The sequence below is a fragment of the Aegilops tauschii genome, chromosome 2, assembly GCF_002575655.3.
Source record: "Aegilops tauschii subsp. strangulata cultivar AL8/78 chromosome 2, Aet v6.0, whole genome shotgun sequence".
In the NCBI taxonomy this organism is placed as follows: domain Eukaryota; kingdom Viridiplantae; phylum Streptophyta; class Magnoliopsida; order Poales; family Poaceae; genus Aegilops; species Aegilops tauschii.
In genome coordinates, this window is record NC_053036.3 from 286,047,272 (window position 1) to 286,119,360 (window position 72,089).

The following is a 72,089-nucleotide window of genomic DNA, read 5'->3' on the forward strand; positions in this document are numbered from 1 at the left end:
GGAACTTGTCACCTTTAGGGGAAGCCAAGACCACACCAGCCCCCGAGCCCTCCAGCTGCCTGGACCCATCAAAGTGAATAGTCCAATAAGTGTTATCCGGCTTTTGCTCGGGTACTTGTGACTCTGTCCAATCATTGATGAAATCTATCAAGGCCTGAGACTTAACAGCAGTGCGTGGCACATATTTGAGGTCATGAGGTCCAAGTTCTATAGCCCACTTAGCAATTCTCCCTGTAGCCTCTCTGTTCTGGATAATATCACCGAGAGGGGCGGAACTGACCACAGTGATGGGACGACCTTGAAAGTAATGCTTAAGCTTCCGGCTCGCCATAAATACCCCATATACGAGCTTCTGCCAATGCGGATACCGCTGCTTGGACTCAATGAGCACCTCACTGACATAATAAACCGGCCGCTGAACCGGATGTTCCTTACCTGCCTCCTTGCGCTCCACCACGATAGCCACGCTGACAGCTCGTGCGTTTGCCGCTACATACAGTAGCAAGGGCTCCTTATCAACCGGAGCAGCAAGGACGGGGGGCTCTGCCAGTTGCTTTTTCAAATCCTCGAAGGCGGTATTAGCTGCATCATTCCAGACAAAGTTATCAGTTTTCTTCATCAATTGATATAAGGGCATAGCCTTCTCACCCAAACGGCTTATAAACCGGCTTAACGCAGCGATGCGACCCGCCAAACGCTGAACGTCATTTATACATGCCGGCTGAGCTAGAGAAGTGATAGCTTTGATCTTCTCTGGGTTAGCCTCAATGCCCCTGTCAGAAACCAAGAAGCCCAATAGTTTGCCTGCAGGAACACCAAAAACACATTTGGCCGGGTTAAGCATCATCTTATAGACCCGGAGATTGTCGAAGGTTTCCCTTAAGTCATCTATCAGGGTTTCCTCCTTGATGGATTTAACCACAATGTCGTCCACGTAAGCGTGAACATTGCGCCCGATCTGCTTATGAAGGCAATTCTGCACACAACGCTGGTAAGTCGCCTGTGCACACTTGAGTCCAAAGGGCATAGACACATAGCAGAAGGCTCCAAAGGGAGTGATGAACGCCGTCTTTTCCTGGTCCTTAACTGCCATCTTAATCTGATGATACCCGGAATAAGCATCCAAGAAACTTAAGCGTGCACAACCTGCCGTGGCGTCAATGATTTGATCGATACGGGGGAGAGCAAAAGGATCAGCCGGACACGCCTTGTTCAAGTCCGTGTAGTCCACACACATCCGCCAGGTGCCGTTCTTTTTAAGTACGAGCACCGGGTTAGCCAACCACTCTGGGTGAAAAACCTCAAGAATGAACCCGGCCGCCAAAAGCCGGGCCACTTCTTCACCAATAGCCTTCCGCCTCTCTTCGTTAAACCGTCGAAGGAACTGTCTGACCGGCTTAAATTTTGGATCCACATTGAGAGTGTGCTCAGCGAGTTCTCTAGGTACACCTGGCATGTCAGAAGGTTTCCATGCAAAGATGTCCCTATTCTCACGGATGAACTCGATGAGCGCGCCTTCCTATTTCGGGTCCAGATTTGCACTGATGCTGAACTGCTGAGACGAGTCACCTGGAACAAAATCAACAAGTTTAGTCTCATCAGCCGATTTAAACTTCATTGCTGGTTCATTCTCCGTGGTTGGCTTTTTCAGAGAGGTCATATCTGTTGGGTCAACATTGTCTTTATAAAATTTCAACTCTTCTGTGGCACAAACAGACTCTGCATAAGCCGCGTCACCTTCCTCACACTCCAGAGCCACCTTCCGGCTGCCGTGAACTGTAATGGTCCCATTGTGACCCGGCATCTTGAGCTGTAAGTACACATAACACGGCCGTGCCATGAACTTGGCGTAAGCCGGCCGTCCGAATATAGCATGGTATGGACTTCTTATCTTGACCACCTCAAAGGTCAACTTCTCCACCCTGTAGTTGTTCTCATCACCAAAAGCCACTTCCAATTCGATCTTGCCGACTGGATAAGCCGACTTACCGGGTACCACACCATGGAAGATAGTATTTGACTGGCTGAGGTTCTTATCAACTAGCCCCATACGACGGAAAGTCTCATAATAGAGGATGTTGATACTGCTGCCTCCATCCATGAGTACCTTTGTGAATTTATAGCCTCCCACCTGAGGAGCCACTACTAAGGCCAGGTGGCCCGGGTTATCCACCCGGGGAGGGTGATCCTCCCTACTCCACACTATGGGCTGCTCCGACCACCGTAAGTAGCGTGGAACCGCCGGCTCAACAGAATTAACAGCCCTCTTGTGAAGCTTCTCGTCTCGTTTGCACAAACTAGTGGTGAACACGTGATACTGTCCACCGCTAAGTTGCTTCGGGTTGGTCTGATAACCCCCCTGTTGCTGTTGATGACCCTGACCAGACTGTTGATTGAAGCCCCCTTGACCGTTCTGAGGACCGGAATTTGACCCGCCACCCGGGCCATGAGAGCCGCCAGCGCCGGAGCCGCCTGCGCCTGGGCCGCCGCCCGGGCCATTGTAGTTTTTAAAGGCCTTCATGATAGCACAATCCTTCCACAGATGAGTCGCTGGCTTCTCTCTAGAGCCGTGTCTCGGACAAGGTTCATTCAACAGCTGCTCCAGAGAAGGTCCTGACCCGCCGCCTCGGGGAGGGGGCCTCCCCTTGCGTCGCTGGTTGTTGCCTTGGGTGTTGGCTACGAACTCCAGGCTGCCATCGGCCTTGCGCTTGCCTCCTCCTTGATTCCCCGGGTTAAACTGAGGGCTCTTTCCATTGCCGTTCTTCTTTCCCTTCCCTGTCCTTTCATCATCTGAAGGGGGATCCTTGGTACCATCGGAATCAGCATATTTGACAAGAGCCGCCATTAGTGTACCCATATCCGTGCAGTCACGTTTAAGCCGCCCAAGCTTCATCTTTAGGGGCACAAAACGACAATTCTGTTCTAACATCAAGACTGCAGAGCCGGCGTCCATCTTATCTGATGAATGTATGATCTCCTTGACCCGGCGAACCCAATGGGTCGTGGACTCGCCCTCCTGCTGCTTACAGTTAGTCAAATCCACAATTGACATAGACTGCCTACAGGTATCCTTGAAGTTTTGAATGAACCGGGCCTTCAGCTCGGTCCAAGACCCAATGGAGTTCGGTGGCAGCCCTTTTAACCACGTGCGGGCAGTTCCATCTAACATCATGGTGAAATATTTGGCCATGGCCGCCTCGCTGACCTCTAGCAGTTCCATGGCCATCTCATAACTCTCAATCCAGGCCGCAGGCTGTAAGTCAGCTGTATAGTTAGGCACCTTCCTAGGGCCCTTGAAATCCTTAGGTAAACGTTCATTACGGATGGCCGGCACCAAACAAGGGACACCCCCGGTCCTGGTAGAAATACCCACATCAACGGACGCCGTTGGATAAGCCGGGGGGGTCTGATAAGCCGTCAACTGCGGCACCTGCTCCGCCTCTTGCCGTGCTTGGTCTGCGGCGTAGAAGGTTCCAACATGAGCCGGGCCATGGCGTCGGACATTACTTGAGCCGGTCGCCGAGACCATGTGCCGGCTGTAGCTCGGGCTCTGGCCTGGGCGAGGAGTTGAGTGGATCCTGTCCCGGCTGTAGGAGTACGCCTCTTGCTGCGCTAGGGCCGTCTGCAGGAGTTCCCTGACCCGGCGGGTTTCCACGGCTGCCGGAGAATTGCCGTCAACGGGAAGAGCCGCCAGTCGTGCTGCCGCTGCTACCATGTTCTCCAGCGGGTTATCGTAACGACCCGGGGGTATTGGCACATACTGAGGCGGGGCAGGGGGCGCCTGGGGAGGCCCCATTACTAGTGGCTGAATAAGGGGTCCTGACCCGGGCGCAATGACACCTGGTGGGTTACTGGATCCCGCACCCGGCGTGTTGAATAGATTGCACGGATCGTAAACCGGCGGGAGTCGAGACTGGGCCTTCTGATGCCTCCTTCTCATGACCTCGTTGGCCGCGTTCTGATCCATCGTGAGTCGGAAGGACTGCGCCTGAATCAACTGAGCCCGGGCGTCGAGAGCCGCCCGCTCCGCCGCCAGCCTGATCCCTTCTGCTGCAAGATCCTCTTTTGCTTTCATCAGATCCAATTTTAACTGTGCCACCTCCGCGTCATGCTGGGCTTGATCTGCCGGGTCAACCGTGGCAGTTAACAGGGCCGTCATCTTATCTGTGAGATCCATCAGCCTGAGCCGGGGAAGGCTCCGGATTTTCTGATCCGGTAGCGGGGTTCTGAACAGGCTGCGTACCAGCCATAAAAACTCCGACCTGACTTGGCGGCTCAAAAAGGTCCGGAATACTGTTGCCATCGGAATAACTCATGAGCCTGCCATCTTGAAGTTGGTACAACGAGTTTGACTCATCAGCGGCCGACTCGCCGTCAGAGCCGGCGGCCGCCTCATCCCCAGACCCAGATGGATCGGAGGGCCTTCCATGGATGCATCCCACAAAAGCGCGTTTTAAGGCTGGCCGGGCCCGGGCGGATCGGGCGCGCTGAGCCGTTTCGATGAGATCGGCGCAGAGACCCGGCTCGGGGCCCGGCTCACCAATCTTGCCAATGAAGACATGAATTCCGCCAAAGGGGACCCGGTACCCGTACTCCACTGAGCCGGCGTCGGGGCCCCAGTCCGCGTCGTCGATGTAGAGCCTGCCGCGACGACTCTTGGTCATCTGGCCCACAGCGTATCCCTTGAGCCCTTCGAAGCTGCCCTTCAAGAACTCAAATCCACCGTGCGCTCGCCCCACGGTGGGCGCCAACTGTCGTGGAATTGTCACGGCAGATGTCCTTGGGCTAGGACTTAATCGTGGAGCCATCGCAACTAGGAAGCTTGAAGGGGTTATGCGGGACAAGGAACACGAGGGTTTATACTGGTTCGGCCCCTTACGGTGAAGGTAAAAGCCTACGTCCAGTTCGAGGTGTTATTGATTAGGGTTACGATCGCCAGGGAACTAAACACTTATCCCGGCTCTCGGAGAGATTGTTGTCGTCCCAAACCGCTGCCGGGTCGTCCCTTTATATAGGGAGGCTGACGCCCAGCAGCCCTTAGAGTCCCGAGCCGGCTCATAAGAGTGTCTGGCTCGGGCTCTAAAACAATACTTGCCTTACACCACAAGTCTACTATAACAATGATTGTAACTACGGGCCTTAAGCCATATCCGGGTCTCAGCCCATCTCTGGCCCATTATCCTGAAACTTAGCTCCGGGCTTCTGGTAATGATCCTTGGAGTAACCCGGCCCTCCTGGCGGGTGACCCCCAGGTCTATATCCTCAACAGTAAGGGTGAAGTGGGGGAGAGGAAAATGGCAAATAATGTAATGCGAGGGATAAGAGTTTGTGATGGGTACTTGGTATGTCCTGACTTGACTTGACTTGGCGTAAGCCTCCCCGGCAACGGCGCCAGAAATCCTTCTTGCTACCTCTTGAGCATGCGTTGGTTTTCCCTCGAAGAGGAAAGGGTGATGCAGCAAAATAGCGTAAGTATTTCCCTCAGTTTTTGAGAACCAAGGTATCAATCCAGTAGGAGGTTACACACAAGTCGCCTCGTACCTACACAAACAAATAAGAACCTTTCAACCAACGCGATAAAGGGGTTGTCAATCCCTTCACGGCCACTTGCAAAAGTGAGATCTGATAGAGATAATAAGATAAATATTTTTGGTATTTTTATGATATAGATTGGAAAGTAAAGATTGCAAAATAAAAGACGGAAGAAATAGTAGATTGATAGGAAAATAATATGATGGAAGATAGACCCCGGGGCCATAGGTTTCACTAGTGGCTTCTCTCAAGATAGCATAATTTACGGTGGGTGAACAAATTACTGTCGAGCAATTGATTGAAAAGTGCATAGTTATGAGAATATCTAGGCATGATCATGTATATAGGCATCACGTCCGTGACAAGTAGACCGAAACGATTCTGCATCTACTACTATTACTCCACACATCGACCGCTATCCAGCATGCATCTAGAGTATTAAGTTCATAAGACCAGAGTAACGCATTAGGCAAGATGATATGATGTAGAGGGATAAACTCAAGCAATATGATACCCCATCTTTTTATCCTCGATGGCAACAATACAATACGTGCCTTGCTGCCCGTGCTGTCACTGGGAAAGGACACCACAAGATTGAACCCAAAGCTAAGCACTTCTCCCGTTGCAAGAAAGATCAATCTAGTAGGCCAAACCAAACTGATAATTCGAAGAGACTTGCAAAGATATTTAAATCATACATATAAGAATTCAGAGAAGAACAAATATTGTTCATAGATAATCTTGATCATAAACCCACAATTCATCTGATCTCGACAAACACACCGCAAAAAGAGTTACATCGAATAGATCTCCAAGAAGATCGAGGAGAACTTTGTATTGAGATCCAAAGAGAGAGAAGAAGCCATCTAGCTAATAACTATGGACCCGAAGTTCTGTGGTAAACTAATCACACATCATCGGAGAGGCTATGGTGTTGATGTAGAAGCCCTATGTGATCGATTCCCCCTCAGGCGGAGGGCCGGAAAAGGCCCCAAGATGGGATCTCACGGGTACAGAAGGTTGCAGCGGTGGAAATAGGGTTTCGTGGTGCTCTCGGATGTTTTCAGGGTATATGAGTATATATAGGTGAAAAAAGTAGGTCGGTGGAGCCACGAGGGGCCCACGAGGGTAGGGGCACGCCTCCCTACCTCGTGGCTTCCTCGTTGCTTCCTTGACGTCCACTCCAAGTCTCCTGGATTGCGTTTGTTCCAAAAATAACTCTCCCGGAGGTTTCATTCCGTTTGGATTCCGTTTGATATTCCTTTTCTACGAAACACTGAAATAGGCAAAAAACAACAATTTGCACTAGGCCTTCGGTTAATAGGTTAGTCCCAAAAATAATATAAAAGTGCATAGTAAAGCCCATTAAACATCCAAAACAGATAATATAATAGCATGGAACAATAAAAAATTATAGATACGTTGGAGACGTATCAAGAAGGAAGCGTGAGCTACGCGACGCATGCGCACAGTGCTTACCCATGTACTGCATGTGTTGTCGAAAGGGCTCAGGGTTGTCGTTCAACCTGGGAGCATCCAACGGTGCACACGTACGATCCGTGGGGTTTGGGTTCTGGCCAGTCAGAATGCACGACTCAGATCGCGCACGCAGCGGGGGTGATATCATACGGAAACCAACATTCGGTGGAAACCGATGAAAACCACAAGAAAAAGATGTTTTGAAGTTCCAAAAAAAATTCAAAAAAATGCGGGAGTTAAGAGGATGATGTTTTATTGCCACACAAAATTTCAAGTTGAAACACATTACGAGATGTGAGCTATGAAAAAGACAAAATCAGTATCGAATAGTAATGTCACTATTCAGGGCAGAATTTGTCGTTTTCATAGCTCACATCTCATAATGTTCTTAAACTTGAAATTTTGTGTCGCAATAAAACATCACCTTCTTAACATCCCACATTTTTTCAGATTTTTATGAAACTATAAAATAAGGTTTCCATGAAGTTTTCATTGAATATCGGCTTTCGTGAGTGAACCGTGTGCTATTTGAAAACATTTCGTGAGAAGAATCTCTGTTTTTAAATCCCCGTAAATCCAAAACTAAGCTGAAAATCATGAAACCTGCCATGGTGTCACGACATCGCACTTATATGTTGAGGAATTTTTTCGTCCATTGTGGCGCAAGTTTTATTACAAGCCTCTTACAAACCGGAGCTTCTCTCAAAGAAGTCTCGTGGTTCCGATAGGGAAACGTGTCCCCCTTGTGGGCGAAACGTAATCACTGCCTCTTTTCTCCTTGTATTTTCTTCTACGGGCAACATGGAACGACGGGATATCCGTGCTGAAATTTAAACTTATTCGGGGTTCGTTTGGCCTTTTTATACACTAATTGAGTTTCCTAGGCATTTAATGTCCATAATTCAAATCTGAACTACAAATACATGCTCCAGTTCACCAAAATGGCTAGAAAAATTATACATGTGTCCTTGGGTGCATGCTTAGGTCCCATGCTAGGAATGGGAACGAATTACAACCGTACTGGTGTCATGGCTCATCCTCGAACATTTCGAATCTCGGTTTTTAAGTCCCCATAAATCCTAGACTCACCAGATAGTCATCAAAGGTGGCATGGTGTCACGTCATGGCACATATTATGTTGTGGTAAAAACATTGTCCAATTTGGGTCAAGCTTTATTACAAACCTCTTACAAAAACTGGAGCTTCTCTCAAAGAAGCCTCGTAGTTCTGATAGGGAAACGTGTTCCACTTGTGGGCGGAACGTAATCACTGCCTCTTTTTGCCTTGTATTTTCTTCCATGGGCAACATGGAACGACAGGATGTCCGTGCTGAAATTTAAACTTATTCAGGGTTTGTTTGGCCTTTTTATACACTAACTGAGTTCCTAGGCATTTAATGTCCATAATTCAAATCTGAACTACAAATACATGCTCCAGTTCACCAAAATGGATAGAAAAATTATACATGTGTCCTTGGGTGCATGTTTAGGTCTCATGCCAGGAATGGGAACGAATTACAACCGTACCGGTGTCCTGGCTCGTCCTCAAACATTTCGAATCTCGGTTTTTAAGTCCCCATAAATCCTAAACTCACCAGAAAGTCATCAAAGGTGGCATGGTGTCACGTCACGGCACATATATGTCGTGGTAAAAACATTGCCAATTTGGGCCAAGCTTTATTACAAACCTCTTACAAACCGGAGTCTGTCGCAAGAACCCTCGTGGTTTCGATAGGGAAACGTGTCGCCTTTTGGGCCAAACGATAATCACTCCCTCTTCTAGCCTCGTATTTTCTTCTACACGCGACACGGAACAACTGGAGATTCACGCTAAACTTTGAAATTATTCAGGGTTCGTTTGACCTTTTTTATTCATTAATTGAGTTTTCTAGGCATTTAATGTCCATCATTCAAATCCGAACTCCAAATACATGCTCCAGTGCACCAAAATGGCTAGAAAAAATGTACATGTTTCCGTGGGGTGCATGTTTAGGTCCCATGGAACGAATGGGAACGAATTCAACTGTCTCGCCGTCCTGGCTTGCCCACAAACATTGCGAATCTTAGTTTTTAAATGTGTGTAAATCCAAAAGTCACTAGGAAATCATGAGACTTGGCATGGTGTCACTACATGGTACATATAATTGTCCAATTTGGGCGAAGCTATATTACAAGCCTTTTACAAACTGGAGCCTATCGCAACCCTCGTGGTTCCGGTAGGGAAACATGCCCCTCTTGTGGGTGAAACGATAATCGCTGCCTCTTCTCGCCTTGAACGTTGTTTTCTACAGGCAACATAGAATAACAGGAGTGTCGGGCTGAAATTTGAAACTGTTCAGGGTTTGTTTGGCCATTGTATATATATTACTAATTACTAAGTTTTCTATGCATTTAATGTAGTCCATAATTCAAATTTGAACTACAACCACATGCTCCAGTGAAGCAAAATGGGTGGGAAATCGTACATGTGTCATTGGGTGCATGTTTAGGTCTCGTTTAAGGAATGAGAATGAATTACAAACTTGTCGTCGTCCTGAAACAATGAGAATCTCGGTTTTTAAATCCCAGTAAATCAAAAAGTCACCCAAAAAACATGAAACTTGGCATGGTTTCATGACATGGCACATATATGTCGTGGTAAAAAAAATCGTCCAGTTTGAGAAGAGGCGCACACATTAGTAGCCACCGAAGTCCTTTTTGAAACAAAAAGCTGACACGTTAATATCGCAAACGGTTGTATTATATTTATCATGTCAAAATTTAACCATAATCGATGGCGTGCGTGCAACTGTTTGATTAGACAGGACAAGCGCGAGAAGTCCGCCGTGCAGGCTCAACGGGACGCGTGCGAGCAGTCCGCCGCACAGGCTCGATGGGACGTGTGCATCCTGTCCACCTCGCAGGCTCGACGGGACACGTGCGAGCAGCAAGGCCACCCATGCTCACCGTGAAGCAAGCTCTTTGACCTCCATGCACCAGCCGCCGCCCGCCTCGCTCACAACTTCTCCATTAATAGGTTAATTAAAGCACCTGGACGGAGGGTGTTTGGTTGTGATCCCATGGTAGCATTTACTTTGTTCGTGTTTCCAACTCGTATTCCGCCCTAATTTAAATTGCCACATAGGGCAACGGATAATACGGCCACAAATAAAATGGCAAGGGATAATACGACGACAAATTTACAATAGCGCAGATAATAATTGTCTTACATATTCCGGATAATTTAAAATGCCACATGCGGCAAAGCCTGGAAGACAGGGGGCAAGAGAAGAAGGAAATTGCAGACAATGATCTGGGTCGCTACTGTCTCTACTCGTCGATGGATCACCGGGCGGAGAAATCCTCCAGCTCCTTCTTCAATTCCTCACGACTTTGCTTGAAAGCAGCTAAGGATTCCTCCACCTCCTGCTCGCGCTTGATCCGGAGCTTCCTCAAGCCACCCATTAGTTCCTCGACGACCACTTTCAGCGCCATCTCCGAGGCACTGCTCTGCTCATGCAGCATCTTCCAGCTAGCGGTCTCCTCCTCCTTCTCGGCGACCAACTTGAGGAGCTTCGCATTGTCACCCATGAGTTGCTCGACGAGGCCGGTCGCCTTGTCAACCGAGGCATCGCCGATCTTGAGCAGCTTCATCAAGCCGTTGACCAGCTCCTGCTGCGTAGTGACGCTAGTGAGAATGTCGTCGTCGCCGGCGAAGGACTTCAGGAATGCCGGCTCGTCGTGATGGCCGACGCTGCGAATGCGCTTGTGAGAGCCCTCGCGTTCCCGTGAGAGCTCGTTCGAGGGCTCCGCGGTGCGCCGGGACATCTCTGCTGCAGCTGCGGCTTCGCGGCGGGACCTCTCTAGTGCTTCCACGCCCTTGGTCTTTGCTTCCTGGTTATATGTCCACCCTAAACTCCTCCTACCGGTCATGGCGGAACGACTTGACAGAAAAAACCAGTTTTGTGGGTGATGAGGAGAGACACTGTGAAGTAATTTTCGAGTGGGTAGTTTTTATAACCCGGTGCTAAGTGTGAACACATATTAGTTTGATAGGTGTGAACAGATTTGCAATTACTTATTGCGTTGTAATCAGCAATATGACGAGAAACAAGGACAAAATTTATTGATGGCAGAAGGTTGACCACGTGGTTGCTCGCCGTTGAGGCGGCCGCGGCACGCTCCGCTCTGCCGTCCCTGCGCGCGCTCTGCTCGCCGTTGAGGCAAAGTTACAATGGCAACGGTTAATAATTCTTAATAATTGTCTTACATATTCAGGATAATTTAAAATGCCAAATGCGGCAAGGCCCAGAACACTCACGACCTACTTATGCATACAATTATAATAGAATATAAGCTAAAAGGCTGAGCTGGCGGCCTTCCGACGATGGTCTTCTCGGACTCCATGATCAGCATAGCACTCTTGCGGCCGTTCACTCCGAGTGTCCCGACCCGCCTCCGCCTACGGAGCTGCTAGCGCTGGGAGGCTCTTAGGGCTGCTGGGCCTCTTCCAGAAGAGCTTGACAGCATGCAATCGCGTGCATGACAACTCCGCAGAACCGCTCCATTTCCATGTCTCTAGCCTGGTAGCAAATTCTGTCGATCACCTGCATCCTCAAGATATCACGTTGGCGATGTTCTACTTCGTCGGGGACGTCAACTCCGCCAAGGATGCGCTCGAGCCTGACCACCACATCATCGGGATCGAGGTTGACACGGTCACCGCTGGCAATGATGAAGTCGCAGGCTGCCTTTGTTTTGACTGAATCGCAGAGGTCCTCTGCCCATTCCTTGTGGGGCATCAGGCCCTCGATGAGCACTGGTGACGGCGGTTCTTCGGGTGGGCCGTCGAGCAGCTCTGGATCTTTTGCACGGTGGATGGCAAACTGCTCATCACACCTCCTCTGCAATATGTCGATTGTGCTCCCAAGGACTGTGACACCGATATCGCTGTCGATGGGTCATGGTGCCTGCACCGGCCGATGAAGCTCTTGCTCCCCGACCTGCTCCGGCTCGTTCTCCTCGCGGAAGATGTAACGTAGGTAGGCGTCGACGTCGAGGCTTTGGTCGTTGCCTAGCATGCTTGGAATAACTAATGGTAGATGGGTGAGGACTAGATCTTCGCAGAGTGTTGCGGCGGTGCGTTGCCGCCTGGGTTATATGCAGCAAGCCGTTAGCTGGTGGTGGGAAACCGGTGAGGGAATAGGCGTTGATTTTACAATTCACCCATGTGGAGCGCGGGAAGCATTCGCTGGAGCGCCGGAAGACTAAGTGGAGCACACACACAACCCGAATACCGTATCCGGTGCCACGCGTTATTTATCACACAAGTGTTATCATAAGGAAATTCATGTGTAACTTACTAATCATCGCAAACGAGTACTCGCAGACGCATCGTGTGCGATACTCCTAGCCACCGCAATCAACTAGTTTGCATTTTGCAAAGTTTTTTGTACACACAGAATCGCACACGAACTAACTGTATTAACCGTCTGTGTTGTAAATTCTCATCGCAAACAGTTCATCGAAGTCGGCTATTTGCCATGAAGCACACACATCTTGTTAAATTGTACCGTTTCTGTTGCCTTCGCTAATCGAAAACAGTTCGTCCGAGTGAACCGTATGCCCTATATCACACACACCTTAATCTGGCTAACCGTTTATGTTGCACTCCCTAATAGCAAACGGTTCATCAGAGCGAACTGTATGCCGTATATCGCACACACATTGATATGGTTGCCCGCTTCTGTTGTTCTGCCTCATCGCAAACAGTTCGAACGGGTTAACCGTGTGCCCTGCATCGCACACGCAACTAAAATTTGAACCGTGTTTGATGCATCCTCCATCGCAAACGTTTTGCACCTTTTTTGACGGTTTTTTAATCCCCGTTTATGATTAATGCATCGCACACATTTTCGTGAAAGGGTCTCTGATCGTAGTGTCGCGTTAGCAGCATCCTGCAGTAGTGAACACAATAAATAACAGAACAATCAAAGCATCACAAAGCATAACATGGCAATACACGGTGCTAGGGGTGACCATACTATGTGCTACTGGCGAAGGGGGAAACATCCGAGAAAGTATTCCCAGTGTTTGGCATTTTCGGACAGATGAAATGGAGGAGGACGGTTCGTCTCGTCATTTTGAGCAATTTTCATGTACAAAGTATTTTCATCCGAGTTACGGATTATTTTATATTAATTTTTAAAGTTTTAATTCATTTTTGGAATTAACATAATTAATTTAAATCTAAATATGTTTACTACATCACCATGATGTCAGTATGACATCAGCGGTCAACATTGACCGTTGACTGGGTCAACTGACGCATGGGTCCCGTTTGTCATAGACACAGTTTTAACAAAACAAAATTAATTACCTAATTAGGTAGTCAGGGTTAATTAAGATGAATTAATTAGATTGATTAATTAATTTAATTATTAATTTTTCTTTTCCTTTTTTTAACATTCTCAGGGGCGGGGCCCCACTGGTCATTGACCCAGAGGGGCCTTGACGGGCGCGTGGGCAGACGGATGCACGCAGGGGGAGTAGGGCGGCGAGGCCGGCGGCGTAGCACGGCTAGAGGGGTCGAGCGGGGAGGAGGGTGGAGCGCAGTCGGCGCGGCACAGGCAGCGGTACGCGAAGCAGGGCAACATGGGCCGGCGGCGAGCAGCGGCGATGCTGAGCAGCAGCAACAGTGGCTGCAGCGAGGCGAGGCGGGGTGCGACGCGGGCTTCCAGGGTGCGGGCGCCGACGGGGGAGCGAGCGGCGACGAGGAGGAGCAGGTCGGCGCGGGTGGAGCCGACGATGGACGCAACACGCAAGCAGTAGAGGTGGCGCGCGACGAGCGCGGCCGGGACACGGGTAGGACGGGGCCTGGGCGAGGCAGAGCGCGACGACTACTCGGGTGGAGGAGCTACGGGAGCGGCAGCGGGCGTGCTCGAGCTCGAAACCGAGCTCGAGAATAAGCGAGGGGGGAATGGAGGAGCTCACAAAGGCGGAGGACGAGCTCGGGAGGCCGGAGGTCGACCGGGGCGGCGGATCGAGCGACGGAAGCGGTAGCGGCCGAGATTGGGGAAGACAACGCAGGCGACGGCGATGGCGCGACGTGGTCCAGCGAGGAGAACGGGGACGAGCGACGGGGACGGGGAGCGTCGGCGAGCAGCGACGATGGGCGACGGGCGACGTCGGGTCAGGGAGGCGAACGCAGGGGCGTGGGGATCGATCCCGATCCAGATCGGGATGGGGGGAGTGAGGGAGAGAGTCTAGGATTTCGGGGTGAGGGGGGTATGTGTAGGCCGGGGTGGGCCGGCCTGGTTGGGACATGGCCTAGTTGGGCCGGGGTCTTTCTTCTTCTTCTTTTTGTTTTATTTTTACCTTTTACTTATTTTCCTATTATGTTTTCTTTTAGTCTCTAATTTATTTTCATTTCTAAAAAGATAAAAGTAGTTCCTAATTTAGTATAACTAAATATACTATCGCCACATTAACTATGGCACCAAAATAAAATATTTTAGTATTTTATTAATTATAAAAGGCATTTATTTAATTGTTTAAGCTGTTGTTTTATTTATTTCAGTGCATTTAAATAATTTATGAAAATGTGGTTTCACCATCATAATCATCTATGATTTATTAGCTACATTTCGAACACTTTAGTTTTAATATTTGAATTTTTTTATTGTTTGACTTGATTTTGAATTTGAATTCGGAACGATATTTGAGTCATCGTGAAACTAACAACGGTAATCCTGGTGACGTGCCATCATTAGTATATGATTACTATAGCTTAACTATCTGAACAACAAGGGCTTAGACATCGGCGACCGTCGTAGTTTTTTTGTTTGAAACGTAATTAAAACCCACCGTGTTTGCCTGAATGGCGTATGTTTATGTAAATTATATCTGAACTTGCATAAAATCCGGCCCTGTTTGCACAAATTTCATCTGGTTAATTCGAATGCGGGTTGAAATGTACGTGGTAGCGTTGGATGGACGGATGCGGGAGGAAATTTGTGGGTCGCCGTTGGAGATGCCCTTACAACCAATAAACAAATGCACTTCTCGGACCAACAACCTTTACCAATAAATAAATGCACCCTTGCACACATGTGGGACCAACAACATTTCGAAACACAAATAAATGTACTTCTACTCACATATGAGACCTATCATAAATAAATAACTATATTACTACTTTTTTGTGAGATCAACGCTCAAAGAAAGAACAGATAACAAATGCAGAAATGCAACTTCAACTCAAAATAATGCTCTTGTTTTAAGTTTCTTCCTAACCATTTTCTTTCGGCTCTATATCGTAGAAATATGATTGGACAAATTTCGATTACAAAGCAACGATAGACATTGTCCTACCCGATCCACGACCTTGTGCTTTGTGCGGTCAACTTACTAATTGTATATTCCCATATGTTTCAGCATTTGAAATGTTGTATCTTGCAATGATTGCTTAAGATTCTTCAATCGTTTGCTTTTTTGTATTTTTTCCTTTTAATCATGAATTGCGTGCAAATGCCTCATGAACAATACTTTCATGACTTCCTAAGGCAGTGACTGAACTCCTCGTAGCAAGAGAATTGGGCTAGTACCAAGAACGCATGCACACACATTCTTGGGCTAGTACCAAGAACGCATGCACACACATTCTACTCTACAAGTACCTCCGAGAGATTGAACTGGCACATCTCTTGATATTGACGAAGTCGTCATAGACGTCTTTATAGTCGACATGAACATCTCTCCCTATTAATGCACATTGCTAGAAGGCCTAAAATAAATCCAAAAAAATGCGACCACCAGTGCCAACTCTAGGACTTGAACTCTAATGGGTTGGTTTCACTATAAGAAACCTAACCATCTGCCCTCAGTTCGTGAAAACGGTCATATACCATATATCAGATGCATATACGAGAAATTTATAATTGCTTTAATCCAAACTTGTACATCGTATGGGGAGGTGGGAGCAATGTGCAAGTTGCTTTTGGAATAAAAAAATAGAAAAAAAACTTAGTGATTTGTAACATAGTTAAAAATTGCATGCAAATTGTGTTTAACGACCATGTTCATAGTAAATACGCACTAAATAACCAGAAGCGGTAGGCGCGCTTTGCTGTGTTGTTGGTGTTGTTGGTATGTTACTCCCTCTGCTTCAAAATATAATGTTTTTTAAACCTCTTTAAGTTTGTCAGAATTTATAAAGAAATATATCAACATCCATAATATTAAATTGATATCATTATATTCATCATGAAATGAATTTTCATATTTTACTTATTTAGAATTGTGGATGTTTGATACTTTTAACTCTGAATTGACAAGTTAAATAAATTTGACTTCTAAAAGACAAATGCACCTTATATTTCGATGGGCTTTGTTATCTTCTAATCAACACATACTTATGTGGAAAAAAAATCCGCATTGGTGTCTGCATGTGCTATTTTAGTGCTACCATATCACATGTTGACGCTTCTTATTTTCTAGAGGATGAGAGGGTGGGCGAGATTGATATGTTTTTATAGGCCGGTTACTCCCGATTGATTTTAGAAAACATTGACCTGATCAAAATCATAAACCAAATCTAAAATTGAATATCTCAACTGAGAAAAAAAGCTCCAAATTTAAAAAGGATATTGAACTGAAAGAATTGAACGAGAGAGCTTTTTAAGAAATTATTGACCCTTGGATGACCCAATTTTAAACTGAAGACCTCAATTGATTCAATTAATTGTGAGGCCTTGAAAATTAGGTAGAATAGTGTATTTATAGATGTATCCATAGTTATATCGTTTGTTTCACACACAGCCATTAATCCCTAAAATTCGTCCCTAATCTCACCCACAGCTACATGCAATTAAGCATCAAAACATTATCAAAATTATTATGGAGCATTGGATGGGAAGATCACATTAACTATAAAAAGTAAGGAACCACTAGGCATTAGACTACTGATGGCTAGTATTCTATCAGACCAGTAGCATGCCGTTGGATAGGTCCTACACAGCCGTTGGATAAGCAGCCCACCTTCTGTTGTGATTTTCCAAAACGAGAACCAATTAATGCTAATTACGTGTGATTCCACCGTTGAATTAGCTAATCCCTCCATCCAGGTGCATAAGTCATTATAGGTTGTGCACCGTGATCAAGGCAGAGGGGAAAACGAGAGAACTTAATATTTATTTGCTAATTAATATCATTGCATGCAATGAACTGACCACTGCATGTCGTGTTTGGTAGTCTCAAGCCATTGAAAGCATACACGCCCAACATCTTTTATTGGTTGATTCCTATACTTATGTCAAAAAACAGAAAACGAGGTAGGAGTTAATGCATCACGCCTAGATGTTTTGAGATTATTTGGTTTTGGTAAGGTGACTTATACACCTAGACGAAGGGAGTATTATCCAGGAAGGAAGTTAATGCTTCCAAGGTTTCTCAACCACGTATCTTTGCTTCCACTTGCAAAGGGAATCATTGCTTCCTACACATAATTGATTCCTACAATCACGCTATATTATAAAATTACAATTCCATTTAGTCTCCACTCTTATGTTTTTATATCATCCTAGTACTTATTTTCCTCGAACCTCCGCCGATCAAAAAATTGTTTTTGCTGCTAATAGAATTTCCTTCCAATGCTAGTGCTTCTGTCTAACAAAAAAACTAAATCCAACATAGTGACAAATTTATTATGCTTCTTAAGCAACCAAAAAGTGTTACCACTGACTACAAATTTTGCTTCTAATGCAACTGGCATTTGCATCAAAATAAGAACTATTTTCCATCTTCAAGGCAATATTTGCTTCCATTGGGAGAACGACGAAAATGTGTGCTACCCACAAACAATGCTTCCCTTTTGTTTCGTATTTATGTCAATCAAATGGAAGTGATGCTTCCAACACTGCAATGTATGCTTTATAATCCATAGCAAAAAAAATTCTCCAAGCACTGTCACGTGATGTGCTTTCATTATTTTTCATATATGATTTCATATATTACGCACAATTGGTTTACTAGCAATTCCATAGCAGTTGTGACTCCATCCCCATCTTTCCTCACTTTGCTACAACCATCTCGTCCTACCTTGCCTCAACAAAGTTTGTTTCATCCACAGGTCACTGGGTGTCGGTGTCATTGAGCCGCACGGGAGTCCAGTGATGAGCAATGAAGATGGCACCGTCAAGGGGGCGACACTCTTAACCCACAACAGGCGAGTGCGCATCTTGCTACTTTGCTTCCAGGACAATGACGAGAACAGTAGCCACTGAGATGCTCAATTTCATTTCACAGGTCATGCCCACCATCGACTACCGCTCCATGCTCACCGTAGCAAAAGCATTTCTTCCGCTCCCACAGCCATTGCAGAAATTTATGAAGCATGAATCGTTTTATTTGACCACAAATAGAATGCCTACAAAACAATATGAAGCATGGAAATGAAGCAAATAGAACACAGTGTAGAAGCACAAGCGTGCAACTGTTGAAGCAAATTGTTGAAGAAACACATCTATGGTGCTTATGAAGCAAATTAAACACAGTGTAGAAGCACAAGCGTGAAATATATGAAGCAAAATGTTGAAGAAATTAAAGTACGGTGCTTATTATGAAGCAAACTAAATGTATAAGCATGAAATTTTGGAAGCATTATATCATGCAATCCAAAATAATATGCATAGTGGAAGCATAGATTTTTAGAAGTGGGAATAACAAAAAATATTTCTAGGTAGTCATTCAAACTCAGATCATGAAGGGAGTTGATGCGCATATTGTCCATAATATATATGTGAAATTAGGAAGCAAGAATTGGTTGTCGAAGTAAAAACAGGATGACTACATAGTACATACACATACGAAGGATGTGAGACGGGGCGAAAAATACGGTGTATTAAAAAAGCCATCTATACAAAAATGCAAAAGCACGGCACGTATGTAGCAGGTCATATGGACCAGCGATGCATCGTCTTGTCGCCGCTGTGAAGGGACGCCCAAGCCAGACACCGGCAACGTCGCCCTCCTCTGCAGAGTTGGTGAGGCTCCCGGCCACCTTGGTGCGCCGATGTTGAAGGCCTTCACAGACGGGTAAGTTAGCACAGGCGCTACAGCGAGATAGGAACGGAGGAGCGAAATTATGCCCAGATCGAAGAGGTGCTCACCACTAAGGCCACCATCCTCAGGTAAAACAAAAGGCCACCATGCTCGCCTTTAGGAGAGGACACCGGTGCTGCGCTCCACCACGACGGGCTGAGCTACGGCGGCAGGCAGATCGGAGGGATCGCCGACGCCGAGCAAGGTGAGAGAATGGCGGTGGAGCGATTACTTATGGATCGGTTTTGATTTTCCTGCGTGCATGATTAACGGGTTGGCGGGCTGCTTCCGTCCTTGATTAATGGGTGCATGGAGTGGGCACGATCTGAACCCAGGGGCATCTGCGCCCACTTTATAAAAAATGCATTTTAAGTACGTTTGAAAATCTTAATAAAAATCAAAAGAAAATTTCATGCATACATGTTCACAAATGTGTGTGCGCGCCGCAAAGTTTTGTGAAAAAATATCTTTTTATTTTGTCTCCGCAAAAAAGATAAATTTCAGTGCTTCTAAATAGCGTTTCAAGACACAATTTTTTGTCTAAATAGCGTTTCAAGACACAATTTTTTGTCTTTTTTCACAGGCCACAAAAAAATTGTTTTTCCATGAAACTTTATGCACGCATATAGAACATGAATAAGTGACCATGCCACCTTTTTTGAATTTTTTTAGCATTTAGAAATGTGTTTTTCAAAGTGGGTTCATATGTACCCGGGTTCATTCATGTATTTCCTGTGCATGGAGTGAAGAGAGAAGGAGACCTTCTCAGCCATTAGATGGAAAATGAATCAATGGTACAGGATTGGTCAGACATCAGACGTGTGAGGGAAAGCGTTTCCTTAAAAAGTACTCATTTTTCGAAACGGTCGGGAGGATTATATTAATTATAAAAAAAAGAACATCAAGCATTGTACACAAGGATCATCAGAATATGTATGCCCCAATTACAATGCACGGACAATTAGTAGCTAGTCATATGTAATATGTATGTGCCTCAATTACAATGCACAGGCAACTAGTAGCTAATCATATGTAAATCGACAGTGGGTTAACGAACATAACTGGCGGGTTAATGAACATAACTGACGGACGGAACGATCACTAAAATATGTATGCCTCCGTTTGCAACGCACTGGCAATTAGTAGCTAGTCATATGTAACTTAACAGTGGGTTAACAAACATAACCCATGGAAGGATCACTAGAATATGTATGGCCCCATTGCATCGCATGGTCAATTAGTAACTATAGTCATGTAATTCGACCGTGGATCACTAGAATATGTATGGCCCCACTGCATCGCATGGTCAATTAGTTACTATAGTCATGTAATTCGACTGTGGGTTAACGAACATAACTGCTAAGCCAATCCATTATCCATATGGAGAATGGATGGATCACCACCACAAAGCTGTTGAGACACAAGTTTGCATGAACAGATTTCTTCTAAATTAAACTACAATGAACAGCATCGGTATCTCTAGGAACAGCATCATCAATTGAACAGTTTATAAAAGCAACAATCATGTACTATGTCTTCCCAACATCTAGCCCAGCAGTGCGCAATAACGAGGAGCAATTCACTTCTGCCGCAAACCTGGACTAGAAAAGTATTGTTTCATTGATCAGCTGGGTCAGCAATAGGGGCAGCAGCTCCGTGGTTTTATTGCCTGCTTTTCTTGGAGCTGCAGTCAGGGCACTTGTAGTGCTTTATGTGCTCCGCTTTAGCCGGAGTTATCCTCACGCACTTGCCATGGAACCACCGCTCGCAAATATCACACCCAACTCACTTGCGTTGTAGCGACCACCGCAGGTTCCACAAAGGGTTTCACTGTGTTCATCATCATCCATGTAGGCGTCATCAACAACAGCTGGCCTTGAGTTCTTGGTCTGCATGTCATTATTTGTTCGCTGCATAACAAAGCTAGGTTTCAATTTGTGGAAGAGCGACAAAAACAAACTGCATAATTTCCTGGTATGAGATAACTAATAGGAGCATCCATAGCACCTTTTCTGAGTGTCTTGATTTGCCACTGTTGTAAACACCAGATTTATTATCCCTTCCATGCTTAATGATTCAAGCACAGTTGGTTGGTCATTGATCATACTAAATAAGCGCTTCCTGGTAAACAAGAGAGCAAAGTATTGATTCCAGGGAAAAGGCTAAAAAAGGCTAAAGTTAAACTTCTGTAAAAGAAACATTTCATTAACCACCCGCAGAAAAAAAACATTTGATTAACCATGACACAAAACCTTGCATTCTCAAAAAAGAAAACATTTCATAAACCATGAGACAAGTGACTCTTAAGCAGGTAGAGAATCCAGGACACCAAGTACCCCACACATGGTAGGGGTAGCACTGTAGACGAGCCGAGCTCGAGCAAACATACCCAGTTAGACTTAGAGGATGGGGGGTCTGGTGAGTGCCAATCAATCAGCATTTATCCGAGGACGTAATCTGCATGCCAATTCCGCATTGGTTTGTCAGGTGGCGTGCAAGCTGCATCAACGGAAAGCCAAAGGTGTGCTTCTAGTGCTTGACACCTCGTGTGTTTGATTTGCCTCATGGCCCTTCGTCTCTAAAGTTCTTGGGTGCCAAGGGGTTCTCGGAGCGCTGTCTGGCCTCGGTTGCTATCGCCAATCCCTTCGGCGAATTGATCTCGATTCGCCACTCGGGCACGGATTAACCAAGACCACCAGCTCGCGTTCTGCCAATCACTGACACCAAGGAGCAGGACATCTTCACCAACAACCTGGCCGAGCCCATGAGGATGCAGGTCGAGATGATGAAGTCGGCCTCTTTGGAAGCAGCCGTGGATCTGGCCATCTCCTTCAAGCACCTCCACGACGTCTCAACAGCCACCGCGGCCACTCGGGCTCTTCCGGTCCGCCAGCCGCGCCCGCAGTTGGGGTGGGGCCCGACGCAATCTGACCGGGCTCAGGTCCGTCATGGACCTGCACGCAATACCCTTGGGCAGGTTTGACATCATCTTCGGCACACACTTCCTGAAGACACTTCAGCCGATTTTGTGGGATTTATGTGTCCTATGGATGTCTTTCAAGCGTGCCGACCACCGCGTGTAGTGGTATGGGCTGGCATCCACCGGCCGCCCTAGCCAGCTCCACTTATGCGTCATCCGGGAGCCCCTAGACGACCTCTTGGCCTCCTTCGCAGACACCTTCACCTAGCCGAAGGGGGTACCTCCACCGCCCACATACGACTAGTGCCCGGGTATCAATCGATGACCATCCGGACATACCTAGATGCCTCACCGCAATGTCGTGGCCGACGCCCTCCCTCAACACGACGTTTCAGGGAGGGAGGGGCACTTGTGCGCCATCATGGGGCCATCCTTCGACGGCCTTCGGCAGGCCAAGTAGAGCGGCTGGAGTCCAGCGAGCTGGGCTCACCATGGACTCTCGTCGACAACATTTAAGCACTAGGCATACCTGCGTACCATGTCTCCACTAGTGGCCGACATATTGGCTGGTGGCCATGACAAGGGCCATGAGGGCATTCAGAAATCGATGCATCGCCTTTGCCGGGATTTTCACCTTCCCCGGGCCTGGGTGTCGCTCCAGAACTACATCCGCGCCAACACCGTGTGCCAGCCTAACAAAACGGAGCAACTTCATCTAGACGGCGGCTTGCTTCAACCATTGAAGCTGCAATCTCGCCTTTGGAGGACACTGCGATGGACTTCCAACATTATGCGCCTACATGGATTTCCGGCTTCCATAGTCTCTGACCATGATGTAATTTTCACTTCGGGATTTTGGAAGGCCTTATTGACTGCTGTCGACAACCGCCTGCACATAAGCTCCGTCTATCACCCTCAGTTAGACGGCTAGTCCGAGGCGGTAAACCGGGTGAACGACATGTATCTGAAGGAAATATGCCCTAGAGGCAATAATAAAGTATTATTTATTTCCTTGTATCATGATAAATGTTTATTATTCATGCTAGAATTGTATTAACCGGAAACATAATACATGTGTGAATATATAGACAAACAGAGTGTCACTAGTATGCCTCTACTTGACTAGCTCGTTAATCAAAGATGGTTATGTTTCCTAGCCATAGACATAAGTTGTCATTTGATTAACGAGATCACCTCATTAGAAGAATGACGTGATTGACTTGACCCATTCCGTTAGCTTAGCACTCGATCGTTTAGTATGTTGCTATTGCTTTCTTCATGACTTCTACATGTTCCTATGACTATGAGATTATGCAACTCCCGTTTACCGGAGGAACACTTTGTGTGCTACCAAACGTCACAACGTAAATGGGTGATTATAAAGGTGCTCTATAGGTGTCTCCAAAGGTACTTGTTGGGTTGGCGTATTTCGAGATTAGGATTTGTCACTCCAATGGTCGGAGAGGTATCTCTGGGCCCACTCGGTAATGCACATCACTATAAGCCTTGCAAGCATTGTGACTAATGAGTTAGTTGCGGGATGATGTATTACGGAACGAGTAAAGAGACTTGCCGGTAACGAGATTGAACTAGGTATCGAGATACCGACGATCGAATCTCGGCCAAGTAACATACCGATGACAAAGGGAACAACGTATGTTGTTATGCGGTCTGACCGATAAAGATCTTCGTAGAATATGTGGGAGCCAATATGGGCATCCAGGTCCCGCTATTGGTTATTGACCGGAGACGTGTCTCGGTCATGTCTACATAGTTCTCAAACCCGTAGGGTCCGCACGCTTAAAGTTACGATGACAGTTTTATTATGAGTTTATGTATGTTGATGTACCGAAGGAGTTCGGAGTCCCGGATGAGATCGGGGACATGACGAGGAGTCTCGAAATGGTCGAGACGTAAAGATCGATATATTGGACAACTATATTCGAACTTCGGAAAGGTTCCGAGTGATTCGGGTATTTTTCGGAGTACCGGAGAGTTACGGGAATACGTATTGGGCCTTATTGGGCCATACGGGAAAGAAGGAAAAGGGCCTCAAGGGTGGCCGCACCCCTCCCCTTGGTCTGGTCCGAATTGGACTAGGGAAGGGGGGCGCCCCGTTCCTTCCTTCTCTTTTTCCCTTCCTCTTTTCCTATTCCATATGGGAGGTGGAATCCTACTAGGACTAGGGAGTCCTAGTAGGACTCCACACTTGGTGCGCCCCCTCCTAGGGCCGGCCTCCTCCTCCCTTGCTCCTTTATATACGGGGGCAGGGGGCACCCCATGGACACACTTGATATACGATATTTTAGCCGTGTGCGGTGCCCCCCTCCACCAGATTACACCTCGATAATACCGTTGCGGAGCTTAGGCGAAGCCCTGCGTCGGTGGAACATCATCATCGTCACCACGCCGTCGTGCTGACGAAACTCTCCCTCAACACTCGGCTGGATCGGAGTTCGAGGGACGTCATCGAGCTGAACGTGTGTAGAACTCGGAGGTGCCGTACGTTCGGTACTTGATCGGTCGGATCGTGAAGACGTACGACTACATCAACCGCGTTGTGATAACGCTTCCGCTGTCGGTCTACGAGGGTACGTGGACAACACGCTCCCCTCTCGTTGCTATGCATCACCATGATCTTGCGTGTGCGTAGGAAGTTTTTTGAAATTACTACGTTCCCTAACAGTGGCATCCGAGCCTGGTTTTATGCGTTGATGCTATGCACGAGTAGAACACAAGTGAATTGTGGGCGATATAAGTCATACTGCTTACCAGCATGTCATACTTTGGTTCAGCGGTATTGTGAGATGAAGCGGCCCGGACCGACATTACGCGTACGCTTACGCGAGACTGGTTTCACCGTTCGGAGCACTCGTTGCTTAAAGGTGACTGGCGGGTGTCTGTCTCTCTCACTTTAGTTGAACCGAGTGTGGCTACGCCCGGTCCTTGCGAAGGTTAAAACAGCACCAACTTGACAAACTATCGTTGTGGTTTTGATGCGTAGGTAAGAACGGTTCTTGCTAAGCCCGTAGCAGCCACGTAAAATATGCAACAACAAAGTAGAGGACGTCTAACTTGTTTTTGCAGGGCATGTTGTGATGTGATATGGTCAAGACATGATGTGATATAATGTGTTGTATGAGATGATCATGTTTTGTAACCGAGTTATCGGCAACTGGCAGGAGCCATATGGTTGTCGCTTTATTGTATGAGATGCAATCGCCATGTAATAGTTTTACTTTATCACTAAGCGGTAGCGATAGTCGTAAAAGCAATAAGTTGGCGAGACGACAACGATGCTACGATGGAGATCAAGGTGTCGCGCCGGTGACGATGGTGATCATGACGGTGCTTCGGAGATGGAGATCACAAGCACGGTGCTTCGGAGATGGAGATCACAAGCACAAGATGATGATGGCCATATCATATCACTTATATTGATTGCATGTGATGTTAATCCTTTATGCATCTTATCTTGCTTTGTTTGACGGTAGCATTATAAGATGATCCTTCACTAAATTATCAAAGTATAAGTGTTCTCCCTGAGTATGCACCGTTGCAAAAGTTCTTCGTGCTGAGACACCACGTGATGATCGGGTGTGATAGGCTCTACGTTCAAATACAACGGGTGCAAAACAGTTGCACACGCGGAATACTCAGGTTAAACTTGACGAGCCTAGCATATAACAGATATGGCCTCGGAACACGGAGACCGAAAGGTCGAGCGTGAATCATATAGTAGATATGATCAACATAGTGATGTTCACCATTGAAACTACTCCATCTCATGTGATGATCGGACATGGTTTAGTTGATATGGATCACGTGATCACTTAGAGGATTAGAGGGATGTCTATCTAAGTGGGAGTTCTTAAGTAATATGATTAATTGAACTTGAATTTATCATGAACTTAGTACCTGATAGTATTTTGCTTGTCTATGTTAATTGTAGATAGATGGCCCGTGCTGTTGTTCCGTTGAATTTTAATGCGTTCCTTGAGAAAGTAAAGTTGAAAGATGATGGTAGCAATTACACGGACTGGGTCCGTAACTTGAGGATTATCCTCATTGCTGCACAGAAAAATTACGTCCTGGAAGCACCGCTAGGTGTACCACCTGCGCCAGCAACTGCAGACATTGTGAATGCCTGGCAGTCACATGTTGATGACTACTCGATAGTTCAATGTGCCATGCTTTACGGCTTAGAACCGGGACTTCAACGACGTTTTGAACGTCATGGAGCATATGAGATGTTCCAGGAGTTGAAGTTAATATTTCAAGCAAATGCCCGGATTGAGAGATATGAAGTCTCCAATAAGTTCTATAGCTGCAAGATGGAAGAGAATAGTTCTGTCAGTGAGCATATACTCAGAATGTCTAGGTATAATAATCACTTGATTCAACTGGGAGTTCAACTTCCGGATGATTGCGTCATTGACAGAATTCTTCAATCACTGCCACCAAGCTACAAGAGCTTCGTGATGAACTATAACATGCAAGGGATGAATAAGACTATTCCCGAGCTCTTCGCAATGCTAAAGGCAGCGGAGGTAGAAATCAAAAAGGAGCATCAAGTGTTGATGGTCAGTAAATCCACTAGTTTCAAGAAAAAGGGCAAAGGGAAGAAGAAAGGGAACTTCAAGAAGAATAGCAAGCAAGTTGTTGTTCGGGAGAAGAAACCCAAGTCTGGACCTAAGCCTGAAACTGAGTGCTTCTACTGCAAGCAAACTGTTCACTGGAAGCGGAACTGCCCCAAGTATTTGGCGGAAAAGAAGGATGGCAAGGTTAACAAAGGTATATGTGATATACATGTTATTGATGTGTACCTTACCAATGCTCATAGTAGCACCTGGGTATTTGATACTGGTTCTGTTGCTAATATTTGCAACTTGAAACAGGGGCTACGGATTGAGCGAAGATTGGCTAAGGACGAGGTGACGATGCGCGTGGGAAATGGTTCCAAAGTCGATGTGATCGCCGTCGGCACGCTACCTCTACATCTACCTTCGGGATTAATATTAGACCTAAATAATTGTTATTTGGTGACAGCGTTGAGCATGAACATTATATCTGGATCTTGTTTAATGCGAGACGGTTATTCATTTAAATCAGAGAATAATGGTTGTTCTATTTATATGAATAATATCTTTTATGGTCATGCACCCTTGGAGAGTGGTCTATTTTTAATGAATCTCGATAGTAGTGATACACATATTCATAATGTTGAAGCCAAAAGATGCAGAGTTAATAATGACAGTGCAACTTATTTGTGGCACTGCCGTTTGGGTCATATCGGTGTAAAGCGCATGAAGAAACTCCATACTGATGGACTTTTGGAACCACTTGATTATGAATCACTTGGTACTTGCGAACCGTGCCTCATGGGCAAGATGACTAAAACACCGTTCTCCAGAACTATGGAGAGAGCAACAGATTTGTTGGAAATCATACATACAGATGTATGTGGTCCGATGAATGTTGAGGCTCGTGGCGGATATCGTTATTTTCTCACCTTCACAGATGATTTAAGCAGATATGGGTATACCTACTTAATGAAACATAGGTCTGAAACATTTGAAAAGTTCAAAGAATTTCAGAGTGAAGTTGAAAATCATCGTAACAAGAAAATAAAGTTTCTACGATCAGATCGTGGAGGAGAATATTTGAGTTACGAGTTTGGTCTACATTTGAAACAATGCGAATAGTTTCGCAACTCACGCCACCCGGAACACCACAGCGTAATGGTGTGTCCGAACGTCGTAATCGCACTTTACTAGATATGGTGCGATCTATGATGTCTCTTACTGATTTACCGCTATCGTTTTGGGTTATGCTTTAGAGACGGCTGCATTCACGTTAAATAGGGCACCATCAAAATCCGTTGAGACGACGCCTTATGAACTGTGGTTTGGCAAGAAACCAAAGTTGTCGTTTCTTAAAGTTTGGGGCTACGATGCTTATGTGAAGAAACTTCAACCTGATAAGCTCGAACTCAAATCGGAGAAATGTGTCTTCATAGGATACCCAAAGGAGACTGTTGGGTATACCTTCTATCACAGATCCGAAGGCAAAACTTTTGTTGCTAAATTCGGAAATTTTCTAGAGAAGGAGTTTCTCTCGAAAGAAGTGAGTGGGAGGAAAGTAGAACTTGATGAGGTAACTATTTCTGCTCCCTTATTGGAAAGTAGTTCATCACAGAAACCAGTTTCTGAGACACCTACACCAATTAGTGAGGAAGTTAATGATGATGATCATGAAACTTCAGATCAAGTTATTACTGAACCTCGTAGATCAACCAGATCAAGATCCGCACCAGAGTGGTACGGTAATCCTGTTCTGGAGATCATGTTACTAGACCATGGCGAACCTACGAACTATGAAGAAGCGATGATGAGCCCAGATTCCGCAAAATGGCTTGAGGCCATGAAATCTGAGATGGGATCCATGTATGAGAACAAAGTATGGACTTTGGTTGACTTGCCCAATGATCGGCAAGCCATTGAAAATAAATGGATCTTCAAGAAAAAGACTGACGCTGATGGTAATGTTACTGTCTATAAAGCTCGACTTGTTGCGAAAGGTTTTCGACAAGTTCAAGGGATTGACTACGATGAGACCTTCTCACCCGTAGCGATGCTTAAGTCTGTCCTAATTATGTTAGCAATTGCCGCATTTTATGATTATGAAATTTGGCAAATGGATGTCAAAACTGCATTCCTGAATGGATTTCTGGAAGAAGAGTTGTATATGATGCAACCAGAAGGTTTTGTCGATCCAAAGGGAGCTAACAAAGTGTGCAAGCTCCAGCGGTCCATTTATGGACTGGTGCAAGCCTCTCGGAGTTGGAATAAACGCTTTGATAGTGTGATCAAAGCATTTGGTTTTATACAGACTTTTGGAGAAGCCTGTATTTACAAGAAAGTGAGTGGGAGCTCTGTAGCATTTCTGATATTATATGTGGATGACATATTACTGATTGGAAATGATATAGAATTTCTGGATAGCATAAAGGGATACTTGAATAAGAGTTTTTCAATGAAAGACCTTGGTGAAGCTGCCTATATATTGGGCATCAAGATCTATAGAGATAGATCAAGACGCTTAATTGGACTTTCACAAAGCACATACCTTGACAAAGTTTTGAAGAAGTTCAAAATGGATCAAGCAAAGAAAGGATTCTTGCCTGTGTTGCAAGGTGTGAAGTTGAGTAAGACTCAATGCCCGACCACTGCAGAAGATAGAGAGAAGATGAAAGATGTCCCCTATGCTTCAGCCATAGGCTCTATCATGTATGCAATGCTATGTACCAGACCTGATGTATGCCTTGCTATAAGTCTAGCAGGAAGGTACCAAAGTAATCCAGGAGTGGATCACTGGACAGCGGTCAAGAACATCCTGAAATACCTGAAAAGGACTAAGGATATGTTTCTCGTATATGGAGGTGACAAAGAGCTCATCGTAAATGGTTACGTTGATGCAAGCTTTGACACTGATCCGGACGATTCTAAATCGCAAACCGGATACGTATTTACATTGAACGGTGGAGCTCTCAGTTGGTGCAGTTCTAAACAAAGCGTCGTGGCGGGATCTACATGTGAAGCGGAGTACATAGCTGCTTTGGAAGCAGCAAATGAAGGAGTCTGGATGAAGGAGTTCATATCCGATCTAGGTGTCATACCTAGTGCATCGGGTCCTATGAAAATCTTTTGTGACAATACTGGTGCAATTGCCTTGGCAAAGGAATCCAGATTTCACAAGAGAACCAAGCACATCAAAAGACGCTTCAATTCCATCCGGGATTTAGTCCAGGTGGGAGACATAGAAATTTGCAAGATACATACGGATCTGAATGTTGCAGACCCGTTGACTAAGCCTCTTCCACGAGCAAAACATGATTAGCACCAAGGCTCCATGGGTGTAAGAATCATTACTATGTAATCTAGATTATTGACTCTAGTGCAAGTGGGAGACTGAAGGAAATATGCCCTAGAGGCAATAATAAAGTATTATTTATGTCCTTGTATCATGATAAATGTTTATTATTCATGCTAGAATTGTATTAACCGGAAACATAATACATGTGTGAATATATAGACAAACAGGGTGTCACTAGTATGCCTCTACTTGACTAGCTCGTTAATCAAAGATGGTTATGTTTCCTAGCCATAGACATAAGTTGTCATTTGACTAACGAGATCACCTCATTAGGAGAATGATGTGATTGACTTGACCCATTCCGTTAGCTTAGCACTCGATCGTTTAGTATGTTGATATTGCTTTCTTCATGACTTATACATGTTCCTATGACTATGAGATTATGCAACTCCCGTTTACCGGAGGAACACTTTGTGTGCTATCAAACATCACAACGTAAATGGGTGATTATAAAGGTGCTCTACAGGTGTCTCCAAAGGTACTTGTTGGGTTGGCGTATTTCGAGATTAGGATTTGTCACTCCAATTGTCGGAGAGGTATCTCTGGGCCCACTCGGTAATGCACATCACTATAAGCCTTGCAAGCATTGTGACTAATGAGTTAGTTGCGGGATGATGTATTACGGAACGAGTAAAGAGACTTGCCGGTAACGAGATTGAACTAGGTATCGAGATACCGACGATCGAATCTCGGCCAAGTAACATACCGATGACAAAGGGAACAACGTATGTTGTTATGCGGTCTGACCGATAAAGATCTTCGTAGAATATGTGGGAGCCAATATGGGCATCCAGGTCCCGCTATTGGTTATTGACCGGAGACGTGTCTCGGTCATGTCTACATAGTTCTCGAACCCGTAGGGTCCGCACGCTTAAAGTTACGATGACAGTTTTATTATGAGTTTATGTATGTTGATGTACCGAAGGAGTTCGGAGTCCCGGATGAGATCGGGGACATGACGAGGAGTCTCGAAATGGTCGAGACGTAAAGATCGATATATTGGACAACTATATTCGAACTTCGGAAAGGTTCCGAGTGATTCGGGTATTTTTCGGAGTACCGGAGAGTTACGGGAATACGTATTGGGCCTTATTGGGCCATACGGGAAAGAAGGAAAAGGGCCTCAAGGGTGGCCGCACCCCTCCCCTTGGTCTGGTCCGAATTGGACTAGGGAAGGGGGGCGCCCCCTTCCTTCCTTCTCTTTTTCCCTTCTTCTTTTCCTATTCCATATGGGAGGTGGAATCCTACTAGGACTAGGGAGTCCTAGTAGGACTCCACACTTGGTGCGCCCCCTCCTAGGGCCGGCCTCCTCCTCCTCCCTTGCTCCTTTATATACGGGGGCAGGGGGCACCCCATGGACACACTTGATATACGATATTTTAGCCGTGTGCGGTGCCCCCTCCACCAGATTACACCTCGATAATACCGTCGCGGAGCTTAGGCGAAGCCCTGCGTCGGTGGAACATCATCATCGTCACCACGCCGTCGTGCTGACAAAACTCTCCCTCAACACTCGGCTGGATCGGAGTTCGAGGGACGTCATCGAGCTGAACGTGTGTAGAACTCGGAGGTGCCGTACGTTCGGTACTTGATCGGTCGGATCGTGAAGACGTACGACTACATCAATCGCGTTGTGATAACGCTTCCGCTGTCTGTCTACAAGGGTACGTGGACAACACTCTCCCCTCTCGTTGCTATGCATCACCATGATCTTGCGTGTGCGTAGGAATTTTTTTGAAATTACTACGTTCCCTAACAGTATCTAGATGCCTCACCGGAGATCGTCCTCACCAGTGGCTTCCTTGGGCCGACTTTTGCTATAACACCTCCTACCACTATTCTGGGTGGTCTACAATCGTGATCCTCTCCGCGCCTAAATTCTATGCAAGATTCTGAATCAAGAAGTGGAGTGGCAGATTGTCGACCGCGAAGAGAGCCAAAATATCCGGGTTCTCTTTTTCCGCCAGCTCATCCTCAGGATTGCCGGAGATTTTATGTCATCAAAACATATTGTGGTGGCAAACAACAAATTTCGCCACAATTGCAGTGGTTTTATGTGATTCATGCGATACATGAACCCCACACACAAGCAATAGAAGAGCATTAGAGCATCTCCAGCCGTTCGGCCCCCCAGGCGCTTGAAATATCGCTGCCTGGGGGCGAACCAATGATAATCTCGGCATGGGGCCGATCGGGTTCCCAGCCACCGCCCCCAGGTCGCCCCCAGACGCCTTTTTTGAAACATGAAATCGGCCAAAACACACAATTTCGTCCAAACTAGGCGATTTCATTGATATTTTACAAAAAACTTAAAAACACAAATGAAAACACAAACTAAAAACGACTACGCTTAGCCACCGCCCGCCTTCTACATGCCGAGGAGCCTGTAGAACCGTGTGGTCGCCACCGTCGTCGTCGCCGTCGTGCTGGTACCGCCATCGTCTCTGCTGCACCCCTGACCAGCGTCGCCGATGCGCGGGGGGTTGGACGGCCCGGGCACATCCTCGTCGTCGCTGTCGAGGACGACCACGCCGTCCTCCTCGCGTCCGCAGCGCCGAGCGGCGATTTCCTCGAAGGCTCGGCGCTGGCGCTCCATCTCCTTAGCCCACTTGAGGGCGTTCTCGTCGGGGGCGGCCATGTCCTAGTGCTCCTTCACGGGGAGCAAACCCGGCTCGGTCTTCGGCCGGACGAGGCGGTAGGAACGACGAGAGGGACATCCGCCCTCGTTGATGACGAGGGCGCCGCCGCGGGTGCGGCCCCCAAATGGCGTATCCTGCGGCTCCGACATGACGGGGCGAAGCGCCGGCGAGCCGGAGGACAAAGAGCTGGAGCCTGACGACGACGATGTTGCCGTCTCCATTCGCCGCGGTGTCCAGGAGCTGTCGCGGCGGCGAGAGAAGGAGGGGGCGCAGGGTAGAGGAGGCGTGCCTCATCCTCGCGCAGATGGCGGCGGCCATTGCCTTCGGCTGGGAGAGAGAGTGGGAGGGAGAGGCGTCGGCGGCGAGAGGTAGAGAGAAGGGAGTCGGTGGTGAGAGCTTTGTGCGTTCACCGGCGAGGGAGGACGGCTTTTATAGCCGCGGATGGGCGGTGGAAGAGCTGCCGCCGTGTGCCGCGTGGCGGGAGCGGGCGGGACACGCGTCGCCATGCCTTCACTGTGCCGCCCGTGAGGCATCAATAGAAGGCTGACCGGCGCGGCAGCCCCGGCATTGATTCCCACGGGAACCGAGGCGATGAGGACAACGAAGACGGCGAGTCGCTGACTCGGCGGACCCACTCCTTTTCGCGCCAAAAACGTTTCCCTCGGCGCCCTAGCGCGCCGGGTTCGGCCTGGTCCGCAGCGCCAAAATCGGCCCTAACCGGCGAAAACTAGGCTTCTGGAGGCGCGACTGGGCCGAAATTTCTGCGCCGGCAACGAAAAAGGGCCTTAGGGGGGGGGGGCATGTTGGGGGCACGGCTGGAGATGCTCTTATACACAAGACAAGAATGTAGACCAACAGTATAGATTTTTTTTCTGTCCCTCAAGAGAAGTTACCTTCCAATAACAACGGCAATACCAATTGACACTGAGCCCAAGGCTTAATCTTTTCCTAATAATAAAGTACGGATTGACTCCGTGGGTTCACCGTCACAATACGTTTCTTCCTGTGAATTTACGCTTTCTGTTCAAGCTGTGATTTTTGTCTTTTAATAAGATAAGATACATATACGAGGTGGTACTAATTCGAGGACATATGCCACTTTAATTTGCCACCTTAAGTCCGACGACTGTTGGGCCGCACGCCCGCCGTGCTGGGCTTGGTCCACTTTTATTTTCCTTCAACTCAGGGGGCAAAAAATTAGTGTCAGCGGCGTGGGGGATCGAACCCAGTACATTCCTCTCCATCGCAAAGGCTGCATCCAGCTGCTCTACTCCACAATCGCGTAAAGATTGACGATTAGGTACATAAGGAAATACTCCGATATCGTCTGTCCCCGGCTGGGCCTATCTAGCGCCCCTGGTGGGCCTATGCGCACACACAAAATCAGCCCACCAATCCGTTAATTTGCCTATTTATAAATAGTCCCACCTTGCTATCTTAAATTAAATTCTTCTAATTTATATATGTCTTTTCTACACTACTATTAAACGAGAGAACTTGACAACGGCGGACGAAAACTCTGCCCGTACTAACAACCCACGCTCGCACGAGTGTACAGGTAAACCCACGTCCTTTTCTCAAAATAAAAAGGTAACAACCCACATCCAAATTACACGGAGAGTCATACACGGATAACAAATGAGTCATACACGGAAACAACCGAGCTAAATTAGCAGGAATCAATCCAGGCTCGACGTCCAGATTACATGCACCGTCGCTGCCCTGCGCATCCGCTGAGGCACCGGACGACGGCCGCGACATCGCTGCCCTGCGCAGCCGTCGAGGCACCCGACGACGGCCGCGACGACGAGGTCATAGGTCCAGCCGCACAGACGCCCTGCCACAGCCACGACGAGGAGCTCCTCGCCGACATAGGTGCATGCTCTTCTCTGATCTGAAGTTCGAAAGGCTTTTACATGCCGCTGCCGCCAAGGCTTCGTTAGGCTAGAAGACGCCTCCGCCCTACTCCTTTGTCAACCTGTTCATGTGATCCATCAATTGTTTTGATTGAATGAAATTATGAAAAAGAAGGAAAGTGTATGAACTGGTGAAATATGGCATGACCATATACTGACCTCACCTAAATGCCTCATCAAGCTGCATATGAACAGGTCCAATTCTCAGTTCCAAATATGAACACACATAAAGTCACTCTGAGATACACCTACATGAATAGCATTACAAACTACTACATCCTGAATCATTATTGCAGGTATATATATTAATGCAAAAGGAATTCAATTGGCGACTGAGTATTAACAAAGCTTTCATGTTAAATAGTAGGATGGAGTTGAACATAAAACACTACTATGTCTGAGTTGTGGTAATAGTATTCCTTCAGTTACAATTGTGTGATACCATTCTTGACATTCACAGGGTTGAAGGACTTCGTATGGCCCCAACCAGTCCCAACAGGGCGCGCACCCCGTTCCAGGATATAAGCAACAACCAATCCTTGGGTTATGAGCATTACACAACCACCCAATTTCAGTTTTTGTACCCCAACTGCTGAATTGTGACATTGATTGCAGACCCTAATGAAGTAAAAAGGCACAGGGATAGAGAGCGGTATGCACAAAATAAGGATGAGATTAATAAGAGACGACGTGAGGCCTACAAACAGAAGAAACTTGCGTCTGCTGAGATCAGTGGGGCACAAACACAGCTGGGAGTATCACAAGGTAATAAAGATGAACTTCATTCTTCATTATATATATTGCTATATATAATGATCTATTCTTCATCTACTCAGGCAGTAATGAGATTAATAAAGATGAAATTCATTCTCCATTATATATATATATATATATATATATATTGCTATATATAATGATCTATTCTTCATCTACACAGGCAGTAATGAGATTAAGAATCGTATGGAAAGGGAGCGGTATGCACGAAATAGAGAGGAAATATTAAAGCGACAGTGACAAACCCGCGAGCAAAATAAGCATATTGCTGCCGTCCTTGATGGCAGTAACATTGTAACGCAAGTGCCGGCCACCGGACAATCTGCAGTCACACAACTGCAGAACATAACAAGTGCAGGGGGTGCGGTACCAAATTCCGTTCATTTGACCAGAGAAGACAATGTGGACGATGAGTCTGATTGGTTGCACAGAAATGATGCGTACTAGATGCAACGGAATTCAAGACGACTGATACCCACACTTATGTCACTAGATGAGAACCCCCAACTCAGTACAATCGACAACCTACATATGCCAGAAAAGTCTTCTAAAAAAAGGGTTAGTTGTCTGATTTATTAATGGTGCTAAATTATCCGGTGTTTATTTCTTCTCTAATTTGCCATTCTATTTTTGTTTCAGGTACAGATCCTTCTTATGGCAAGAAACCTCTACCGATCCAACGTAATGATATTACTCCAGGGATGGAACCGTCCCCAGATGCAGGTCAAACCCCTCATAATCAAATTGGTACGGTCTTGTGGTACCATCCTGTGCATAAAAAGGGTCCATCTCTTTTGCTTACTCTTTTGTGCCAAATAAATGTTTTCAGCCAACGACCACGCCGAAGATGCTTACGGACTACTGGAGCCCGATGTCCACACCATAAACATTGATGGTCTGCATAATGTCATTTTTAGTTTCATCTCCCCAGTATGCATAACATCAAATGAGCATCATTTACTACCTCACAAATAGAATGCTTGGGAGACGGGAACCTAGGAGAAAAAACTGGAGACATGGACCATGATGAAGAAGCTAGGATCTTCGCCCAACCAGGTTTATTGTTGTTGACATGAGTTGCCAGTACAATATAGTATTAGTAATATGGTTTCTGGGTGAACTTTAATTAATGCATTCTGCTCCAGATGTTTATTTTCAATCCTACCGAGTGGAGCAAAAGTATGGTGATGGAGCTCCCAATAATGATGCTCACAACAGAGTTTACATGAACCTGCCCAAAAAGCATCATGTGCTTAGAAAAGTTACTGATTGCCGCCATTGTGGAGCTTTGCGATTTCAATACGAGGGGCCTGCATTCTGCTGCAGAAAGGGAAAAGTGGATGTATTTACTCCAGATGTTTGTGAGGAGTTGAAACGGTTGTTTACAAGTCAAGATGATGGGGATGCTAGATATTTCAGAGAAAATATACGGTATTTCAACTCCCACTTCTCATTCACAAGTCTGGGAGTCACCCTTGATCGCCGAGTCAGCACCGCAGCAGGAACCGGCGTATATACATTTCGTGCGTGTGGAGGGTTGTACCACGCTCTTGATGATCTCGAGTCTGGTGATAATGGCCCTCGACATTTGCAGCTATATATTTATGATACAGATGAAAACTTGTTTCACAGGGTTAAGAGGTCTCCAAATCTTAGGTTAGATCTCATACGGAAGATTCTGGCAATACTAGAGCATAACCCTTATGCTCAAGTATTTAAAAGCCTTGGTGTTGTTCCAAATCTAGATGAATACATGATCTCATTAAATACCGATATCAAGCTTGATCAACGAAGGTACAATGCGCCAACAACTTCTCAGGTAGCAGCAATATGGGTTGAAGGGAGCGACCCACAAAAAACCTTTGATAGAAGTGTTATCGTGTACGGGAAAGGAGAGCGTCCCCTGTATATTAGAGCATACTATGGGTGCTACGACCCTTTGTCATATCCACTATTCTTCGCACGTGGGGAGATCGGTTGGAATCGTTTGATGCCATATATTGGGGCCGCCGATGACACAAACCAAGATTCAGTGGATGATACTGCACGACAACAGTACCCAGCCTATGTTCTTCCTTCAGGTATAATGTTCATAATTGATCTATAAATTTTAATCAAAGTTAAACTTATTCAGTAATCCATCTTGCAGACGATAACATGATTAGTGAACAACTTGGTCATGACGCAAGACATGAAGACCAGGCCACTGATTTAGCTGCAGGTATTGGACATGATTGCTGTTTTTGTATTCTTATGGTTCTATACCAGATTTATGTTCATTGTTGATTTATACATATTAATCAAAGTTAGCCTTATTTAGTATTTCATCTTTCAGACAATAACATGATTATAGACCAAATTGATCATGGCCGCCGACATGATGACCAGGCCAGTCAAAGTTAACCTTATTTGGTATCCATCTTTCAGACGATAACATGACTAGAGAAGAACTTGGTCATGGCGCAGGGCATGAAGACCAAGCCACTGATTTAGCTGCAGGTATTGGACACGATTCATGTTTTTATATTCTTATGATTCTATTATACCAACTTTAATGTTGTTAAACAATTTTTAGATGACTACGAGGATAACCCGGATGAGGATTTTGGTGACAATGAGATGAATGCCACAAAATCAAGGAAATATGTTAGCGCGAGGGAGTACTATGCCTTCAAGCTGCAGGTCCGGAAAAAGCTTTTTAACATCATCTTGTTTGGGGGGCGCCTTTTCCAACAGTGGGCGGTTGACATGTACATCAAGATTGAGACAATGAGGCTTGACTGGTACTCAAAGCCAGCAAATCAAAAGGTCATACGCGCTGACCTCTACCAGGTAACGTGCTTGTGTTTATACTATTAAATTGTATTACAGATGCCACTCTTTGCTTCAACATGGTATACTAATTGGCGTCAAATATTGATTTATTATAGGGCCTTGTTGACACCGTCATCGCTGGCGAGTCACGCGGTGATCGTATTGGCAAGAGAATCGTGCTTCCACGTATCTTTCCTGGTGGTGACCGTGACATGCAACGCAGGTTCCTGGCAATAGTTCAACGATGGGGTAAACCGGAGTATTTTGTCATGATGACATGCAATCCCTACTGGGAGGAGATAACTATTGAATTGTTGCCTGGACAGCTGCCACAAGACCGTCCAGACCTTGTGGCAAGAGTATACAGAGCTAAACAATGATCCATGATGGACTTACTGATTAAGGGTAAGCATTTTGGAGAAGTTGCGGCTTATGTACATGTCACTGAGTTTTAGAAACGAGGCCTCCCTCATGAGCATATACTTCTGATCATGAAAGCTAAAAGTAAGTTAAGGACCCTGGATGACTATGATCGGGTGATATCGGCAGAAATACCAGACAAAAATAAATATCATGTTCTCCATGATCTGGTGGTCAAACACATGTTGCATGGTCCATGTGGCGCGCTCAAGAAAAGTTGCCCTTGCATGATAGATGGACAATGTCGGTTTCATTACCCGCGAGATTTCTGTGATGCTACATTACAAGGGAAAGACTCATATCCCATCTATAGAAGGAGGGATGATGGGGTGAGAGTTAGGATCAGAGGAGTAGATTTGGACAATAGATGGGTGGTCCCTTACAACCCATTTCTGCTGATGACATACAACTGTCACATTAATGTCGAAGCATGCTCGAGCCTCAAGGCAGTGAAGTACTTATTCAAATACATCTACAAAGGGCATGATAAGGCATCATTTGCGTTCGAGCAGGATATTATCAATGACGGGGGAATCATCGATGAAATTCGACAATATAGGGATGCACGCTATATATCTCCTCCCGAAGCTATCTACAGGATTTTCGGCTTTAAAATGTTTGGTGTCAGCCCAGCTGTGTTGCAGCTCCAGCTTCATTTGCCAAACATGCATACAGTCGCATTTCAGGCTTATGAAAATCTGGAAGATGTTGTCGCTCGACCATCTTCTTCCAAATCCATGCTTACCGAGTACTTTGGGATGAACCAAAAGTATCCAGAGGCACGAAAATTGTTGTACAGAGAGTTCCCAGAACATTATAGGTGGATAGCCGGTAATAAGAAGTGGCAACCGAGAAAAAATAAGAGATCACAGATTGGAAGATTGGTGCATGCACACCCTGCTGAAGGAGAGAGGTACTACTTGCGGGTGCTCCTAAACCATGTCCGAGGTGCCACTTCATTTGATGATTTAAAAACAGTAAATGGCAAGGCATGCGGGTCCTTCAGAGAGGCGTGTGAGCAATTAGGCCTCATTGAGCACGACAGGACACTTGATGATTGCATGACGGAGGCAACGATATTTCAAATGCCTACTGCTCTTAGACGGTTGTTTGCGACTATATTGGTATTCTGTGAGGCAACACAAATCCGTCAGTTATGGGACAAACATCTAGCATCCATGTCTGAAGATTATCGCCGTACTCAATCGAATGAGGCAGCACTTGAGCAAATGGTCCTTAGGGATATCAGGGATCTGCTGCAATCCATGGGAAAGGATATTAAACTCTATGGACTTCCGGATCTGGTTGACGCGGATGGTTCTTCTAACTTTGACAATACAGAGGTAACAGAGGAGAGACAGGTCAAAGTGGACCAAGAACATCTAGATCTATTCTGCTGTTTGAACAATGAGCAACTAGCTGGTTTCAATGACATAATGGATCATGTGACAAACCAAAAAAGCCAGATATTCTTTGTTGACGGTCCAGGAGGCACTGGGAAGACGTACCTGTACAAGGCGTTGCTTGCAAAGGTCCGTTCGATGGGTCTAATAGCGACCGCAGCTGCTACATCAGGTATCGCAGCGTCGATAATGCCTGGAGGCCGGACTGCACACTCCAGGTTCAAAATTCCAATCAAGCTCACTGACAACAGCATGTGTAGCTTCACAAAGCAGAGTGGTACGGCAGAGTTGCTTAAACAGGCGTCCTTGATAATTTGGGATGAAGTTGCTACGACAAAGCGTCAAGCAGTTGAGACACTTGATAGATCGCTGCAGGATATAATGGAATGTTCTTTACCATTTGGTGTAAAGGTTGTCGTCTTTGGTGGCCATTTCAGGCAGGTCCTCCCCGTTGTGACCCGAGGGACAAGAGCACAGATCACTGATGCTACACTGTTGAGATCCTATCTGTGGCAGAAGATCCGCAAGATACGCCTCACACGCAATATGCGGGCACAGACAGACCCTTGGTTCTCGGAATACCTCCTACGGATTGGCAATGGGACGGAAGAAACAATTGGCGACGACTATGTGCATCTCCCTGAAGACATTGTGATTGCTTATACCGACGATGATGAACCTATTAACAAGCTTATCGAAGATGTCTTCCCATCCCTGCACACCAATGCTAGGTCGAGAGAGTACATGAGCACACGTGCAATTCTCTCGACCAAAAATGAGCATGTAGATGACCTGAATGACAAGATGATCTCCAGGTTTCCGGGCGAAGAAAAGGTGTACCATAGCTTTGACTATATCGAGGATGACTTCCAGAATAAAATGAGCATGTAGATGACCTGAATGACAAGATGATCTCCAGGTTTCCGGGCGAAGAAAAGGTGTACCATAGCTTTGACTATATCGAGGATGACTTCCAGAATAATTACACAATTGACTTCCTGAACTCGATCACACCAAATGGGTTGCCCCCGCATGTCTTGAGAGTAAAAATCAACTGCCCGGTCATTTTGCTACGGAACCTCGACCCTCATAATGGGCTATGTAATGGAACACGGCTTATGATCAGGGCCTTCCAGGATAATGCAATCGATGCAGAGATTGTTGGTGGCCAGCATGCTGGAAAGAGGGTGTTCATACCTAGGATCCCTATGTCGCCCTCGGAGGACACCTCACTTCCCTTCAAGCTTAAGAGAAAACAGTTCCCCATCCGCCTGAGTTTTGCGATGACCATTAACAAGGCACAGGGTCAAACCATCCCAAATGTCGGTATTTACCTTCCAGAACCTGTTTTCTCACATGGTCAACTATATGTTGCATTGTCAAGGGGTGTCTCAAGAAAGACGACACGGATTTTAGCCAAGCCTAACAAGGAGGTTGATAAATCTGGGAGAAGCACCAAAAACATTGTCTACATAGATGTTTTAGAGGGGTGAGGTACGTGCAATAGTTCGTGTTTTCTTTGCACCTTCGATTTTGTACCTATATAACTAACTCTGAATATAACACTTTTCTCTTGTTTTATTTGCAGGTTTTCATAACAGCGCACTACATAATAGGCATGAAACACAAATGATGTCGATGTGACCTCCGACTCTTTATGTCAGAGTCGTTTATTAGTTTGATTTATTTGTAAAAATCGTTGACATATTAACTGTCCCGAAATGAAAAAGTACAGACTTTAAATGTGTCACACTTGTTATTCCGTTCATGTTCTGATTACTTACAGCATTCATTTGGGAATGTAGAAATTTCAATTTATTCTATAAATTCCAGAACATAAGATTGCTATACCAGCAAAATGTAAGCTGCTGGGATCATTGACAGAAATAATGAAATATTGCAATCTTATGATGGCTGTTTTTCTCTGAAGTGCATATGTGATTGTTCGGCCTCAGTCTCAAATATAACTGGTTGAATTGCCAAGCGCACGTGAACTAACTAAATTGAAACGATCCATCTAACATATAAATGGAAGAAAGAAGTGTCAATTTCAGTCTTGACTGGACGTGGTCATCATGGAGTACTAAGTATTCTCAGTCCCTAACACTAACAACCGTCGATAATAATGTGTAAACACAACACTGCAGACAGCATAAGCAACAATGAACAAAAAGAGATAAAGGGCCAAGAAAGCAATCAATTTTTCTGAACACACGTGAGCAGCAATAATAATAAAACATAAGTACGGAACTCACCTTGATGGTTTCTTCGTAACATGGAAACCTATGATGTCACCAGTCCCAATAGCTTTGGGCTGTAGTACAATGTTTGCAAGGTTGCATGGTTTGATCTCAGGAATAGTGGATTATGCCGTTTTATCAAGCTCAGTCTTGAAACAATCGAAAGCACTTCCTTGGCCCCTCCTGTCAAACACGGCCATTGAGGGCACATAATTAACTAACTGCCAAGACAAAGGATACAAGAATTATATTTCTGTAGAGAATGATGAACTTTCTGTACATAATAAAAAGGTATTAGAGAAAGCACACAAAAAATAGATAAACGTTCTGATGAGCCGAGCAATATTTCTGCATAAACATGTATTACGAAAATAACTCAATTAATTCTATGTGCGTAGGGTATAAAAAAAGCAAAAAAAAACATGCGTCCTGAGATAAATCAAAGGAGTTGCCAAAAAAAGATAGATCAAAGGAAAGCGTGGGGCATGAGATAACAATCACGATTCCCTTGCCTCCTCACGCTAGGAAAGTCCTTCCCCTGATTTCCGCCTTACATATTGCCTACAGCGAACGATCTTTCAATCAGGAGCCCACAGAAGCAACGGGTTTTGCACCGTAGGGTTTCCTTCATCCTCTCTCGCGAAGGATTGCCGCAGCCTCACACCCCTCCGTCGCGGCGGCCTCCTCCACCGCAAGTCTGTCCAGCTTGCCGTACACATGTGTCCGTGGTGAACTACCATCGTCCCCCCCATGTCTGCGTCACAATCCACGGTGGCCTCTACGGATCAATCTGATATCATCGTGGTAATAATGATATCTCTCGATAATTACATCCTATTCACGATTTCACATCTACAAGGCAACATAGTCGCTAGAGGTGATCCAACGAAGTGAATCAACATGCCTTGTGTTATCCCGCAAAGTTACAGAGATTTCATTATGTGACTTAGGAAATTCTTTGGGCAAGATCCACCTGATTACTAGAGAGAATAGTCACGCAAGTTAGTCTCGAAAAGTTTACTGAACAATTAAAAAAAGAAATAGATACTGAAATTTAGTTGGAAAGGATGTCATGATACCACTATGTTAAGTACACATGAGCAGATATGTGCATACAGTTTTGATGTACTCCCTACGACCCAACATATAAGATCGATTTTCAAGCTAACAAAACATAGGGGCTGAATGTGTATGACGTGATAATAATATATGCTTTGATTTTCAGGAAAACATCGACAAAGGAGCGAAGGACGAGCATACACAAAATATGCAGATTGAATGCATGATAACCAAAGATGAAGATATGAACACCGAGTCAAAAAATGCAATAGAAGAACAAGGCATCATGGAAGATACAGAAAATATGCAGATTGATGAGGTGATATCCTAACACAAGCATACAAAACCCAAGCCGACAAAGGCGGTTTTTAATTTCACATGCCATTATTATTCTTCTTATTCAGGGGGGACAAAACAATATCTAATCTATAGTATCATAATATCATACCTACGATTCTTTATTCATCTTCATAATATTTGCTCTTCTATACGTACTGAAGAATATTATATTATTATGTGTTTCAGTTACTAAGCGATGAAGAACCAGTAAGTACTGGGTAATATTATATTATGTGTGTTTCAGGTACGAAGCGAGGAAGAATCAAATGGAATAGACGACGACGATGAAGTACAGAAAAAAAAAAAGCACACAGGCCACAGATTGTGAAGTGGCAAAGGCATGCTTCCGTTTCAACTATCCCAAATAATTCTAATTCTCATTATATTATAATACTACATAGGGATTATTCTTTGTAATGTTGCTCTCAGGGATTAACCGTCAAGGAAACAAGTGAAGAAATGCAGCCAGCTCAAGACAATGAATTAGCACAAACATTCGACACCGAAGGGGCAGAAACTGTAGGGGACAAACTTGCAGAATTAAATGGAATAGCCAACAAAGATGAAGTGGAGAAAAATAAGAGCACGCGGTCCAAAGATTCCGAGGTGATAGAGGCATATTTTCTTTTCCAAGTATTTGTCCCAAGTAGTTCTAATTCTAATTATATTAAACCCTGCATACTGATTGTTCTTTGTAATCTTGCTCTCAGGAATTAACCTTGAACGAAACAAGTGAACAAATGCAGTCAGCTCGGGATGAGGAATTAGCACAAACATTTGGCACCGAAGGGGCAGACACTATAGGGGACACAATGAGAGAATCAAATGGAACAGCCGACAAAGAAGTGGAGAAAAAGTAGAGCACGCAGTCCAGTGATTCTGAAGACTCTGAAGTGACAGAGGTATCTTTTCTTTTCCAACTATGTCCCAAATAGGTCTAATTGTAAGTATATTATATCCTGCATACCCATTATTCTTTGCAATGTTGCCTCCAGGAATTAACCTTCAATGAAACAAGTGAACAAATGGATGCAACTGAGGACAGAGAATTAGAACTAACGTCTCGCATGGAAGGGGCACATACAGGGAAGCCTATCCGACTGCATAACAAACCTAAGAAGGCACAAGACTACGTGCTGGCTCCAGAAGGCACGGACAAATCCTTCTATGCCCTGCTTTTGCTACATTTATTTTCTTTGTCATTAATAAATGTTGTTACTTACATCATGATAGATTACGCCGGCACTGGCGATGATTGGTCTGTGATTGAAAATATCATGTCTGAACCAAACGATAAAAGAAATTTAGTGAGCATCGACGGCTCACATCTCCAAAGAAAACAGTTAGAACGTCTATTACTCCCCGAAGAATTCCTTGGCGACGAAGTAAGTATATGTGTCTTTCAGACAAGACTGCTGTTTTAACATGAGTTTCTATTCACTCCTCTGACTAAGGTGTGCACTTCATATTGCAGATCATAGACGCATACATACATTGCATAAGTGCTAAAGAGCATCTACAGATGAGGTCAGGTGGAAGTGTGTTCTTAGAGAGTGCATGCATCTCTAAGATGATAAAGGAATTTAGCTCTATACGGGATGACGCACCAAGATGGGTATTAAACAGAGCTACAACTTATTTGGAACATGATATGGTGAGTCTCAGTTCCATATAAATGTTTGTATAGATGGGACCTAAACTAACAAAAACCCTATTCTCAGATATTCATTCCAGTTAACATTGAACACTTCCATTGGTACCTAGCAGTTATAAATGCCGGGCAGCGATGCATCCAGGTGCTCGACTCGCTAGGCCCAAGAATGAGCCGCAAAGACCTCACCGCTATGGTTAGTCATTAGTCCCACTGCACCATCTTTTGATAAGACGATTTCTGTTATTGTTCGGTTGTGATGCTAATACTTTGTCATTTATTCATTCAACAGCTCAAAGGACTAGAAAATGTATTCGAATATGCATCGCTTCAAGTGGAACTAAAAACTGATAAGTGGAAAGACTTAAACATCTCATCATGGCCAAGGGAAGAGTGTATTAAGAGCAAACTGCAAAGAGACTGGTATACCTTCTATATCTGAATTAAACTTTAGTCTCAATATCTGAATTTCTATCTCTGGACCATGTGGCGGCAAGCAAGCAAATTAAATTGGTAAACAGTACAGTGTCCAACTGATTCAGCACTAGAGGCCGACAGTGATAGCACCAAGCGAAATTCAGTAATTATGACCAGCAAATCATTAAACTTAGTCTGAATATCTCAATTCTATCTCTGGACCATGTGGCTGTAGGCAAGCAAATTAAATTGGTAAACAGTGCAATGCCTATCTCATTGAACACTAGGGCCTGAGAGCAACTAGATTCAGTCAAGCATGCAAGTGAATCTAGAGCAGCAGAAAAATCAGGGAACCAGACCTATGAAATCAAAACGAGAGAGAGGTAGAGGGAGGCTTTACCTTGGGTTGCTGCTGCCCCATGGCTGGGCGTCATCCCGTGAGAGAAGCCTCACTCCTCCTCTCCCTGCATCAAGTTGGTGCATGTGCGTGGTGAGTTGGAGGCTGGCTGCATCCATTGGCGTGTTGAGGTCTCCTGCAGCCCAGCACGAACACCATCTCAGGGAAGGGAAGAAGAAGAAGAAATCCAAGAGGAGAGGAGAAGGGGGCGGACCTGTATGTCGTCGGGGTAGCCTTCCTGTCCCGGAGCCACAGGGTAAGGTCGCCGGAGCCACGACGGAGCAGATCAAGCACCGGCGCACGCGGATCCAATGCCGGCAAACGCAAATCAAGTGCCTCCTCGCCCAGCAGCACCTCCTCGCCCAGAAGCCTCACTCCTCCTCTCCCTACGGGGTGTGAGAGAACTAGGGTTGGGGGCTGCCAGAGTGGGCGTAGGTGATGGGGAGCAAGGCGGCCATGGGGAGGAAGAGGAGAGCGCACGCGGTGGATGGCCCCGGCGTCGCCAGGAGGAGTGAGGGGCGGCGCAGAGCAGATCGCCGGGCCGCCGCGTGTGGATGGGGATGTCGTGGCCACGAATGAGGGAAGAATGGGGAGGAAAGGAGAAATGAGGGGGCGGTGGGAGTTTGACTGAGCTTTGAGTGAGTGTGGCATTGTCCGAACAAAAATACACTGTACTGTATTAGATCATCTAAATACACATTATATTTCATAGGGCATCTCCGGTTCACTAAGTTTGTGAAAATTTTGTTTTCATCACGGCTTGTTTCAGTCATGATCATTTGATGATTCTAAAAGTTGTTTTATACAAATATCTATAAATTTGATTAAAAATGATTGAGTTTATTTAAGTTTTATATTTGTAATCATGCAGGTCATCTTGTGGTCTGTGGATGGTAAATTTTATGGAGTACTTCACTGGAGATATGTTGTCTGACATTCCTACACAGGTATTTTTTTACTGTGTATCATTATATTTATTCTATGTTGTATCACTATTTAACTCTTATTACTGTTTTAATAGGAACATATGACAGATTTTAGAACAAAACTAGTTGTCATTTTAGTGGACTCAGAATTGAATGATGATAATATAAGAAATCGAGACATGGAAGAGGACGATAACAACACAGATCCCACAGAATGTATGATTCTGGATAGACCCCCTGAGAATTTCAAAATATCAAATACATCAACAGAAGTTGAGCTCATCCCGCGGTCATTTATTCTTTCACCGTCTGTCAACCCAACAAATGATGATTTAATAGATGAACTTTGCTTGTTCATCAGTATGGTTGATGATGTCGCTCTACTAGAGTAAGCCATATTTTTTATTTCATTTTCTATTCCAACAAATTACTCTGATGTCATTATAATTTACAGAATTTTGATTTTACAGGAGAGAATGGGTGAAAAGCTCTGATCCGTACACTATTAGCTTAAATTTGAGACAAATTAAAAACATTTTAAGCAATGATGAATACATGGATATTCATTGCTTTAATATGGCTGTGCGAATACTAGCGCGCCACGAAGTCCAGCTTCTCAGAGACATTCCATCTCACTATATGGATCTGAACTTTTGTGTAAGTTACTATAATCACGTACTACATTTTTTTTCTCATTGCACTAATATTTTCTCATTCGTACTTTAGTCCATGTTCCATTATGCACGAGACTCAAGTCATTGTGAACATATGGAAATTGCTACATTGAAACGGTTGTTCCATAGCTGGCCTGACAGTAATGACTATCATATCTCTCAATGTGATATGGTAAGATTTTTTTTATTTGTAACAGTGCTTTACTTGGTCTTAATTAATATTCTATGTATTTCTAAACTATTTCATCATTGCAGATTTTATTGCCTTGGTATATGTTTGGGTTATTTCTATTGTTTGTCTTGGATCAAAATAGAAAAGTTGTCTCAATTTTCGATCCGATACCAATACCTACTTTTGGAAAGAATGTACTTAAAACCGTGGCCGACAATCTAAACCTTGCGCTTGAAGTTGCAAACCCTACATTCAAGGATGATATCTCTAAATGGGAATGCATAGTTCATGATGCTCCAACAAACTCACACTGGTATGATTCTTTTAAACGCATTACAATATTAGTTGATTCATTCAACGCACATTATGTGTTTATTTCATATATGCAGTGCCTTGTCTGGTTATTTGGTTTTTAATTACATGCACTCATTGTGCGATGGAAAGCTATATTTTCCCATACCCCAGGTGACTATTTACACCATGCTTATCTGTATACACATTGCACATACAACTTGTTATAACAATGTTGTATAATGCCAATGTAGGATGGTTTTCAACCGAGGAAGCAATTTTTGATGCATATTTTAAAGTACGAAGAGAACGAAGCTCAAAACAATATCCCATACATTGAACGAAGCATCATTGATCGCATCTATAGATGGACCTTCATTGCTTCAAAAGCTGGACCTTCAAAACATGCTTAGTTGCGGTTTTTAGAATATGTTCTTGTAGCAATTATAATATAATTATTATGTGACAGTGAATTTTATGTGAAGACATGTTTATGATATGTGTGTTGGATCACAAATATGTCGCACTTTTTGAAAAAACAATTTGAGTGACATGATAACATTTAGTAGCGATCTGAATTTTCTGTAAAAATCATTTTAGTATTATATCATGTAAACATATTTTGTTTGAGACGTGCGTTGCACGTGCATGCTTACTAGTAGGTTAAAGGGTCTCAAAGAGCGACTGGGGAATCAAAACTATTTCAAACGATCTAACAGATTAGATCTCAGAGAGAGATAACGAGGGACAACGATGAAGCCAAGGAAGAGAGACCTAATATAGTGGCTAATTAATTAGGAAAAAGGAGGTGGCAAGAGGGATCACGTTGCTGTGATGAAGGAATATCCTGACACATTGATGGAGTACGACATGCACACGGTACGGAAAACACGCACATACATTGTCGCAAAGAGACGGTCAGTTATTAAAAATAAAAAGGGAGGGGCCAGAAAAATTATGGTAGGACTCGACGAGGCAAGGGCTCAACCACACGCACCTTGACACATTTGGGAGTATGGAGACATGCTACAAGATCAATCATTCTTGGCTCACAGCTCAAACCTGTACTGCCACATGACAACTATGTTTTTTTTTACTTCTCCATCTATTTCTGCATATTAAGTCATAAAATCCCTCGATAATTGGTAAAGAGTAGAAGATATGTGCCAGAATCAACAATTCAACACATATAGTTATAAAATAAAAAATATATTATACTGATAAAAACACATCATAATCGACCAAACTTGCATGCAGAAGCGTTTTCAGAATAAAAGAAAATTAATACAAAGTAATATACCCTACTTAAATTAAATAGTATTTTAAGTAAAAACTGATTTGTATCCTTAGCGATGGATTCCACTAAAATGTAATCAATCACTATATGATCAGATTGACATAATATGACATTTTTATTTCATCGGAGTTGTACGGTTGCAAATTAAATCAAAATAATTGAAAGTTGTAATAAAAGAAAATACATCAAAATCGCAACTGGAATAGTGCATTAAAAAGAATGAACCACAACCGGTCATAAAAGAAAATTACATGACTCGGTCACATAATCTAGGATGTATTATACATTGTGTAATAGTGTAAGCTACAAAATACATCCATATGAGAATGTTCTGCTAACATTTAGGATGTTAGAGATTTGCACCAAGTTTATGAGCCATGATGAGCCGTTTCTACTCGATATCTTGATGTTGAAAGAGAGATGGACCCGTTGCAACGCACGGGCCCTTTTGCTATCGGATTTAAAAAGAGTCCCGCTTCGGTACAATATGGACCTTTGACAGATTATACGGGTGCCGAAAGGCGGCGCCAATCGAACACAAGACCTCCTGGTCTCTATTGACAATTTAGCAGCGCGGAATATTAAGAACTATGCGAAGCAACATATTTGAATGTTTTTTCAAAAATTTGTATGCAGTTGTTTTAAACGCAAACATTTTTCAAAATTGTGAAAAAATTGAACACAATTTGAAATTCTGATCAAATTTTCAAAATGAGAACAAAAGTTGGAATAATGAACAATTTTTTAGAACACGAACAAAATTTCAAACCCTAACCTTTTTTGAAATCGTGAACAATTTTTCAGTGAACAAATTTTTAAAATGCAAACCATTTTTTGAAAACGTGGACAATCTTTGAAAAATGGATAACATTTTAAAATACTGATTTTTTGAAAAATGAGAAAAAAATTGACATGCTGAACAATTTTGGAAAAATGAACAATTTTTGAAACACAGTTTGTTTTCGAAAATCTTAACTTTTCTGAAAATGCGAACATTTTTTATAATTGCGAACAAATTTTGAAAATATTAACAATTTTTTAAACTCTGAACTTTTTCAAAAAAACACAAACAAATTTGGAATTCCGAACATTTTTGAATAGATTCATAAATTTGAAAAAAAGTTCAGGAATTTGATATTTTTCCCATTTTTAAAATTTCACGCATTTGAAAAGCAAAAAAGAAGGAAAAAAGAAAATAAAAAGGAAATTGAGAATAAAATAGAACAAAACCTGTTTTAAGAAAACAAAAACACAAAAACCCGGGAAAACCACTTTAAAACCAGCTGGTTTTGCACCAAGTTGGTCGCGCCCTATTACTTCAGCGTAAACCTGACGCTAGCCCAACTGGCATGCAATGCTGCCCATTCATCTTTAAGACTAGGTATCAATTCCTGTGTGCGCCCCTTTGCTTCACCTCTTTTTTCAATCCTGCAGACGCTAATGGGCCGGCCCATTAGTGTGGACGCTTTTGCCGAAGCGCTTCTTCCGTATTGGCGGCCGACGTATCTTTAAGAAAGACCATCCTAAAGGTCACATTTTTCATTGCCGTTGTTAGTTACCCGATGTGCTAGAAAATGGTTTGTTTGAACAACATATATGTGCGATTATACCCGGCTTATATATTGGGTTAGGGGCAGGTGATAATATTTTACTCTCGTTGCAACGCATGAGAACTGAAATAGATCATGACGAACATTGTTAGGGTACGTCCAAATTTCATGGTCAAAAAAGAAATACTCAATGTAGCCTTATTTTTGACGTTTGCAAAAATTAAATTAAAGAAGTGCTGCATAATGGCAAGTGGAGCAAGTTTTAATTTTTCGCCCGGTGCAACGCACGGGCATTTGTACTAGTAAGAACAGAAAAATTGTTAAACTATTTTTCAAAAAATGTTGAGCCTGGGGCAGAACCGTACCTCTCGTTTGCATTGAGACGCGCGCCAAAGAAGAAGGCAACGGAGAGCAGCCACGAGTCCGAGTGGACGGCGACGAGGGAGAGCCAGTCGCGGCGATGCATCCCATCCCTGGCGAAGTTGATCCCTAGCGCCGGCTCCGGCATCTCCGGCGGCACCTCCTCCGCCGGCAGCGCGACCTCCCAACTACCGTTGGGGTGTCCGTATAGACACGAATTCTCCTTCTCTGCACACCAATCAAAGAAACCGATCAAAGCCCATGACGCGAAGAACCCACCAATTCGAGCCATCAGATCCGATCCGGTCTTACCTTGGTCGCAGTACCTGTAGAAGTCTTCCACATCTGCAAGAGCCACGAACCACGTGGGGCGACGCGCCGTCGCGTTAAATCTAATATGAAAGAGAAGCTGCACAGAGTGAGAGCAGGGCGGTGCCTGGGTCGCTTACCGACGGTGAGAGCGCGGACGAGTGCACTGCGGCGGTTGGAAAAGTCCTTAAAGATGTCCTCGACTGTGCGGGGAGCAGGGGAGACGGGGGCAGCGGCAGTCTCCATCGGCTGGGGCACGGTGAACGGCTGCGCAGGCAGCAGTGTCGGCGCCTTCCGATGTGAGGGAAGTTCAGGTCGGAGCTCTGACGCAGGACGGAATTTAAGGTTAGGGATGCGGTCCAAGCGGGCATGACACAGTGGAACGGGGCTGGGAAGGGATGCCGCAGTGGGCACGTGGCATCTAAGGTCGACGAGCGCGCCACGCACACCAGTGGATAGTAAGTGTCACCAGTAACATGCGTACGTTAGGCTAGTCATGGTGACGAGTAACTTAAACTAATGTCATGCATACGACACTAGTATATGTTACTATTTTTATCGTGCAAAGTAACATAGAAAAATATCATATATGGTTGCATTTATTAGCTTTAGACTCAAGTTTTTTTGGTAAGCGCTATGTGATGGTAACATAATATGTTACTCTAAAGCTAATAAATGCAACCATATATGAAACTACTTCTATGTTATTTGCACAATGAAGGTAGTAACACATACTAGTGCCGTATGCATGACACTAGTTTAAGTTACTCATCACTATGACTAGCCTAAGTCTAGTCATAATGGAAGTAACATAGGTAGTAACATGCATGACGCATAAGCAAAATATGTAATGTGGCAAGTAACTAAAGAGGAGAGAGACAAATAGAGTAACATAATATGTTACCATCACATAGCGGTTGCCAATGCTAAATGAGTCTATCAAGTAATAAATGAATTGATGCATGACACTACACATATGTTACTACCCACTATAGAAGTAGTAACAAAGACTAGTAACATATGCATGTTAGTAGTCTATGTTACTCCCCACTATGACCAGCCTAAGAAGTTGCTCCCCACTTCTATCAATTCTCTCAACATGCACATTGTCCACATCAGCTCCATGCCACGTCAGCAATTTTTTTTTCTTTTTTGGAAAGAGTAGCCATCCCCTAGCCTTAATAAACTCCCTAGAAGAAATAAAAGACAATAATTTTTTTTCCCTAACAGCGACTGAACAATTATATTAGCCGATCTCTCTTCCTCCCCATCTCTTCGTTACTCCAATCTCATCCCTTCCCCTTCTCTCCCCGTCGCTCGATTTCCTTCGCCGTCGTTCAGGATCCAAGATCCAATCCCCCCACCCAAGAAAATACACCAATTTTCTCCCACCAGCGGCTGGGGGCTCCTCTGACACCACGGCGGTTCCATCTCGCCTCCACGGCTCTCTAGGATTCTATCGGGCCATGCTCCCTGAAAGTGCAACTATCCCTGCGTGGTTTTGGTAATTCCTAACATATAGCTCATTGAACTAATGCTATTTCAAGATGATCATTTCAGAAAGTTCAATGATTGGCATGGCGTGGACTAGGAATGTGGACCCCTCAAAATGCTAAGGACACATATTGGCTCAAGCTCAAGACTCTACATTTTCATTTTAGTGATCCAAGATCACATTGAGTCCATAGGAAAAGACAATACTATTAAAAGGGGATGAGGTGTTGCTTAATGGCTTGCTTGCTCACAATGCTTAGTGATATGCTCTAAAAGCCCTCAACCACGTTCTCATTTCCACATATGTCCCAAAACAAAAGTCAAACTCGGCCCCACCAATTTGATCTATCCAGCGCCACCGAGTTCATTTGACATAGCCACTGCCAGAAACCCTAGTCAGTTTGGTCTCACTGATAGGGATCTCGGTCTCACCGAGATGGGATTGCAAACTCTCTGTTTTCCTTCGTAACGTTTCGGTCCAACCGAGATGAGCGATCGGTCCCACCGAGTTCGCAATGCAAACTCTCTGTTTTCCTTTCGTAACGTTTCCGTCTCACCGAAATGAGCGATTCGGTCCCACCGAGTTTGCCTGACCAACTCTCTGTTTGCCTATTACAGAAATTGGTCCTACCGAGTTTATGTGATCGATCTCACCGAGATTACGTTATGCCCTAACCCTAATGAAATTGGTCCCATCGAGTTAACATGTCGGTCCCACCAAAAAGCCTAATGTTCACATTTTGAACTAAATCGGTCTGACCGAGTTTCATGATTCGGTCTCATCGAGTTTGGTAAATTATGTGTAACGGTTAGATTTTGTGTGGAGGCTATATATACCCCTCCACCCACTCTTCATTCGTGGAGAGAGCCATCAGAACGTGCCTACACTTCCAGCATACATTTTCTGAGAGAGAACCACCTACTCACGTGTTGAGACCAAGATATTCCATTCCAACCACAAGAATCTTGATCTCTAGCCTTCCCCAAGTTTTCCACTCAAATCATATTTCCACCAAATCCAAATTTGTGTGAGAGAGAGTTGAGTGTTGGGGAGACTATCATTTGAAGCACAAGAGCAAGGAGTTCATCATCAACACACCATCAATTACCTTTTGGAGAGTGGTGTCTCCTAGATTGGTTAGGTGTCACTTGGGAGCTCCGTCAAGATTGTGGAGTTGAACCAAGGAGTTTGTACGGGCAAGGAGATCGCCTACTTCGTGAAGAACTAACCTAGTGAGGCAAGTCCTTCGTGGGCGATGGCCACGGTGGGATAGACAAGGTTGCTTCTTCGTGGACCCTTCGTGGGTGGAGCCCTCCGTGGACTCGCGCAGCCGTTACCCTTCATGGGTTGAAGTCTCCATCAACGTGGATGTACGATAGCACCACCTATCGGAACCATGGGAAAAAATCTCCGCGTCTACATTGCGTTTGCACCCTCCAAACTCCTCCCTTTACCTTCATGTGCAATGTTTTTACATTCCGCTGCTATACTCTTAGACTTGCATGTGTAGGTTGATTGCTTGACTTATGCTAAGTTGCTAAAATCTGCCAAAACTTAAAATTGGGAAAAGGCTAGATTTTTATTTGGTCAAGTAGTCTAATCACCCCCCTCTAGACATACTTTCGATCCTACAAGTGGTATCAGAGCTTTGGTCTCCATTTTCCTTGATTTCCATAGCTTTTGGTGGTCATAGCCTTGGTTTCACAACCTTGAAGAGTATGGCGTCTAACGAGGGAAATTAACACCATAGAGGTTCTTACTTTGATGGTACTAATTTTGCTAGTTGGAAGCATAAGATGAAAATGCATATTCTTGGACATAACCCCGCCGTTTGGGCTATTGTGTGTATTGGCTTGCAAGGTGAATTCTTTGATGGGAGAGAACCAAACCATGAAGCTACCGCAGAAGAGTTGAAGATGCTGCAATACAATGCTCAAGCTTACGATATCCACTTCAACGGATTGTGCCCCGAAGAATTCAACAAAATCAGCTGTCTTGAGAATGCAAAGGAAATTTGGGATACTTTGATTGATATGCACGAGGGTACCGACTCCGTCAAGGAATCCAAATTGGATGTGCTTCAAAGTCAACTTGACAAGTTGAAAATGAAGGATGGTGAAGGTGTCGCTGAAATGTACTCTAGGCTTGCTCTCATCACAAATGAGATTGACGGCTTAGGAAGTGAAGAGATGACCGATAGATTCATCATCAAGAAGATCCTAAGAGCCTTGGATGGAAAATATGATATCGTGTGCACATTGATCCAAATGATGCCCAATTACAAAGATCTCAAGCCAACGGAAGTCATTGGAAGAATTGTTGCTCATGAGATGTCACTCAAGAATAAGGAAGAGCTTCACAACAAGTCAAGTGGTGCTTACAAAGCCTCATGTGATGCTCCTACATCATCAAGTGAGAAACAAACCTTCAATGAGGAATTGAGCCTAATGGTGAAGAATTTCAACAAGTTCTACAAGAGTAGAAGCAAAGAAAGAAGTTCCAAGTCAAGGTCCTACAATGACAAAAGATCTTCGAGTCGTGAGCGTAATTTCTACAATTGTGGAAGACCCAGACACTACTCCAATGAGTGTACGACCCCCTACAAAAGAAGCGAAGACTCACCCAAAAGGAGAAGTAGAAGAGAAGATTCACCTCCAAGAGAGAGAAGGAGTAGAGATGATCGCTGTGAACGAAGAACCTCTCGGAGAAGCAAGGATTCGGAAAGGAAGGACAAATCATCAAAGAGCTACACAAAACAAAAACATCAAGCTCATGTTGGTGAATGGGTATCCGGCTCCGACTCCGACCACCACTCCGAAAGAAGTTATCACTCCGACTCCGAATATACTCAAGATGAAGGTGTTGCCGGTCTAGCACTTGTGTCAACCAACTCCTATGACATATTTGACTCACCAAATGAAGGAATTGGAAGATGCTTCATGGCTAAAGGCCCAAAGGTATCACACCCCGAGTATGTTGATTTCAGTAGTGATGAAGATGATTTGCTAGGTGATGATGATTTACTTGTTGACAACTCTAGTGGTGAAAACTATGCTGAATTTGCTATTAATCATGCTAATCAATATAAAAATGAATAATGATGATAAGAAGGAGATTGAGCGTCTAACTAAAGAACTAAACACTTAAGTTAGCTCATGAAACCACCTTGGGAGATCATCGAGAACTTTTAAAGAGTCATGAGAAGCTATGCTTCGAAAAACTCAACCTTGAGCAAGAGCATGGGTTCTTAAAAGCAATCAATGACGATCTTCGCAAGAAAAGTTCTTCTTACATTGCCAAGCGTTTACTCTTGTCTACTTACATGCCACAAGTTAAGTCTAGTAACAAGAGTAAGAAAGATTCTTCTTCTAGTAGTAACAATGATCATGTTAAATCTGATATTGTTGCTTCTAGTAGTTCTCTTGATTCCACTAATGATTCTCTTAGCCAAGTTACACTTGAGCAAGAAAATAGCTTATTGAAGGGAATTATAGAGAAATGTGTTTACAAGAGCCTTGCCGGAAGTAAGCAATTTGAGGAAATTGTACGCAAGCAAGGAAGACACCGGAAGAATCAAGCTGTTGGTTTTGAACAAACGTTCAATGCCAATGGAGTTGAGTGGGAAGAAGATCAATACCCCAAGACGAAGTTTGTTCCTCAACAAGAGAAGTATGATCCTACTTCTTTCCAAGGGACACAAGCTCAAGATGATCTTCCACCACAAGACCACAAGCAAAAAGGCAAGGACAAGCTTCAAGAAGAGATTGATGCATGTAACATCCCAAAATTCTAAATTTTGGAATGTTATATTAAATAAATAGTTTTGATTGATTGTTTGATTGTGGTGTGGTTGCTTGTGTGAAATTCAGTGAAATTCGAATTTTTTTTGAAAGTTAAATGAGAGGGAATAAAAGGACTTTCCCAAACTTTCATTTTGCATTTATGATCTCCATGAATTCAAATTCTTTTTAAATACAAAACCCTAGAGAGAAGATGATATGACTTCTTCCATTTAATTAAATGAAAAAGGGTTTCTGAAAAATATTTGAATTTCATTGGGAAATAATTCAAATTCAGAAACTTCAAGCAACTCAATGATTTTCATGATAGAAGATAAAATGACTTCTTCAAATCATATGAAATATGAGTCGGGAGTTTAAAAGAATCAAATTTAAAGTCCCCTTTGAAATTACTTTCAAATTGGAGTTATTTCGATTTTATTTAAATTATTTTTCTCCAAAAATAAAATATATGGAAAATAGGGTAAAATGATTCCCTACAGTAGAAAATGGAGAGAAATAAATTTGAAATTATTTTGGTATTTTAAAATAATTTTTATTTGGTTTTTAAAAAAACCAGAAGCACTGTTTGCTTTATTTAATTTTTTGTGTAATTTATTTGCCCTTGAAAAATAGTTCGTGTTGTAGAAAATCTTTTTCTGAAAATTTTGATATATAATATGCCTATATATCATTTTTGTTATTTGTTGTTTATTCTTATTTTTTCTTGTCAAAACAATTGTTTAAAAAAAACCATACCGCGCCAGGCCAGGCCAACCGCCCCAAGGCCTAGCGCCAGAGCGCTGCGCCCCACACCGCCTACCGCTCGCTGCCCACTCGCAGCCCCGCTTGCACGCCGCCTCGCCAGCCACCGACAGGTGGGACCCATCTGTCGGGTTCGTCCCCGACCTCGCGGCGGAGTCCTCCGCTCGCACGAAACGCCGCCGCCGTGCCCGACCCGGACGCCCTCCGCATCGCCTTGCCCCCTCACCCACGCATCGCTCTCGCCCCCTCCTATATATAGCCGAGGCCCCGGCCTCGTTTTGCCTCAAACCGATAGGCCCTAGACCCCCCCACGCTCCACGGGAACTTGCCGGAGTTCGCGAGATCCGCTGCCAAGCGCCGCGCCGTTCCGACGCCGCAGCCCAGCTCCGACCCCGCCATCAGCTTCGGCACCTCGCGCCGCTTCTTCCCGACCCCACGGCCACGCCGGAGGACCACCAGAGCCGACACCCGCTCGAAGCCGCTGCCGCCGCCGTCTCCTCCGGCGACGTTGAGCCCCACCGCAGCGGTACGCCCCGAGCCCTCTCGTCCGTTCGATCTTAGAGCTACGGTTAGGATTAGATCTGTTTATTTTTTTATTCGAACCGGTATCTGCTAAATAGCGAATGTCCACCATTTTAGCCCCGCAGTGCATAGTTTTCAGCCAGTAGATTTCTGACACGTGGCCAGGGACCTAGATGTAGTTTTTTTCAGATTAGCCCCTGGTTTTCAAACCCTCACAACTTTTACACCGTTTGCCCAAATTCAACGAAACCAACACCAAATTCTTCGTCATGATCCCGTCTATCCAGATAACCAACTTAATCGTGTTTTGAAAGTTTAAAATTTGATTTCAAACATATTTGAATTCAAACTTCTTTTGTTCATAACTCGAGTTTTATAACTCAAATTTAATTGATTCTTTTTGCTAATTGAAGCTCTTGATCTAAGCTTTCTGATAAGGCCAAATCCACCTAATTTTGGCGCTTTTAGAAATTGTTTGCTGTTGCAAGAGTTAATTTCTTGTATTCAAAGTTTTTTGAGTTCTTTTCTTCAATTCTTTTGCATGAGTGCTTATGTATGCAATGGCTTGCTTACGATAGATTGACCGGAGTGTGACGAGTAGAACTATCAGGAGTTATGAGTGCGAATCATCTTCATCAATAGTACGAGGCAAGTTCACACTTTGATTATACCCCTTTATTACCCTGTTTTTATGCATTAGCTTCAATCCTCAAACATTGCATGAGTAGGTATGAATACTTGTGGGTATCGGGAAGTAGTTGATGAGGTAGAACCTATTGTCTTGCATTCAAACTTGGGAGTTACTTCTATGTTATGCATATACTGCAATGCTATGCTCGTAGACGTGGTTTGGTTTGAGAGTATTCATGACAGATGTGAGAGATTATTGTTAATTAAGGTTTAACTTAAGGTGGCTACTTTAACACACATCTGGGTGGATTGGTTTGTGGGCACCTGGGGAAATCCAATGTTGTCCAAGGAGAATCCCAGGGTATCCGTATGGTTTGCCACCTAGGCTCAAAGGGATCATTATGTTATTGATGTTGGAAACTTCCGTGTGCAGCCACAAGCCATTATGGGCTCTGGCATAATTGAGTATGTTGTGTGATCTCTTACAGTGGTAGACTAGCAGATGTAGGGGATGTAGGTTGTACTGTCTACCCGTCGTAACGAGCTAACGCTTCTGAAAGACTGTGTCTCGGTCATCCGTTTCTCAAACATCATGTAGTGAGAGAAATACAACAGAGGAGATCGAGTCTTGTGGGGAAAAGTGCGCAAACCTCTGCAGAGTGTACAAACTAATCATGGTTAGCCGTGTCCCCGGTTATGGACATCTTGAGTATCTGGTACTTGAATTATTGGTTTGATCCCATCACGTTACTTAAATAATTTGTTGGGTTATTGATGTTAATTTGGGATTGAGTTGGGGTTACCTTCTCAATATTTTCAACAAACATTGTAGTTAAATAAAATATATTCCTTTGTTGTGGGGAAAAATTAGCTTTATGCAAAAATTAAACTTAGAGCCTCCACCAGCCAAATGTGCATGTAGTGATAGCCATTATTCAGCATTGCTCTACAGTGTGAAATTGCCAGTACATTTAATGTACTGACCTATATGGCTGCAATGTCTCATGTTGTAGGATTCGTACGACAAGTAAGTGATACGTTAGGGTTATGATTTCTACACTCAACTTTGCCGTTGGTGTTGATGGGAATCCACAACCTTGTTGTTACTTCCGCTATATGGATTGAGGTAATAGTATTTATGCTACTTTATACATGTGATTTTCCTCTGTTATAAATCCTCGAGTACTGTGTGTGTTAGTATACCGATCCAGGGATGACACTTAAGCACAGAGACTTGATCCATTCGGGTCGGGTCGCTACAAGATGGTATCAAAGCACATGTTGACTGTAGGACGTGACCCTAGAAACTGGCAAGCCCATAGGAAAGATTTTCTCTATTTTTTCTTCAAAATGATCTTTTACCTCTCCTCTTTTCTGAGTTTTATCAAATATTTCCTTTTAGTTAGACTATACCCCCCTTTCCCCTTTTTGACCACATGAAGATTCGACTGATGAGACCACTCCAAGAAGTACAAGATATCAGACAACTAAGACCATTCAGAATGAAGAGGATTTTACCGCGCATTGATAATGGAAACTACAACGGTTGAAGACTCTGAAGACTAGGAAAATTTGAAGGCTCGGAAGAATTCCGAGATTGGTATGACCTAGGAAAGTTACCCTTATGGAACTCGTCAGACTATTGAAGTTGTCAATACCCGAGATCAAGGTGTGTCGAAGAAAGATCGGAACATGGAGCGTTAAAACTCAAAGTTTTTGTCAAGAAAACCCCAAGGTAGGAGATATCAACTATGGAATGATAGCTCATGGCGGAGACCTGGGCATAAACATGGATATTCATGATATTATCACCCGGTTATGCTATTGTCACCGTGCTAAGTTAAGCATGCATTTCTTCGGAAGGATTGGATGGTAGAAGGCTGATGGATCACCTATCAGCAAAAGATGAAGTTTTAACCTTAGCTGGTGTATCACCAGGATCTGGAGTATTACATCAAGAAGTTTAAGATGGACCTGCAGGAAGCTATATTTGACAAGGAGCATTTCGTGAAGAACTCAGGACCCAGAAGCTGAAAGTAGCCAATCGGGAGGAGCAAAACCTCGAGATACCGGAGATTCGTCAGGAACTGAAGGACAGTAGTACCATGGCTCATGCCAAGGATGTTGAAACCCAGAAGTTTGGAACGCAACTCCAAAAATATTAAAGGACGTCACGAGAGACTTCGCGTCAACAGAGATGATCTAGCAACAGAACTTGAGAAGGACAAGCATGATCGGAAGAATCCATCGGAGACATGAACAAGACTTGAAGAGTTTGGAGACTTTGAAGATTTATTGACCTTTAGAAGACCAAACCCCTGTTATATACCTACATTAGATGCAACGATTGTGAGTTGTCATTTGTTTGATGTTTTTCCGACAGCCACAAATAAAATCTGTCTTTTCAAAACCATTGTTTGTATTGTGTATCCCTCTCTATCTCTATTATCCCACCCCAAAACCCATGGACCCAATAGAGGATGAATGGAGATGAACTCGTATTTTCTGGACCGATGACTCAATTGGAGACGGACCGATGGATTCAGAACATGGAGGATCACATGAAGAACAACACTATAGCCGGAAAGGATATGGCCCAGCATGCTCTTCAGTGCTTTGAAAGAGGTGCTACTACTTGGTGGAGGATGTACCAAACCATCAATGGATGGCAAGGAGTAACCATTTGGAAAGAATTTAAGTTGACTCTGCTAAAGTCTCGTCTTGTGTCCCAGAAATTGAAGCCTTATGGAAATGATATGAAGAAACCTTGTGCATGCAAGCTCTATGGATAAATAGGACACAACCATAAAGAACACAAGGATGAATGCCCTAATTGTGAAGAAAGTCACCCAGCTGAAGAATTCCCAACTAGGCAGATTACTTGTTTCTTATGTGAAGGGACTACCCACTACCCTGCTCAGTGTCACATTTACCCCATGGTACAACGAACTATCCAAGAGAAGAAAGAAGAAATGAAAGGAGCCCTCATGGAAATTTTAGAAGAACCGGTGATGAAGGAAGAGGTGGAGGACACACCCAAAGAAGACCCAATTAAACGCTGCACCAAGTCATGCTATTCATGTGGAGAAGAAAGACACATCTCCCGGAATTGTCTGAATGGGGATCTAGTAGAATTCCTGACAGAGGAAGTAGAGTATGACCCATAGGAAATAGAAGCCCTGATTGGAACAGAAAAGTCCAGGAAGAGAAATAGATTGGATTCCAAGAAGGACCTGAGTCATATCACATGTTTCAGGTGCAAGGAGTCGGGGCACTACTTCAGCGGTTGCCCAAAAACGAAGCCAAGGACCCAAGGAGGCTTTGAAATCACAAGGAAACCTCGAGACCTGTCAGAAGTAATACGTTTTCGTTGTAATGAAGCAGGGCACTTTGCGAGAGATTGCCCAAAAGAGAAGGAGGCTTGTGCTAAATAGTTGAGTTTGCAACAAAAGAAATATAGTAGTGGTAGAGGGAAAATTTCTTTTATATTGAGGTGTTGAGTTGAGGCATGTAATGGAAATACAGGAGATTGTAATAATTTGTGAATCAATAAAGTTAGTATCATTGGTACTGATTTGGATTTGATGAGTAGTTACTCTAAGAAGAAGGATTTTGACCATTTTCGAGGATATGAGAAATATGGTCTATGGAAGAATTTTTGCATTTCAAGGGTGGTAGTACCCTGTGAGGACACTTGACCCCTGGAAAAGATAATGATATTCCATCGAGTGGACTTCGGACAAAGTAAGTACGAGTTTTATCTCGATATGTGGGACACCCCAAGAATATGAAGGGATGAAGTACTATTGGATATAAAGGAGGTAGAATGTTGGTAATATGGAGCAATTGTAACTCCATGATGAGTCTGAGTAATCACGTCTTAGTTTAGTACCAATAGAAGGAAGGGAGACAGTACAATTGGATGGATTTAAGAATGCTAGGAAGCTGGATGTTGGAATAATGATCAGTTGCCCCGATGATGAGTTCAAGGTTTACAAGTGATGAGATGAGCCATAACCCACAGGCCCCAGGACCTGCCAAGAAGCAAGCACACTCTTACTGAAGGAAAAACCCTGGAAGAAGATATGCCTTTATCGACAGACGATCTTATAGGAGTTACACAAAACCTGAGAGTTGTGAAGAAACGATAGATGTTTGTTTGGCTTGCAAAATCAATGGATTTATCTGAACTTAGTTCGTCAACAAGAGAAATTCTGCTATGCTTGTGAGGATGACCGAGTGTTAGAATGCGAGATTCGCTAAACCATATACAAGGTAATGATTTGGGTGCGGGATGGATTGATCACCATACCGACTTACTCTTATTATTCACCTTGCTATACGGGATGGTAAATCTGAGTGACTTACCCATAGTAGAGCAACAACGATCAATACCTTGTTTGAACCTTAGGATGGTATGACAATATTTTCCCCTTGTACAAGCAGTTGCTGCTAATCGTAGGATATATGGTGAGGTTCAGCCCAGACCAGTTTTCTGCAGGGACCCAGTCTAATTGTTGGATGACCACCATGAGATATCGATAGTTGTTTAGTATTGGCGCTAGACTCGTCAGCTAAGAAGGCCCAGTCCCAGAAGAACCTTACCAAGATGAAAGGACAGAAGAATTGCGGTAAAGGTTATGCCACTACCGGAAGAGCCCAGAGAAGGAATTTTTCCGAAAATCTGAGAAGACTGACACTGTCAAGAACAAGGATGAAGTATATGAGTTTTGATGGAACCATAACCATGCTTCTAAGGGTGGTAGCACCCCAGACCCCCTGTGACGATGGATGGATTTTGAGAAGACCCCTAAACCTAACCTATTTCTTTCTAGCCTCTCCGAATCTCGAGAACAAGATTCATTTTAAGGGTGGTAGGTTTGTAACATCCCAAAATTCTAAATTTTGGAATGTTATATTAAATAAATAGTTTTTATTGATTGTTTGATTGTGGTGTGGTTGCTTGTGTGAAATTGAGTGAAATTCGAATTTTTTTTGAAAGTTAAATGAGAGGGAATAAAAGGACTTTCCCAAACTTTCATTTTGCATTTATGATCTCCATGAATTCAAATTCTTTTCAAATACAAAACCCTAGAGAGAAGATGATATGACTTCTTCCATTTAATTAAATGAAAAGGGGTTTTTGAAAAATATTTGAATTTCATTGTGAAATATTTCAAATTCAGAAACTTCAAGCAACTCAATGATTTTCATGAGAGAAGATAAAATGACTTCTTCAAATCATATGAAATATGAGTTGGGAGTTTAAAAGAATCAAATTTAAAGTCCCCTTTGAAATTACTTTCAATTTGGAGTTATTTGGATTTTATTCAAATTATTTTTCTCCAAAAATAAAATATATGGAAAATAGGGTAAAATGATTCCCTACAGTAGAAAAATGGAGAGAAATAAATTTGAAATTATTTTGGTATTTAAAATAATTTTTATTTGGGTTTTAAATAAACCAGAAGCACTGTTTGCTCTATTTATTTTTTGTGTAATTTATTTGCCCTTGAAAAATAGTTCATGTTGTAGAAAATCTTTTTCTGAAAATTTTGATATATAATATGCCTATATATCATGGGATAATTAGATTTATGCCCCTAGTTGTGTCCCACTCGTCTGTTTTACCCCTAATTCCCAAAAGTCACTGGTTCTGTCCAAGTCACTTTGCTCCTATTATGCTTTTGCCCTTTGACCGTTTGACCATCAGTTTGAAAACTTCATAACTAATTCATACTAAATCAGAAAAATGCAAATAAGATACCAAAATGTTTAGAAAAACATCACCTATATGTCAGTGTCATTTGCATTCGTGAAAAAAGTGTTGGAAAGTGCCCATCCGAGTTTTAGCTCTTATGCTACCACCATGAATAGTAAAATCTAAAAAAGTTCAAAATTTTTATAAAAACATTGGTGGCAAAGAATGACAAATGTTTTAAGTGCCTGCCAAGTTTCATCAGGTAATAACATTCGTGGGTGCCGCGGCAAAAAAAACAATCAGCACTCCAAAATAGATTATTTTTTTGCCACGACTTCCATGAATGTCGTTCCCTAATGAAACTTGGCAAGCATTTAGAACATTTGTTGTTCTTCGCCACCATATTTTTTGAATGTTTTGAATTTTTTAGAGTTCACTATTCATGGTGGTATCAAAAGAGCTAAAACTCGGATGTGCACTTTCCAACACTTTTTTCATGAATGCAAATGACACTGACATATAGGTGATGTTTTTCTGAACATTTTGGTATCTTATTTGCATTTTTCTGATTCAGTATGATTTAGTTATGAAGTTTTCAAACTGAAGGTCAAACAGTCAAAGGGCAAAAGCATAAGAGGAGCAAAGTGACTTGGACAGAACCGGTGACTTTTGGGAATTAGGGGTAAAACAGACGAGTGGGACACAACTAGGGGCATAAATCTAATTATCCCATATATCATATTTTTTATTTGTTGTTTATTCTTATTTTTCTTCTCAAAAAATTGTGAAAAAAAAGCCAGACCGCGCCAGGCCAACCGGCCCAAGGCCCAGCCTCCAGCCGAGCGCCGCGCCCCGCACCGCCTACCGCTCGCTCGCCCGCTCGCAGCCCTGCTCACACGCCACCTCGCCAGCCACCTGACCTCGCCCCGGAGTTCTCCGCTCGCACGAAACGCCACCACCGCCGTGCCCGACCCGGACGCCTCCACATCGCCTTGCCCCCTCACCCAAGCATCGCCCTCGCCCCCTCCTATATATAGCCGAGGCCCCGGCCTCGTTTTGCCTCAAACCGATAGGCCCGAGACCCTCCCCACGCTCCACGGGAACTCGCCGGAGTTCGCGAGATCCGCCGCCAAGCGTCGCCCTGTTCCGACGCTGCAACCCAGCTCCGACCCTGCCATCGGCTTCGGCACCTTGCGCCGCTTCTTCCCGACCCCACGGCCACGCTGGAGGACCACCAGAGCCGCCACCCGCTCGAAGCCGCCGCCGCCGCCTTCTCCAGCGACGTCGAGCCCCATCGCCGCGGTACGCCTCGAGCCCTCTCGTCCGTCCGATCTTAGAGCTACGGTAAGGATTATATCTGTTTGTTTTTTTATTCGAACCGGTATGTGCTAAATAGCGAACATCCGCCGTTTTAGCCCCGCAGTGCACAGTTTTCGGCCAGTAGATTTCTGACACGTGGCCAGGGACCTAGATGTAGTTTTTTTTTCAAATTACCCCTGGTTTTCAAACCCTCACAACTTTTACACCATTTGCCCAAATTCAACGAAACCAACGCCAAATTCTTCGTCATGATCCCCTCTATCCACATAACCAACTTAAACATATTTTTGACAGTTTAAAATTTTGAATTCAAACTTCTTTTTTTCATAACTCGAGTTTTATAACTCAGATTTAATTGATTCTTTTTGCTAATTGAAGTTCTTGACCTAAACTTTCTGATAAGGCCAAATCCACCTAATTTTGGTACTGTTAGAATTTTTTCTGTTGCAAGATTTAATTGCTTGTTTTCGAAGTTTTCTGAGTTCTTTTCTTCGATTCTTTTGCATGAGTGCTTATGTATGCAATTGCTTGCTTACGATAGATTGACCGGAGCGTGACGAGTAGAACTATTAGGAGTTATGAGTGCGAATCATCTTGATCAATAGTACGAGGCAAGTTCACACTTTGATCATACCCCTTTATTACCCAGTTTTTATGCATTAGTTTCAATCCTCAAACATTGCATGAGTAGGTATGAATACTTGTGGGTATCGGGAAGTAGTTGATGAGGTAGAACTTATTGGCTTGCATTCAAACCTGGGAGTTACTTCTACGTTATGCTTATACTGCAATGCTATGCTCATAGACGTGGTTTGGTTTGAGAGTATTCATGATAGATGTGAGAGATTATTGTTAATTAAGGTTTAACTTAAGGTGGCTACTTTAACACACATCTGGGTGGATTGGTTTGTGGGCACCTGGGGAAATCCAGTGTTGTCCAAGGAGAATCCCGGGGTATCCGTGTGATTTTTCCTATGGTTTGCCACCCAGGCTCAAAGGGATCATTATGTTATTCATGCTGGAAACTTCTGTGTGCAGCCACAAGCCATTATGGGCTCTGGCATAGTTGAGTATGTTGTGTGATCTCTTACAGTGGTAGAATAGCAGATGTAGGGGACGTAGGTGGTACTGTCTACCCGTCGTAACGAGCTAACGCTTCTGAAAGACTGTGTCTCGGTCATCCATTTCTCAAACATCATGTAGTGCGAGAAATACAACGGAGGAGATCGAGTCTTGTGGGGAAAAGTGCGCAAACCTCTACAGAGTGTACAAACTAATCATGGCTAGCCGTGTCCCCGGTTATGGACATCTTGAGTATCTGGTACTTGAATTATTGTTTTGATCTCATCACGTTACTTAAATAATTTGTTGGGTTATTGATGTTAATTTGGGATTGAGTTGGGGTTACCTTCTCAATATTTTCAGCAAACATTGTAGTTAAATAAAATATATTCCTTTGTTGTAGGGAAAAATTAGCTTTATGCAAAAATTAAACTTAGAGCCCCCACCAGCCAAATATGCATGTAGTGATAGCCATTAGTCAGCATTGCTCTACAATGTGAAATTGCCAGTACATTCAATGTACTGACTTATATGGCTGCAATGTCTCATGTTGTAGGATTCTTACGACGAGTAAGTGATATGTTAGGGTTACGATTTCTACACTCAACTTTGCCGTTGGTGTTGATGGGAATCCACAAGCTTGTTGTTACTTCCGCTATATGGATTGAGGTAATAGTATTTATGCTACTTTATACATGTGATTTACCTCTATTATAAATTCTCGAGTACTGTGTGTGTCAGCATACCGATCCAGCGATGACACTTAAGCACAGAGACTTGATCCATTCGGGTCGGGTCGCTACAATGCATTTGAAGAAGCTCCCAAGGCCTTGGTCAAGTGGGTTCCCAAGACTACATCAAGTTCTACTTCATCAAGTATGACTACAACTCCAAGGATTCCCATCAAGATGATGTGGATCCCGAAGAAGAAGAACTAGAGAGTTCTTGAGGGTGACTCCGCCAACATACTTCACTCATTATATTTTGGCGAGGACAAGTGCAATCAACTTCCACATCTTGCACTAGTTCAAGGAGTCACAAACCCTCTTGTTGGTAAGACAAGGGACAAGGTAACCTAATGCTTCCATGGATATCATCTTGTGTGAACATCACTCTATGTCTATGGATATCCTTGTTTGTTCCTTGTGGGACTAACCCATGTAGGTATTGAAAGTGCATCTCACTCCAATGGACTGCTCCAAATGATCTACATCAACATTGAGCATCCACATCTTCAACATCTACATGAAGTCATCATCGACAAAACCCAAGGTTAATTCATCCCTCTTAGGGGGGATATCACATCTAGGGGGATCTTTACTCTAAATATTGAGCTAAAGCAACTCTAATGGTGTGAACACAACAGTGCTTTATGTAAAAGTGGTAACTCCACTTGCGCTTAAATGATGAGTATGACCTATGATCAAATGTTCTTATTTGACTCCTAAGTCAATATAGTCATATATAGATGACCTAGTCATCGCCAATTGCTTGATAGATGCTAGAGTGTTTGTGCATGCTTTGTCACATATTTCATTTGCCATTTTATTGTGTGAGCATGTTGATTGCATATTTTACTCATTCGAGGATATCCATTTGTTGCTTTGATTGTTTGGCTCTTTTACTTTTGCCAAATGGATGGACAAGAATGCCTAAGAACCTCCTCTAGCTATCTATGCTTTTCTCGTCTCAGACTCTATACATGCTACATCACAAAGTTTGATCAAGTCAGATTCGAACACTCTGTGTGAGGAGCACTCGGAGTCCCCGATTCGTCATAGACTTAAACTTCCAAAACCTCTCTGTGCATTTCGGTCCGACCGATTCATCCTTTTTGGTCTGACCGAGTTCACTGAGTTGATCTAGGTTTTCAATCTCGGTGCAACCGATTAGAACTTTTCGGTCACACCGAGTTGCAGTAACCGCTTGCGATTCTGCATCTCGGTGCCACCGAGTTGTTCCACTCGGTCACACCAACAGGGTCAGGATATATATATCGACAGGTTGATTTTGGAAATTTCTCCAAAACCCTTCATCCCGCGCGTGTCCTGCTCTACCACCTCGGGTCTCCGGATCGTCCTCTTGTCGCTAGCGACCTCCCGCCGCTGGTCTCCATCGCCGTCAACGGATATCAACCCCGTCGTTGCCGCTGTATCGAACTCACCGCCGAACTAGGGTATGAGTTCGAAACTTTGTGTTGTTCCTTACTCCGATTCTTAGCACAAAGAAAATGCCATGTTCTTTACCACGTATGAGATCATCCTGTCCAGCAAGAACACCCCTTAGATTAGATTTGATTCTAAAATTTAGGGTTAGGTTTCCGCCGAACTCATCTCGGATTGACCGAGTTGTGGAAATCGGTCTCACCGATTTGGCCTAGGCCATTGCACTTGCATTTTTTGGTCTGACCGAAAGTTGCAAATTGGTGTGACCGAGTTCAACTCTCTGTGAAACCCTAGCAATCTCAGAGTCATCGAACTGTGTCTCGGTCTGACCGATCTCACTAGTTTAGACTCCAAAAGTTGCTTCGGTGTCACCGATTTTAACAAATCAGTAGCTCCGAAATGCTTTCTATGGAAAACTAAAACTAAGTTTTTGACTTGTTTGTTTTGCAAAAACTCTGCACTTTGTGATGCTCATCCTCTCTATCTCATCTATATCTATTCACAGGGTCTGCTGTCACTTTGCTTTGCCAGTATGTCTGATCAAAGTTATAGCCAAAACAAGTCAGAAGAGCAAGTGAACATGAGTGAGGGCACTAGTCCCTCTAGCAGCTATGATGAGGGTAGCAGGAGTACCCCAAGCAATTTGCCCAAGGCAGCTACAAGGACAAGGAAGAAGAGAAACTTAGACTCAAAGGATGAGGATTATGTGGCTGCTGAGGAAGAAGTGAGCTCCAAGAAAAGGGTTGTTAAGAAGGAGTTTGGCTCAGCTGCATCCACCAAGCCTGGCATGCACAAGAAGGCATCTACCAAGAGAGTTCCTATGTCTAAGGCCAGATCCTCAACTTAGGAAACTATGGAGTTCACACTTGAACCAAAGGAGGCTGGTGAAGGCAAGAAGAGGAAAGAGAGGGTCAAGAAGACCATTGCCAGAGTCATTGGGAGATCCTCTATGATAAGAGATCCAGCTGAGGATGAAGAACAGGAAGAGGATGCTGCACCAGCACCCAAGTCACAAAAGCTGATGGGGGATGCCATCAAGTCCAAGGCTGCCCCTTCAAAGCCCAAGACTGCCCCCAAAGCTTCTGCTCCAGCTTCAAAGACTTCAAAGCCCAAGAGGAGCAATATTCCAGCTACTGAAAAGAACAAGCCCCAGTGCCTGGGATGGAAGAAGAAGAAGATGCTGAAGCCCAAGTGCTTAGGAAGCTCAAACCTAAGATTCCAGATCATGATGACATCCATCCAGTGGCAGAAGACATGAACATCAGGAAGGATGCAGGTCTCAGACTTTGGAGACAAACTGATCCATATGCTGTGAGGAGAAGGACTGCTGTGGACTACAGGTTCCATACCAAAGGGCAGCAGGATTTCTATGAAACCATCTAGCTTGACAAGAAGCCTATTGTTTGTGATATGAAGTGGGCAGATTGGAATACATTGATGAGAATGAAGATCATTTTCCGGGAGTGCATGAGAGTTTTAGTCTATGTGGAGTGGACAAATTTGTGGGTCAGAAGCTGACCAAGAGGAATGATGAGTTCATTATGCAATTCTACTCCACAACACACTTCTATCCTGATGGTAGAATTGTTTGGATGTCTGAGGGTACAAGGTACGAATCAACTGTTGATGAATGGGCAAAATTGATCAATGCCCCTGAAGAGCATGAAGATGACTTGGATGTCTATGCCAAGAAGAAGAAAGACCACAACTCAATGGCCAACATGTACAAGGAAATTCCAGGCAAAGCCTTGGAAACTCATAAGCTAGGCTCTGTTCATTATCTGTTGTCTGGATTGGCCACAATCAACACTATCCTGAGGCATACCTTGTTGCCAAAATCTGGAGATCATAAGATGATGAGAGGCCAATCAATCAACTTGCTGCAATTGTTTGATGTGCCCCAAAAATTCAAAGTCATGAGCCTGATTGTGGAAACAATCAAGAGGACAGCTGCAGATCAGAAGAGATCATGTGGGTATGTGATAAGTCTCCGTCGTATCTACTTTTCCAAACACTTTTGCCCTTGTTTTGGACTCTAACTTGCATGATTTGAATGGAACTAACCCGGACTGACGCTGTTTTCAGCAGAATTGCCATGGTGTTATTTTTGTGTAGAAATAAAAGTTCTCGGAATGACCTGAAACTTCACGGAGATTATTTTTGGAAATAATAAAAAATACTGGCGAAAGAATCAAGGCCAGGGGGCCCACACCCTATCCACGAGGGTGGGGGCGCGCCTACCCCCCTGGGCGCGCCCCCTGCCTCGTGGGCCCCCTAGTGCTCCACCGACCTCAACTCCAACTCTATATATTCGTGTTCGGGGAGAAAAAAATCAGAGAGAAGGGTTCATCACGTCTTACGATACGGAGCCGCCGCCAAGCCCTAATCTCTCTCGGGAGGGCTGATCTGGTGTCCGTTCGGGGCTCCGGAGAGGGGAATCCGTCGCCATCGTCATCATCAACCATCCTCCACCACCAATTTCATGATGCTCACCGCCGTGCGTGAGTAATTCCATCATAGGCTTGCTGGACGGTGATGGGTTGGATGAGATTTATCATGTAATCGAGTTAGTTTTGTTAGGGTTTGATCCCTAGTATCCACTATGTTCTGAGATTGATGTTACTATGACTTTGCTATGCTTAATGCTTGTCACTAGGGCCCGAGTGCCATGATTTTAGATCTGAACCTATTATGTTTTCATGAATATATGTGAGTTCTAGATCCTCTCTTGCAAGTCAATAGTCACCTACTATGTGTTATGATCCGGCAACCCCGAAGTGACAATAATCGGGACCACTCCCAATGATGACCGTAGTTTGAGGAGTTCATGTATTCACTATGTGTTAATGCTTTGGTCCGATACTCTATTAAAAGGAGGCTTTAATATCCCTTAGTTTCCAATAGGACCCCGCTGCCACGGGAGGGTAGGACAAAAGATGCCATGCAAGTTCTTTTCCATAAGCACGTATGACTATATTCAAAATACATGCCTACATTACATTGATGAATTGGAGCTAGTTCTATGTCACCCTATGTTATAACTGTTGCATGAGTAATCG

At 44.2% G+C, this 72,089-nt stretch overlaps 1 protein-coding gene across 1 annotated transcript; it reads right to left on the reverse strand.

The window, feature by feature from the left end:
- Nucleotides 1-46,735: 46,735 nt before the first annotated feature.
- LOC109763123 (PHD finger protein ALFIN-LIKE 2-like) lies at nucleotides 46,736-51,899 on the reverse strand. The gene is made up of 3 exons (XM_045232929.2): nucleotides 51,732-51,899; nucleotides 51,595-51,627; nucleotides 46,736-51,510 (listed from the first exon to the last, which is right to left on the reverse strand). Exons 1-3 carry the CDS (start codon nucleotides 51,835-51,837, stop codon nucleotides 51,248-51,250), a joined length of 402 nt encoding a protein of 133 aa, XP_045088864.1. The 5' UTR covers nucleotides 51,838-51,899; the 3' UTR covers nucleotides 46,736-51,247.
- Nucleotides 51,900-72,089: the final 20,190 nt, after the last annotated feature.

Bases quoted from the DNA above. Each gene is read 5' to 3' on its own strand.
- LOC109763123 (XM_045232929.2), bottom strand. From the start codon at position 51,837: ATGGAGACTGCCGCTGCCCCCGTCTCCCCTGCTCCCCGCACAGTCGAG. The intron at 51,628-51,731 runs GTAAGCGACCCA...TGGCTCTTGCAG, and splicing joins CGTCCGCGCTCTCACCGTCG to ATGTGGAAGACTTCTACAGG. The intron at 51,511-51,594 runs GTAAGACCGGAT...ATTGGTGTGCAG, and splicing joins CTACAGGTACTGCGACCAAG to AGAAGGAGAATTCGTGTCTA.